This window comes from Podarcis filfolensis (genome assembly GCF_964270895.1).
Source record: "Podarcis filfolensis genome assembly, chromosome: 3".
Lineage (NCBI taxonomy): Eukaryota > Metazoa > Chordata > Lepidosauria > Squamata > Lacertidae > Podarcis > Podarcis filfolensis.
The window spans coordinates 93109412-93170359 of NC_139606.1; the positions used below are offsets into that span (position 1 = coordinate 93109412).

General features: G+C 44.5%; 3 protein-coding genes across 4 annotated transcripts; 1 reads left to right on the plus strand and 2 right to left on the minus strand.

The window, feature by feature from the left end:
• Window positions 1-26865: 26865 nt before the first annotated feature.
• Window positions 26866-40100, minus strand: MTARC2 (mitochondrial amidoxime reducing component 2). Its single transcript, XM_083605504.1, has 7 exons — window positions 39498-40100; window positions 37416-37589; window positions 35922-36084; window positions 34660-34800; window positions 31498-31559; window positions 31351-31422; window positions 26866-27504 (listed from the first exon to the last, which is right to left on the minus strand). The coding sequence occupies exons 1-7, from the start codon at window positions 39755-39757 to the stop codon at window positions 27375-27377; spliced, it is 1002 nt and encodes a 333-aa protein (XP_083461630.1). The 5' UTR covers window positions 39758-40100; the 3' UTR covers window positions 26866-27374.
• Window positions 40101-45683: 5583 nt separating this feature from the next.
• LOC310758670 (mitochondrial amidoxime reducing component 2-like) lies at window positions 45684-56682 on the minus strand. The gene is made up of 8 exons (XM_083605505.1): window positions 56175-56682; window positions 54480-56138; window positions 52026-52199; window positions 51393-51555; window positions 48418-48558; window positions 47650-47711; window positions 47498-47569; window positions 45684-45948 (listed from the first exon to the last, which is right to left on the minus strand). The coding sequence occupies exons 2-8, from the start codon at window positions 54740-54742 to the stop codon at window positions 45825-45827; spliced, it is 999 nt and encodes a 332-aa protein (XP_083461631.1). The 5' UTR covers window positions 54743-56138; window positions 56175-56682; the 3' UTR covers window positions 45684-45824.
• Window positions 56683-57283: 601 nt separating this feature from the next.
• PFN3 (profilin 3) lies at window positions 57284-60577 on the plus strand. Of its 2 annotated transcripts, XR_014545865.1 has the most exons (3): window positions 57284-57298; window positions 57465-58294; window positions 59992-60577. XR_014545865.1 is itself a non-coding variant. In XM_083605664.1 (2 exons), exon 2 carries the CDS (start codon window positions 60071-60073, stop codon window positions 60482-60484), a length of 414 nt encoding a protein of 137 aa, XP_083461790.1. In that variant the 5' UTR covers window positions 58043-58294; window positions 59992-60070; the 3' UTR covers window positions 60485-60577. The 2 variants fall into 2 exon arrangements, 1 of the variants encoding a protein (XP_083461790.1); XM_083605664.1 differs by lacking the exon at window positions 57284-57298 and having other exon boundaries at window positions 58043-58294.
• Window positions 60578-60948: the final 371 nt, after the last annotated feature.

A 60948-nucleotide genomic window follows, 5' to 3' on the forward strand; every position in this document is an offset into this window, starting at 1 on the left:
AACACTGGCATTGATTTGGATCAGATGGGGATTGGTGCCTCTGCAACAACAGCTCCCATCATTCTTGCTGGCTGGTGTTTATGAGTGCCAGTTTCCTGCTTATTTCAGGATCTGCAATACAGACAACAACCATTTTATGCATGTTCAATATGTACACAGTTGTGCACACACGCATTATTGCAAACCTGGAAGTGGCACTTAAAGGGTAAAAAATGACACCCCCAAAGATGGCAAAAGCAACAAAAATGGTGCAAAACAGCATCTAGCAATCCCACAAGCCTTTGCACTGACCTTTGAAGCCAGTGGAGAGTTGGAGTCTGAGCAAGGAGGTTTTTGCAGGCTTTTTCAGTGGTGTTCCCAATATATGCAACTTCAGTTAAATGCACGGTGCCTTGGAATGTAACTGCTACGTAAATGTACTACAGATTGGGCTGCCAGATGGTCACCTTCTGCTTCCAGGAGGAGAAAGAGCCCACTTACTCCATCCTTCCGCTTTTGAACAGCTCTTACCTTCACTGGAAATGGTGGTTTGCTGAAAACGGCAGTGCAGGCAGGTAATTTTAGACTCTGGGCTTCAGGTCTCGGTGAGGGCTCTTGAGCTAGCAATATACAGTGGTACCCCGGGTTACATACGCTTCAGGTTACAGACTCCGCTAACCCAGAAATAGTACCTCGGGTTAAGAACTTTGCTTCAGGATGAGAACGGAAATTGCGCTCTGGCGGCGCAGCGGCAGCGGGAGGCCCCATTAGCTAAAGTGGTGCTTCAGGTTAAGAACAGTTTCAGGTTAAGAACGGACCTCCGGAATGAATTAAGTACATAACCAGAGGTACCACTGTACCTACTTCAAGATGAGAAAGAAGCCTGCCCTGTTGGACAGCCGCTGCCCTCAAACCCAGCCCTGGGCTGAAACTGGCTTCCCACTGGCTGCAAATCAAATTCCATTGGATTGATTCGTTTGGGTAATCCTGAATTCTAGTATTATAGAAGCAGGAAGTCAGGGAACCTTGTCTCTGTTCACATTATGATTTATCAGATTGATAGCTCCAAGGAGCTCAAGGTGGGTTACATGATTCTCCCCACTCCTCCTCAGTTAATCTCCACAACAACAACCCTGTGAGGTAGGTTAACCTGAGAGGCAGTGACTGGTCCAAGGTCACTCAGTGAGCTTCACAGCTGAGCGGGGACTTGAACCTTGGTCGTACGTGGGTACCCATCAGTGCTATTTTTCTAGAAAAAGAAATGCCAGAACAGCAATGGTGCCCACTAGAGAGTTCTGGCTGAAAAAAGCCCTCTTATTATTATTATTATTATTATTATTATTATTATTATTATTATTTTATATTATAGTAGCGGCACCCGCCCTGTGGAACACCCTCCCACCAGATGTCAAAGAGAACAACAACTACCAGACTTTTAGAAGACATCTGAAGGCAGCCCTGTTTAGGGAAGCTTTTAATGTTTGATACATTACTGTATTTTAATATTTTGTTGGAAGCCGCCCAGAGTGGCTGGGGAAGCCCAGCCGGATGGGTGGGTATAAATAATAATAATAATAATAATAATAATTATTATTATTATTATTATTATTATTATTATTATTATTATTATACAGCCATTTGAGCTTTTCCTTGTGGTGAAATTGCTCCAGGTCCTTGACTTTAACAGAGAGTTCTACCTAGTTTAACTGGACAGGAAGACAATTGTTAGTGGTAAGAGCTGCAGGCACACTGTTCCTTTAAAGCACATTTGAAGCACATTTTCCACCTCAAAGAAATCTGGGCGCTGTAGTTTATTTATTAAGGGTTGCTGGGAACTAAAACAACTCTACAAGCTTAGAAATCTATTACTACATCGTCTTATGAACTTGTACCTCCCTAATATTTTTGAAATATAATCTTCTTTTTTTTTTTTTTAAAGGCTGCTGGAAATTGTAACTCTGTGAGAGGTAAACTACAGTGCCCGCTGCCCAGAATTCTTTGAGGGAAAGAATTGCAATTTCCCGGTTAATATGCTCACCTGTCCCCAAAGAGCAAGGTCACGCTGGAAAATGAATGTTCTGGCGCCGCCTGCTGGCAATATTACAGGGTTCAATTCTAAGACTGCTCTGTTCTATCCCGCTGTGCCGGCGGAGGGGAGGGATAATGCAAGAGCCTCTCAGTATTAGTTTGGATGCAGACGGTTTTCCTCTGCAACAGAAACAAGAATGGACATTTCCTTAATGGCTAAGCAATGCACAAAAGGTCAAAAGTTCAGATTTGCTTTACTATAATTCAGGTTTATTAGATTTTGGAAGGACCTGAGATGCTGTCGGGTTGCCAGTGAGTGATGGCATGCGTTCAAGGAGAAGAACAATAGATGGAGCCAGGTGGTGGCTGCACTGTGCTGCTTGATAACCCATTACAAAATAAAAACAAAAACAGAAGAAGCCAGGTCATCATTTGCGGTTTCTGGACAGCGGAGCTCACCTGCCTCTGAAAACAGACAATCCAAGAGTGTTGTTGTTGTTGTTGTTTAGTCATTTAGTCGCGTCCAACTCTTCGTGACCCCATGGACCAGAGCACGCCAGGCACTCCTGTCTTCCACTGCCTCCCACAGTTTGGTCAAACTCATGCTGGTAGCTTCGAGAACAGTATCCAACCATCTCATCCTCTGTCGTCCCCTTCTCCTTGTGCCCTCCATCTTTCCCAACATCAGGGTCTTTTCCAGGGAGTCTTCTCTTCTCATGAGGTGGCCAAGTATTGGAGCCTCAGCTTCACAATCTGTCCTTCCAGGGAGCACTCAGGGCTGATTTCCTTCAGAATGGATAGGTTTGTTCTTCTTGCAGTCCATGGGACTCTCCAGAGTCTCCTCCAGCACCATAATTCAAAAGCATCAATTCTTCGGCGATCAGCCTTCTTTATGGTCCAGCTCTCACTTCCATACATCACTACTGGGAAAACCATAGCTTTTACTATACGGACCTTTGTTGGCAAGGTGATGTCTCTACTTTTTAAGGTGCTATCTAGGTTTGTCATTGCTTTTCTCCCAAGAAGCAGGCGTCTTTTAATTTCATGACTGCTGTCACCATCTGCAGTGATCATGGAGCCTCCATTGTCCAAGAGTGTAACACAGATTGAAAATCATGCAGCTCTGCATCATAAGATAAGCTAACTTGTAGTGCAACCCTACACATATCTAGTCAGAAGTGCATCTCATATGGAGCTTCATGCCAGGTTGATGTGCATAGGATTGCAGCATTAGAGAAGCTCAGTAGTACAACACATGTTTTGCCTGGAAAAGAACCCAAGTTAAAGCTCTGGTATCTGCAGGTAGGTCTGGGAAGGACTGCTGTCTGCAAGCCTGGAAATCCACTGCCGGTGGATGCAGAGTGGCAATATTAAATTAGATAGCTGGCACATCATTCAGATCAGATCCCAGCCTTGCAAAGTGGCGCAGGCTGGCAGGGTGGCACGAGGAGCCAAATGCGCAGTGCCCCTTAAAAGATGTGCCTGGGGCCATTGCCCTGGAAGCCTCCCCCCGCCCCACCCCCGTACATAGAAGAAACTCATCCAACCCCAACATAACAGCAGCCCTTTAAAATGTCCTATTCCCTCCCCTTTTGCCTCATCACAGTCAAAACACAGCCAGGCTTCCTGCCTCCACTGGGACTCTTACAGCTTAAATTAATAAACATGTATGATTGTGTAGCTCATATACAAGCCCCTTAGGGTTGCCTTTGAGCTTGAATCTACTGAAGGGTAGATCAAGTCCTCAGCAACTGTTTACCACCTCTGCACTTCTGCTGTTTCCTCTCTTCAAGCTCCTGTGGGCTTTGAAACACTTGAGCTCCCTCCCTGCTCAAAGGCAACTAGGAAGGAGGACAGAGAGACTCCCCCTTAGCGCTCACGTTGATTGGAGCTGCCACGGTGTGGTGTGTTGGTCTCCAGCTTGTAAAACTGCAGACCGCTGGCCTGGTGCTCTCTCAACCTCTGCGCTTCAACAGGCAGCACACAAAATGCCGCTGCAGCAAATTCCTGGGATCCCACGCCTTGGAAGCGGGGCTTGGGGAATGGCTGCACAGTCCATTGGTCTGGTACCTTGCCTGTGGAAATATTCATGATTCGAACAGTGTGGTGCAAAAAGAATAGAAGGACAAGCTGCACACCATCTGTGATTAAGCCCTGGAGCAGGCTTCCTCACCCTCGGCCCGCCAGATGTTTTGGGCCTCCAACTCCCATGATGCCTAGCTACCAGGACCAGTGGTCAGGGATGATGGGAACTGTAGTCTCAAAACAGGGCCGAGGTTGAGGAAGCCAGCCCTAGAGGGTTCACCAGGCAAGATAGCTCAGTTGGTAGAGTGTGAGACTCTTAATCTCAGGGTCATGGGTGAAAGATTCCTGCATTGTGGGGGGAGTTGGACTACATGACCTTCATGGTCCCTTACCATTCTGTGCTTCTATGACTGTTATTCCTGCTTCTTCCTCTCCAGCCTCTTTTGATTCAGCCCTGATCATTTGCTCCAGACTCTTTCTGAAGACCCCCCTCACCTCCATTACTGACATTCCTGTAGTCATGCAGGTTTATCCTCAATCTAAGTCTTAAGGATGTGGTCTTGGGGCATGTCATGCAGCTGTTCTGCTGAAGCTAAGCAGGTCTGGATCTGGTCAGTGTCTGGATGGGAGACTGCTTGGGAATCCCATGTATGCTGCCTTAATCTCCATAATGGAAGAGGGGAAGGATATGCATGCAATAAATAATGAGCTGATTGGTTGTCATTTCATGATGCGATCTTATTCTCATACTTGCAAAAGAGGTACCAGTATATTTTCCTACTTTCATTCCTTGCTTCTCTTCTTTTTTCATTTGGCTGCAGTCATCTCTCGTCTACATCTAACTCCTTTCCCAGTGGCTGCTGCTTCATGTCCCAGGCCTCCCCTCATTTCCTTCCCTCACCTTAATACAGTTCATAGATGCCCTTCTTCTGTGGCAGAGGTGGAGAGCCTGTGGCATTATTTGACCACAACTCCCACCCTCCTCAGTCAGCATGGCCAATACTCAGGTATGATGGGAGATACGCGCTGTGGGTTAAACCACAGAGCCTGGAACTTGCCGATCAGAAGGTCGGCGGTTCGAATCCCCGCGACGGGGTGAGCTCCCGTTGCTCGGTCCCAGCTCCTGCCAACCTAGCAATTCAAAAGCACGTCAAAGTGCAAGTAGATAAATAGGTACCACTCTGGTGGGAAGGTAAACGGCATTTCCGTGCACTGCTCTGGTTCGCCAGAAGTGGCTTAGTCATGCTGGCCACATGACCCGGAAGCTGTATGCTGGCTCCCTCGGCCAATAAAGCGAGATGAGCGCCGCAACCCCAGAGTCGGCCACGACTGGACCTAATGGTCAGGGGTCCCTTTACCTTTACCTTACCCTTAGGAAGGAGACCATCTTTATTTCTCATGTTCAGTGGGCTAGGAACTTTTAAGCGACACCACTGCTTTTTCTTTAGAAAAATAGATGCCAGCACTCACCATAAAGATGTTACAATAAGTGTCACACTTTTTAACCAAAAAAAGAGAGGGGCTAGTACTGCATACCCTTGAGGACCCCTTGGGAAAAAAGCACTGGGTGTCATCAAGCCCAACCAATCCCTTCTTTGATCAAGTAGAAATTTGATGATAATTTTCAGAGAAGGTCTATGTAGGTTTACAGAAAATATTGCTGAGCTTTGAAAAACACACACAACAAATAATAAAGAATCTTCTGAAACTAGGCTCAAAATGTGCGGACATGATTGGCGTAGGAGAGAGGACTACTTGATTTTTAAAGTGTTTAAAACACTTGGATTTTTATAAAGCCACTCTTTAAAACCATAGAAAAAGCTAGCTTTTTCCAGTCTTAGTATATGAGCAGCTCAGTGAAAAATGATTTTGCGCTGCTAGTGGGAATTGCATGGTTGGTGTTCAGAAGGCATGTGTAATGTACGCTCTGGGTTTCTTAGGACATTCAGACCCAGATGGAAAAGTAGTGGCTTTTATTTATTCTCTTGGTTCTCGGCGGCCTTCCCTTGCACATCTAACCAAGTGTGCCAAGCGGAGAAGTCAACAAACTGTTCTTCCCTGTGAATGAAGAACAACCCGGCTGCTTTAGATGCCTATTTTTACACCTTCTGTTTGTTCTTTGGGGTGACGTTGTTCCACACGGTTCCACCAGCCTCCCATTGTTCCACTCCTCAAGAAGAATGTGGCTGTATTGATTGTTTGTGCGTCAGCCCAGATCTCTCTGGAGCTGCGCTCGGATGAAATTAGATAATTTCCATTAGTGGGACACGCATTATTAGTCCCCAGTGCCAAATGGAAAAGCGAGCCAAGATGACTATTTCTGGCCATGTTCACCTCAGGAAGGAACCTTCTCAGCTTTAATGGGCTTGTGCTATTGTTGGTCGCCTTCTGTTTGACAGGGAGCCAGCAAGGGTTGAAAATTGTTTAGAAAGCTGCATGAAATATAATACAACCTCAGCCATTTGCTGCAGCACATTCCAGGGCGATGTTTATTTTGAAAGAAGGGGGGGGGGGAATTATTGTCTTTGGCAGGGATGGGGAAAAAAACCTCTCCTTCATAACTCAGACTCAAGAACATAAGCTTCTCGTTGCTGTTTTCCTCAAAAGTGCTTTGCAGATGTCATTGAGCAGGGATGTCTACTGAGGTGGGCCGAGGTTACTCACAGAGTACCTCCACTCATATAAGCCTCCATGTCCTAATTAATTAATCAATTAATTTTATATACTGCTGAATTGATGTACCTTTCTAAGCTGTTTACATACAAACCCAAACTTTAAAAATAAGTAGACATAAAATTTATTGGAATATCAGTTAAAACCAGCAGTTATAGAAACAAACATACCCGATACAATTATGTATCTGGGTAAAAGATAAAGGTAAAGGACCCCTGAACGATTAAGTCCAATCAAAGGTGACTATGGGGTGCGGCGCTCATCTCGCTTTTCAGGCAGAGGGAGCCGGCGTTTGTCCACAGACAGCTTTCCGGGTCATGTGGCCAGCATGACTAAACCACTTCTGGCACAATGGGACACAGTGCCGGAAACCAGAGCACACGGAAATGCCACTTACCTTCCCGCCACAGTGGTACCTATTTATCTACTTGCCCCATTATGCTGTTGAACTGCTAGGTTGTCAGAAGATGAGAAAGAGCAACGGGAGTTCAACCTGTAGTGCGGATTCTGGGTAGGCTTGCTTAAATAAACCAAAACTTCTTAGCAGAGATAAAAACACACACAATACAATGAAAGTATCTGCCTAATATCAAGAGGCAGGGAGTTCCAAAGAGCAGGTGCTTCCATGCTGAAGGATTGATTCCTTGCAAGTGCAGAATGAACCTTATGTGACACTGGTTGAAGTGCCAGTTTCCACACACTGAGTGGCTGGGTGGGCACAAATGGACTAAGATAAAAGGGATTTACATACTCATAGTGGCATCTTGAATTTGGCCTGGATGACAAATCGGCAGCCAGAGAAGATCTCCAAGCAGGGCTGTAATACGCTGACAGGGTCTCACTCCTATTAGTGCAGAATGCTGCAATTTCTGGACCAAGCCCAAGGGAAAGCTTGAAGTGTAGGTGGGTTCCCACGGGGCAAGACACAAGAACCTTTATTGAACTAACAGAACTGGACAACATCAGCAAAACAACTGCTTATATACATTTTTGAAGTCCTGGGCCACTCCCAACGTGATTGGCTGTCTAAACTTCCAAGCTGTGAATCATGACTCAGAGTTCAAGGGCCAATGGCAGAGGCCCAAATACTGAAATGTTCTGTGATTGGATATCATGTATTGAATCAAAACACAGGGGCTCAGAATCCTTGGTCCAGACTCAAGCTCAGGCAAACACAGACCACTGAATACATAACAACTACACAGTGTGCACCACTGTCTTGCCATTACCAGTACATGGACTACTGTGGTAAAGCTTTCCTGATGCAGGAATGGCCACAGCTGTCATACCAGCCAAAACTGCTAGAAGGTGCTCCTGACCACGGAGATGGGTTCTTCCTCCAGGTGTCTTCCTTATCAGGATTTAAACTGGTGTTCACTTTCAACAATAGTGTGTCACGGACTCAGGGCTGAACACGGGGCAATGAATGATGTGGAGTCAGAAGGGTGACTGGAACTGGGAGTCAGGACCAAAAGGACTCTGGAACAAAGAGCAAGACCAAAAATGCAAGACACACTAGAGCTCAGGAAGACCTTGTTGCTCAAGCAACATTCAGTGAGACAGGAAGCTTGACCAGAAAGAGCCAGCAGCCAGCTTGGAGAAAACCAGTCCGGAAGGTTCCGCAGTGAGATGCTGTAGTGATGCGACTCACCACATGGGGGCAGCACTCAGCAGTACTGTGCTGTACGATAGATATCTAGCTTTCTACTGAGAGGCTGCAATGATGCAGCTTGCCACACGGAATCATAGAATCATGAGTTTGAAGGGAAAACAAATAATGGAATTAATTAATTAATTAATTGGTCTCCTAATCACCTTTCATGGCCACTTGGTAAGTCTGGGTCAAGGTAAGATGCGAACAGTGCTACCTTAGATGTTTCTTCCCAGAAGTAAGTCCCAGGAAAGTGGGCATTGGATTGCAGCCTAAGGGATGAGCTGTAGGCTTTCCAAGACATTTGCCTGGCCACTGTTGGAAAGAGGACGCTGTACTCAATGGAGCCTTGCAGCTGTGGCTGATGCCCATTGTAGCTGGTAGGGTGAAAGGCAGGGAGACCAACAGCAGGGGGAGCCAGAGCCAATGACAGGCAGTGTCTGTTCAGTCTAGCTTTGTCCCCATCCTCATCCCTGCCAGGTTCTACAAGGGCAACATGGAGACTAACGAGGAGGAGGAGGCTGACAGCCAGGGCCATCCCTTAATCTGGTTGTAAATAAGGCAAGTAAGCAGGTGGGAAGGAAGAATGGCTGAGGGCATACTGAGGTTAGTGGGATAGTGCCCCTGTAGCCATAACAGAGCAGCCTCCTCTGGAGCTTTATCTATGATCTGACCTGCTCCACTCTTTTGGTGCACATGGATTTCCTTGGTTGGCCTCCCTTCAATTCCTTTCTTTGCCCAGAGCCAGGTGGTTGCAAAGGCGTGATTTCAAAATGGCAGGGTGGAATCGCAGAATCTGAATGGGGTTGCACTTCCGGGGTGGACCAAGATGTTGCAGCTCCTGAGGCGAAACACCCGTTGCCATTGCCATTTCCCAAAGCTCCCTTCCCGCCCAGCAGCAAAGTTGGGCAATGGAACACCTCTGGCTCCTGCTGACTCAGTAAGGGGGAAGCTTTGCCATGGGTCTCTCTCCAGCCCTAGGAGGGGGTGAGACCAGCAGCAATGCTAGTCAGCAAAACACTCTGCTTCTCTGCCGCTGTCAAAGTCTCCCTTACCTGGGTTGCTTCTGCAGCGGTGGTGGGGTGGGCAAGGAGTCTGCAGGGGCTGCCCCTCTTCTGTTTTTGCCACCTGAGGTGGCCACTGCTTCACTCCGACTCATGTGGACATCAGCTCTGTTGCCCTTTTCCAAGACTTCCCAAGGTCAGGGAATGCCATGGGACAGGAGAAACTTGCCATGTCTTGGTTCCTGTTGCGAACCCAACCACTGTAGTGAGGATGCGCCAGTCCCTTGAGAGGACAGATCCAAATAGTCAAGTTAGAGAGTCGGGATCATTGGATACAAATAAGGGTCTATAATGCAAGTGCTTATTCAGATCTTGCTCTTGGTCTGCTGCAGGGGTTGTTAACATCCATGGAAGGAATGCAGTGGGTTCAGTATCAGCCCTCTAAACATTCCCCATTAACCCCATTTCATTTCCCTTCTCTCTCTTCCCTCCACCCAGCCTACTCTCAGCATGTACCTCGGTGGGCTCCCTAGACGCTAGTTTCTGAAAATTATTTGGAGCGCAGAGATGGTGGGAATGAGCTCGTTCTCAGCCTTGACAACTCCCCAAAGATCTATCTTTGTTCGATATAGCGTGGTTCTGTTCTGTAAATGTCATCTTATAACAATTCTTAATGAAAGCGGGATTGACTTTGGAAGAGAAAGTTTCTGATCTTGTGGCTTTTCCAGCGTTTAAGGTATCTAAAGATATGCCAGTGCGGTGATTGGGAGGGGAGAGAGAGAACTAGAACCACTCTTTTCCTCTCCCTGCTATGCATTTTGTAGAGTTTGGCTGAAGGACACATTGTAGGCCCCTCCAGAGGCCCTATTTATTGTGCTGTCATGATGATTTGTGCTCATGATGCTATTATTATTATTATTATTATTATTATTATTATTATCACCACTGATTTATTAATTGCCTTCTAACCCGCCCTCTCAAGGCAATTTATAAGATAACTAAAAAGAGAAACACTACAAATACTTTTTAAAAAAGGCTGAAACCCTAAGAACTGGTCACCCGTGCTAAAGAACGATTTGCCCAGCTGGGAAAACTTGCTGGAGCAAAAATTTCCTCAAAATGCTCCTGGAAAGTACAGATAGCAAGAGCCTGTTGTATCTCAGCAGGAAGCTATTCCGCAGAACTGGAGCTGCAGCAGATATCAGGCTGTCAATACTGTTTACACCTGCAGAAGTTTCAGGGTGGTCACGCTGCTTCATTTCCAATCAGTGCACGTACCCAAACATTCTTCTGAAATCCCGTAACTCTTTTTGTTGTTGTCGTGCCCCTTCAACAGCACCATAGCACAAGATGCTCCTCCAGATCGTAGTGACGCAGGGACCTTGGGGAAAGCATCACGGAACAACTAGTGAAACAGAATGATATGTGGATGGATCGTGATAAATCCACCATTAATGCATTCTTCTTGCTTAAAGTGTAATTAAGCAAGGTTAAGAGCATGGTGCTGATAACATAAAGGTTGCAGGTTCGATCCCCATAAGGGGCAGCTGCATATTCCTGCATTGCAAGGGGGTTGGATTAGATGATCCTCAGGGTCCCTTCTGATTCTATGATCAATGACATGTTGCAAAATACAACCTCCCCCCTCCCCAAAAAAGGCCACTCTGGAACGGCCCTGTATCAGTAACCAAACAAGCTTTCTTTAAAAACAACAACCAACAGGGATAGGTTTGAGAAGTGGACTACATTTCATTTTACAGCAGCCTCCTCCATTCCCATTGGCATTAATATCATACTGATGTTTGAGGCAAAAGGTGGAAGTAAAAATAGAAGAGATACACAGGATGAGGAATTGGAATAAAGACTTTTTCCCATATCAACAATCACCATAACTGGTTAGGAATGGTCAGCCAGCCAAAACATGCCCCCCCCCCCATCCTCTGGTGTCTCAATATGCTGTGCTGCTTAAATAATAAGGATGATGAGGATAAAATTAGAAATTGGGAGTTTGGGAGGAGATTGACTGTCATAAATCATCCAATTTTTAAGGTTGATGGGAGCAAATGTCCTCCAATTCTCAAAGGTATTGAGTCAGAAAAACCTCTTATGGGATGTTAGTGTTTGAGGGGGAAATAACTGAGAAAAACACAGTAATAAATTCAGAGAACGTGCAGTTATTGGGGCTTTAAAAATAATTGTTCTGGTGAGGAAAGAGAGCAACATAATAGCTTAATGGGTGTCTGATTCCTTATGCTCTGCCTCAGTCCCCAAGATCTTCTGGGACCGGGGGACATCACCTTCCACTCCCAAAGAAAGAAAGAAAGAAAGAAAGAAAGAAAGAAAACCCATCTCCACCCACAAGGTGTGAATCCTAGGAAAACATATTGTTGTGAGTTTTGGAGGGGGGGGCAGTCTGTCTGTTGCCCTGAGTCCCTTCCAGTTCTTGGGTTCCTGTATCTGTGGGGGTAGTGGAAGGTATGAAAGCAGGTCCCTTGTTTAGGCAGTGGCTGGGGTGGACGAGTCAAGCACCATGGTTAGCACAAGCAAGTAAGTTAGGTCCAGTCATGACCGACTCTGGGGTTGCAGCGCTCATCTCGCTTTATTGGCCGAGGCAGCCGGCGTACAGCTTCCGGGTCATGTGGCCAGCATGACTAAGCCGCTTCTGGTGAACCAGAGCAGTGCACGGAAATGCTGTTTACCTTCCCGCTGGAGCAGTACCTATTTATCTACTTGCACTTTGACGTGCTTTTGAACTGCTAGGTTGGCAGGAGCTGGGCCCAAACAACGGGAGCTCACCCCGTCTCAGGGATTCAAACCGCCAACCTTCTGATCGGCAAGTCCTAAGCTCTGTGGTTTAGACCACAGCACCACCCGCATCCCACCTGGCTAGTAGGTAGAAGAATAACAGCCTGGGCCAGATCCAAACTTGTGATGAATGGAGGAGCAAGATATTTTGGGGTGTTAATGCTGTGAGCCCCTCCATCTCAGACTCAGGTCTCTGCTGACCTTCATTTCAAGGAAACGGAATCCTGCATAAGTGCCGGGAGCTCTGGAATCTCTCACTACTTGGAGATGGGGGTGGCATGTAGCAGCAGACCCTATTTTCCAGATTTACAGAAGCCATCCCAGTTTCTGATTTGATCCCAGAATGTCCCTTATTTTCATCAGAGAAATGTTGGAGAATATGGAGTTATCCAACGCCCGAGCCATCTGAAGGCAGTCCTGTATAGGAAAGGTTTTTCTAAAATGTTTAATGTGTTATTATGTTTTTATATATGTTGGAAGCTGCCCAGAATGGCTGGAGCAACCCAGTCAGATGGATGGGGCATAAACAGTAAGATTATTATTATTATTATGGAACAGGACGTCCCTACTTTCAACAGAGAAATGTTGGAGGGTACACAACTGTGTGCAAGAATTTTCTGCAGATGATCATTATTATCGTGGATGTGTTCTGAATATTTCACCCCAGCACTGGCCAAGTCAGTTAGCCCCTCTTTGCTCTTCAAATGTTCCCCATCTGCTAAGTGGGATGGGGAAATAACTCCCCTTTCTGGCAGGGATGTGGTGCAGGCAGCTGGAAGAGAACAGCAGAGATTTTCAAAGCCAGTGAAACGTTGACCCGCCAGATGTGGTAGGCCATGGAATCTCACTGTAGCCCAGAGTCCTTTGGGGCTACTTTCCACAGACTGTCTATCAACTTGTATCTACCAGTATACAAGGTCCATTCACCAAACTCGTTTCTGAGGCCCTTCTGGAAGCCGATGGAAAAGCACATAGTAAAACAGACATTTCTAGTGGAATAAATCTACAGTTCCTTAAGCCAGCGGCATGCGTCTTATTTCCTGCGCAAAGATGAGAACTAGAAGCATAAGCCTCCCTTTTGTGTTTACATTGCGCGTGGAGTCAATGGACTACACTAAGGTCTCCATCTGGAGTCATTTTACGGTACAAGAGCTGGTCTCTTCTTAAAGGGAGCTAATATAAAAATACCAGTTTGAAGGAGGAGGAAAAAAGCAATATGTTTTATAGAGCTAGTAAGTTGGGGGGGGCTTTATTTGAGGGTCCCATGAACTTTCATGAATATATCCAAAGAGATTTATATTTTTGTAACGACTTCAAAGTCGTACGTGGTTGTTTTTAATGCTGATGGTGGCAACATCATCGGTTGAAAAAGTCAGTGCATTCGAAGGCCAAAGCTTTGCTCACCTACCTTCATGTAAATAGTGCTATTCAAACTACCCGTGAAGGATAGTGGTATATTATTATTATTATTATTATTATTATTATTATTATTATTATTTTATTTATTAAATTTGTATACTGCCCTTCATCAGAAGATCAGAGGGCAATGCACAACACAAAAATAAAAAATCAAAACACAAGAATACATAATGAAAGAAAAACAAGAATAAAAACAAACCAATAGCTCCCCTCCCACTAATACATTTTTTGGAAGAAAAAAACCCACCATAGAATGTTAATCAACCAAAGGCCTGGTTGAAGAGGAACATTTTCACCTGGCGCCTAAAGATATTAAATGAAGGCACCAGGCAAGCATCCCTGGGGAGAGCATTCTACAAATGGGGAGCCACCACAGAAAAGGCCCATTTTTTGTTACCACAAGTATTTGTTTTCATGTATGTATCCCCTAGCTATAACTCTTTGAACCTTCAGAAGGGACTTGGGCTGTGATCCTGTGCATACTTGGTGAAGGGAATCACTTAGACTGTGTACACATGACCATTTGCTCCAGGCCCAGTGCTCTCCCACCATCGGTGTCAGAAGCCAAGTTTACATGACCGTCACATCCACACCATTTAAAGCACATGGCTTACCCCCGCAAAGAATTCTGGGGACTGTTGTTTACCCCTCTCAGAGCCATGATTCCCAGCACCCTTAACAAACTACAGCTCCCAGGATTCTTTGGGAGACATCATGTGCTTCATATGTAAGGGGCGGATGTGACCTTTAGCCACAATTCATATGTACCTTTTAATTTCCTGATAAATACTCACATTTGATATGTTTTCCCTCAAGTCAGCTTCCATCCCCTTTGAAAATGGAAGCCATCCATTGCACATGCACAGATGGTGCCATCTTTGACTAGGAGTTTGGGGAAATTGCAGATGCGTTGAAACAACCTAGGTAAGGTAAAAAAAGGTAAAGGACCCCTGGACGGTTAAGTCCAGTCAAAGGCGACTATGGGGTTGTGGCGCTCATCTCGCTTTTCAGGCCGAGGGAGCTGGTGTTTGTCCACAGACATACTTTCCAGGTCATGTGGCTTCTGGCCGCTTCTGGCACAACAGGACACCGTGACGGAAGCCAGAGCACACGGAAACGCCAATTACCTTCCTGCCGCAGTGGTACCTGTTTATCTACTTGCACTGGCGTGCTTTCGAACTGCTAGCTTGGCAGAGGCAGGGACAAAGCAATGGGAGCTCACCCCATCGTGGGGATTCAAACCACCGACCTTCTGATCAGCAAACCCAAGAGGCTCAGTGGTTTAGACCACAGCGCGCCCCGCTCCCCATAACCCAGGTAATGGTGCACAGAACAATGTAAAACATGGCTTGAAATGCAGCGGAAGGGAACCAATCTGGCTGTGTTTTAAACTGCTAATGCACAATGCCCTTACTAGTAAGGCACATGCTATGCCTGCAGAAGTTGCCACCCCACCATTCAATCCCTGACATCTTTGGTTAAAAGGATTGTGCAGCAGGGTATAAGAAGAACATTTATCTGACTCCATGGAGAGCTGCTGCCACCTCAAGTGGACCCTTCAGCTGGTGGGTCAGGACTCACAACCATGTGGCAGCTTGATCCAAGGTGGGTTCCAAGAGCAGCATGGCCACCATGCAAATATGTGGCCCCCAAAAATGGATCCCCAAATTCATGTTGGGCAAAAAGGAGGGTCTGAAAAAGTTAAAAGCCTACTGGAATAGGTAATATTGGGATAGACAAATAGCTTGACTTGATGTAAAGCAGCATCTCAAGGGTCTTCCTATATACTTGGGATTAAGGCGCACTGAATAAAATGGGGCTTACTTCGAAGTAAATGGGCATATGCGACTGATCATCTTGAACATTGGCATATAGGTTGTATTGGTGGATTCCCCCAGATATATGGATGTCCAGTCTCTTTGTGAACGTGTCTCAGGTGGCATTTGTGGCAGTTTCTTTTAAGAATGTTTACAGGCATATTTATAACTATTAAAAATGTGAATTTGCTCAGGACAGCCCCAGGAGAAAAGATTTGAAGAGTCCAATATGTTCTGTCTGCATAATTGCAAACACATGTTTTGAATTCCATGGTGAAATCAAGGGGGTGAATTTGGCACAAACAGCAGATTATATACCATCTCCCACTTGCTCCTTCTACTTCTCTGGTCTAAAATCCCCCTCTCAAAGTGGCTTGGCTTTTCTTTGCCTTTTTAAAAAGGCACTGTTAACATGCATTAGCACATAATGTATAGTTAGCTCATTAATCACCAAACTAGGCTGGCAGCACCTACAATTTTTCATGTAATCCTCAACCTTTGTTATGCAAACGTAACTGTTCATTGACTATATTTTTGGAGCCATAAGTCTGAGAACAATAACAGCATCAACATTTTAGCGTAAGCTGAAATTCACAGAAGGTTGACATCTGCAGGCCATGTCAAAATTCTGTGGGGGGTTTTCTGCATTGCATAGGATTTCAAAAGACTCATAGCCTTGATGATACCCTTAAAAGAGCTGAAAAAGCAAATTTACTACAAGGCCAATGCATGGGGGCTAGAATTTGTTGCTCTGATAGAAACTGCTGGGTGGGGACCTCAAAAACAACTGAATGATCAGTGGCCGTAGAATGCTGATGGAGAATGCTGATGGAAACAGAAAACCAGACAGGGAAGGAAAATGGAGTATCATTAAATAAGTCATGGCTGGCTAGCTGACTGGCTGGCTGGATCGCAGAACAGGAGCAATACACATTCTGCAACATTTTGTTGCAGTTCTCATGTGTCTTTTTTAAAGAATTGCATCACTGTGTTATCCGATACCACAGGCAGGATTAAGGATCTCTTACCTCCAGCCAGGCAGGAATCAGGGCCAGCAGGGATCACAGGTGTAGAATGTTAATATCTGACGATAACGCCAAATGGGTTCCAATAGAAATGGGTTACGCCCTGCAAACTGCAGACCTCCTGCAGCCCGACTGGAAAGGAAGAGGCTGTTGCATGCCTTTTAGCTCAATGCCTGTTGGCTTGCAGAGAGCTGTGCCCCTGACATGTCAGCCATAATGCATTCTCCTCCTCCCCCCCTCCACCTTTTAATTTTGTTGCCCTGGTTATTTCTTCAGTCCAGATGTTCACAAACTGGGATCTCCCACGATTAGAACAGGCAACAAAACAAAATTATCACACCGATTAATACATTTGCAACAGCTGGGAGCAATTTCTAAATCAGATTATAAAGCCGCCTGGGGAGCAGTTATAGCTGTCCAAGCTGTCAAAAGCTTTCGCAACATCCAGTTTTATAAGCTGCATCCCTGTAAGGAAAGTTCCCTGCAGAACATTCTATCTGAATAAAGGGTTCAGGCCTTCGGAATCCTGAAACAAGAAGTCCCTACGCCATTTTGTCATCTCTGGCTCTCTCAGGCCAGACCTGCCAAATTAAATGCCCTGGCCTCAGGCAGCCGCTTCTCTCTGCCTAATGGTAACGCTGGACTGAGCACCCATCTTCCCCAGCCCTGCCTAGAGATACCAAGGATTGAACCAGGACCCTTTGCAGGCATAGTCCGTCCTCTACCACTGAGGAGGAGGAGGAGGAGTTTGGATTTGATATCCCGCCTTTCACTCCCCTTAAGGAGTCTCAAAGTGGCTAACAATCTCCTTTCCCTTCCTCCCCCAAAACAAACACTCTGTGAGGTGAGTGAGGCTGAGAGACTTCAGAGAAATGTGACTAGCCCAAGGTCACCCAGTAGCTGCATGTGGAGGAGCGGAGAAGCGAACCCAGTTCACCAGGTTACGAGTCCACCGCTCCTAACCACTACACCACACTGGCTCTCTGAGCTGCAGTGAATTCCCTTTACACATTGAGCTGGGAATAAGGGTCACAGAACTCGGCGGATTCTACTCCTATGATGGAACTCTCCCTCCTCCTCCTGTGCAGCTCCTCCCCAAATCTGTTCTGAGGGGTCCCCTGAATCTCCATAGCAGATGCGGGGGTGCAGGCCACAGGGAGAGGGAGGGAAAGTTCCATTGCATGAGCAGAAGTGTAGTTATCTGGGGTCACTGGAATTGTGTGTATATATGTTAAAGACCTGTTGCTCTTGCTACCCCCAGTGTCCTAATGCTGCCCAATCAGCATGAAAGGGGAGATTTTTTTGAGCCACTGAGAACAAATCTTCTCACCTTTTGTGCTGACGGGAGCCAATCAGAGTGAAAGGAGGCTTGTCAGCCACTGAGGATTGGCTCCTAGGGTCACTCTGGAGAAGAAGGCATGCAGGAAAAACCATGAGGAGTTGTTGTTCGGCTTGCTTTAAAGCTAAGCATTTAGGAATACTGAAACCACAAGGTGCTTCTGTTTCAAGAGAAAGGTGTGCAAGTTTTGTTACTTGCAATGGAACTTCAAGGAAAGCACAACTTAAGTCACCCCCAAAGAAGATATTGGAGCACTCCAAATCATATAGCCATGTACGTGCACAGAAAATAGAAGATCTAGCTGATCTTCATTTATCATTAAACAGCATATTTAAGTATTATTATTGTATAATTAGATGATTATTGCATAACTTTAGGAGGTTGTATAATCTTAGAAGGGACATGGCTATGAGGTGCTGTGGTTGGGAGAGAATGTGGCTGTGGCTGTTGTGAGGGGACCCTGCACTACTGAATTCATCGGTAAAAAGGTAAAGGTAAAGGGCCCCTGGACGGTTAAGTCCAGTCAAACTTGACTATGGGGTGCAGTGCTCATCTCACTTCAGGTTGAGGGAGCCGGCGTTGGTCTGCAAACAGCTTTCCAGGTCATATATCCAGCATCCATCTGGCACAAAAGGACACGGTGACGAGTGCCAGAGCGCACAGAAAAGCCATTTACCGTACCTTCTGAAGTAATCACTACACTACTGTCCATGGGTAGAACTCATTTCATTTGCATAATGTCTTCATTGGATGCAACCCAATGGGGCATACTCAAGTAATATGTATAGAATCGTGCTGCCTCCTTCATTCCCATGGCAGATTGCTATTGTTCTGCATCAAGTCCATATCTATGCAGTGGTCTGCAGGGAAAGAGCTGTATCCCCAAAGAGAATAATTTCGTATTAAGAGGTGTGAAACAGGACAATATTCAGCAGATGGGCTGAATTCTTTCTCGAAAAGGAGTTTGTGAAAAGGGATCCTAGCAGCCCTTGATACCTGGAGGTCCAGGCACCAGCCTGGGCGATGCAGCAGCACCCCAGGGCTGTGAACCTGTGAGCAAGAGGGGGGAAATCTTTCCGTGCCTGGTGAACCCCTTCAACAGCCTCTAGTGTGAGAAGATGGGCCTGACCTGCTATAAACTTGTCTCCCAAGAAAGCTTTGTTTGAAATGTGCAGTTGTATTTATTTTTTGCAAAACCTCCGATGACATTTCTTTGCTTTACTTTGTGCAATTCTGCTGAGCTTGACTGCCCTCTACATTTCAGTAAGAGGAAAACACTGTAACTTGAATTAGGGACACACACACACAAAAACACACATCCTGTGATATCTATGTGTGCAGTTGACATCAGAGATCTGGAGGATGCCTTAAAACACATAGGATTGGGCACCAGCAGAAATGCGCCACCTTTTCATAGCAGCTCATATATCTTCACATTCACCACAACACCAGGTGTGCAAAGGAACCTTATGTATATGTATGTGGTCGGCTCACTTTATCAACTACGGAGACCACAGTGTTAACAGATTCCTTGACTTCTGAGGAAGACCCCTCAGGGGTCAAAACACGTTTGCTCTCTAATATAAATCTATTCTTTCTTTGTTGCATCAGTTTAATGCTCAGGCATTATTCAAGATAGATGAGAACTTAAATTGTATTTCATCCACATCTGTAATATACTGTTACAAACAACCCCAGTCTTTGAGTGGTGCGAGATTCCAGAAGCCCAGGAAATGAGGCACAATGAAGGCTGTGGTGCCTTTATGATATGTGGTTTATTTACACATATATACAAACTGAGCCTACAGTGGAGGGGGCTGACAGCATCAAAACCCCAAGGGGTTATTGTTTCTCCCATAGCCGCAGCCTAGGATTCAAACAGAAATCAAACGAGCTCCAAAACATAGCTCTGAACCACTCTCCAGCTTGTTGACTTTTACAGACTGCCACCTTCTTGCAAAATCGCAACCCAAAACTCTCCGCTCTTTGTCCCTGCTAACTTTCTTGGAGCTCAGTGAAAAGGAGAGCCTGTGACAATTCCGTTAAAATCATAAAGAGAGATCTGCATTGGCTCCCAATACGTTTCCGAGCACAATTCAAAGTGTTGGCGCTGATCTTTAAAGCCCTAAACGGCCTCAGTCCTGTATACCTGAAGAAGCGTCTCCACCCCCATCGTTCAGCCCGGACACTGAGATCCAGCGCTGAGGGCCTTCTGGCAGTTCCCTCACTGCGAGAAGCCACGTTACAGGGAACCAGGCAGACGGCCTTCTCGGTAGTGGCATCCTTCAGATGTGAAGGAAATAAGTAGCTATCTTCTCTTTAAAAGACATCTGAAGGCAGCCCTGTTTAGGGAAGTTTTTAATATTTGATGCTGTATTGTTTTTAACACTTGATTGGAAGCCGCCCAGAGTGGCTGGGGAGACTCAGCCAGATGGGCGGGGTATAAATATTATTATTATCATTATTATTATTATATGCAAATAATATGCTTGTCATAGCAAGTGGTGTGTTGTAAGAAGAGCCAGAAGACACAGCAATACCTTAATGCACAGGTGGGTGACCTGTACCCATAAGGTTGCCTGCAGCCGGTGGAGGCAGGTCCAGTAACGCAAATGAGACACTGTCTGCCCATTTTCCATCTGACCTCGACTATCAGCCTCCAACACCCCCCGCCTCTTACTTACCTCCCATTCAGAGATAGCACTGCTGCCTGTCGGCTTCCTCCTGCTCAGTCTTAGTGTTGTCCTTGTAGAACTCAACTGATGTGATAATGGGAGCAAAACTAAAGACACATTATGGCCAGGTAAAATCACTAGAGGAGGGTGTGGTGTGGCTGGTGGGGGGGGGCTGGTCCGGCCAGAGCTCCAAATGCCAAATAGAGAGACTTGAAGGATCATGTATGGCCCTTGGATCTAAGGTTCTCTGTCCAATGCCTTAATTTTTCATGGATTTCAGCTTGCATGTGTCTTCTGAATTCAGGCTTCCAGATGCAGCCCCAGAGTTTTGGCTGACTCTACACATCTTCTATTGGAAGCAGACGTAGCTATTATCCTGGCTCCACGAAAAGTTCAGGAATCTGAAGATGACATCCATGCACACCTATTACCTTCCAACTGTCATGTGAGAAAAGGATGCAAAGTTTAAGAACCTGGAAGCCCATCTTCCCAAATGTTATGCCAAGATGCCCCCATGTAGGAAAAATATGCCATTGTAAATGTTTACACCATCTGATTTAGAGCTATACAGTTTCCCTTCAGCCATAAACCAGAACAAATACTTAAAGATTTATTACATCCTTCCCTCCAGAGACTTAAGTAACTGTAGTTAAATAATTGAGCAGTTAAACAACACAGAGTACCATTATTCTACTTCCAGGATTCCTGAGAGGCATATTGTTTTCCAAAGGGATTAAGGTCTAAAAGCTGAGCCTCTAAATATGTCCTTTGTCATTCCCATTGAACAAAGGGCACATGTGTAATTTTTCCCCTTATGTGCTCCATCACATTACACTGTGCTTCCCCCTTTCCCAGAAACAGAAATGAGCCGATCTCAGAGAGACCTGAAGGCTTGCTTAGGGCTCATCTACACGCTTTCTTTAACCATATGAAGACTGCTTGAAACTGACACCAGATGAAGGCTGGCCTTGGCAATTATACAATAACCTTGAGCCAGTCACCCACTTTATATTTTACTACGCACGGGGGGGGGGGGGGTATTTGAACCAGAACAGCGCATTCCTGGTGGCTGCTGGTCCTGGCCTGAATAGGCTACATTTGATGTGGAAGGGTAATGATGAAGAATCGCCCCACAAAAACCACATGTGTACTCCTCATATTGATAAAGCATTTGAGAGGGCTGAACAGGGCCATGGTCTTTGTTCTCCTGCTATGTGATGAAGCATCAGTTCATAAAAGATGTAGTTTTGCATTCAACCCTGTCCTGCTCAGAGTAAGCCTACTAAAATTAATGGGCATAAGTTAGCCATATCTCTTAACTTCCATGGGTCTGCCCAGAATAGTTCTAGCATTGACTACCACCCACACTTTCCCATCTATCTCCCACAATGGGAGGTCCACTGAAACTGCAGGTCTGCTGTATAACAAAGTGCTATAAATGTTGACCAGGCATAAGCGTTGCCAGCCAGTCTGGCCATAACTTTTGAAAGGCAAAATGCATGGTAATGACCCAGGATGTTCAAGGAATATCTGTCTATGGAAACTCATTATTAAAGTATGGTATGTGTGTTGAAAAGGAACATAAGAAAAATGGGGTGCTTTGTAACAGAGAAATGACCAAAAGACACAGAGTGCGAACAGATCTGGGAACTCCTAAAGAAATGGTATCTGAGGCTGCAGATGTCTCTCTTTGAAGATCTGAGGTGTGGCAATGAATTTGATAGTTTTAGGAGTGCTATGCTATCTGTCTTCTCCTATGCTCAGCTTGTGTATTTGTAAATAAAGCAAATACTGGGAAAGTGTTGTAAGTTCTCAATGACCTTTCCTCCCAAAGGAAGCCAAAATCAGAGCAGCTTCACCCACCGTCACCCCTGAAATCATTCACCTCTCTGGGAAGTGGACACTAGGGCTGGGCGATATATCAATGTATCGTGCAACACTGGTTTGAAATTTGCATCACGATAATTGTTTCATAATATTTGAGCTGGCAATATATTGAGAATCACAATGTGTGTAAAAGCTAGGCGATATCTGGTTTTCAACATCGCAATAACTCACCAGCTAAACCTCACAATATCACCAGCTTAACATTGCAATCTAGCCAAAGTCTGAAATAAGGATGGAACTATACAGAGGTGAACAGGACAATGTCCTGGCAACTGCTACTACTTAGAGGTCTAAAACAGATAAATGACAATATTATCAATCATCACACACACAGTTTCATCAGCAGGCAAACCGAAATGCATCCCAACAGGACTTTGGATGCATTTTGGCTTACCTGCTGCTGAAAGTGAGCATGAAGTGATTGATAGTATCATTTATCAGTTTTAGACCCTTAAGTAGCAGCAGCAGGCGCCAGGACATTGTAGTTCCTTCAATATTCCAGCTATCGCGATATATCACAATGTTTAGCTGGTGATATATCACAGTACTGAAAACCAGTTATTGCCCAGCCCTTGTGGACACTGCATAGAAATATTCAGTATGAGGGCTAAGCCAAAACTGAATGCCAAAAGAGCTCACTAAAATTTGTATTCAATATATAGCACTTAATTTTATGCATCTGAAATATACTTTTTTGTAAGTGTTTTTATGTACAGTATTTACATTTTTTTCAAAGTAGTTGATTTTCTGTTATGCAAAGTGGAGAGGTGACTCTTCAGCCTTTCAACTTGCTTTTTGTTGTAGGGTTGTAAATATATATTAAGGACTATTTAGCTTCAGGAAGAAAAATTGTGTTCCAGACATCAGACATATACACTCAAGTTGCTTAAACTGAATGAGACCAAAGGTATATCTAATCTAGCATCCTTTTCCACCATAGTGGCCAACCAGGTGTTTATAGGAAGACCACAAGTCGGACACGACTACAACAGCCCTCTCTCCACCTGTGATTCCCAGCAGATGCAGACTGCCTCTGACCCTAAAAGCAATATATACCAATCATGTCTAATAGCCACTGAGAGCCTTATTCTCACTGAATTTGCCTAATCTCCTTTTAAAGCCATCTAAGTTGATGGCCCTGACCACAATTTGGAGAATTGAATTCCACTGCTATGAACTCTCTGAAATACTTTATCTTATCTGTCCTGAATTGTATACCATTCAGCGACATTGAATGACCTCATGTTCTAGACAGGGGTGGAATCACTCTACTGACTTTCAGCAGGCAAATTGAGGCAACACTACAGGTGGAGCCCCTCTAAACTGAGCAGAGGAAGAAAGAGACACTGCTTAGGGGCCATGTGGAGGACATCAGGCACAGGGTCCAAATGTGGAGCACCAGCCCTATCTGACCCAGAGGACTCTGCCCAGACCATCCACCTCAGATGACACACCTTCATTGGCTCTGCACTTGCACCTGCCTCTACCTGGATGGAATGCGTCCTTGAGCTATGCTAATACCTCTTGCTTGCCTTGAAGGAGAGTGGCTTGTGTCTTTGCAACACCAACCATGGCTATGTGACCCCTGGAAGGTTGTCCATGGGAAATTATCATAGACTTGTAGAGCTTGAAGCGGCCCTAGTGCAATCCCCTGCAAGGCAGGAATATTCAGCTGTCCCATATGGAGATCGAACCTGCAACCTTGGTGTTATCAGCACCACACCTGAACTAGAATGTGGCCACCAAACTGGAAAAGGTTCCCCACCCTTAACTGGGGGGAAATAGTCTAATGTGGAGTTTTTGCTGAAGGACTTAATGTTTCACCCCCCATGGAAGCATCTTGCAGGACCATCAACAGCCACTATTCCATCAAGTCTGAAGCTTTGGTCAGATATTGTCTGGGGTATAACCTTAGCGGGGACATGGCTATGGGAGCTACACTTCTAAATCTAGCACCACATCACTGCCTATAAGTGGTCTTTTCCTTAGCTTAAAGATTTGTGTTCTCCTTCCAGAAATCCAAAGGCCTCAAGTAGATAATTACTGCTCTACAAAAAGAAAAACAAGCAAAGGCGGAATCATGTTAACAGCCATTTGACAATAGTGTGTTTTTCAGCTGACTCACACATTCTCTCTCTCTCTCTCTCTCTCTCTCTCTCACACACACACACACACACACACACACACACACAGCGCCTCTCTTTCTGTGCGCTTCAATTGGTTTGAAATATAGCCTAGCATTTATCTTGGCTGCATTAACAAGATCTGTTTTACCAATACATTTATATTTATGATGACTAAGGGCAGATTATAGCTGTTAAAGTTGGTCCTCCTGACATGAAAACACTACTTTGTCATTAATACATTTTCTAGTATAAACTGTGATGTCAGGTCAATGGAAAGGGTGAAAACTTTCCTAAAGTATGCACATGTCTTTTTCCCCTTCTTCTCCGAGCAATTGAGCCCTAATGGAATAACAAAAGGTCATAATAACAAACCATTACAGCTTTGGTCTTGGCAACGAGGCCTACAGAAGAATCTCCAAGAAACAGCCATCATTTCTCCAATGTTATGGCATGAGGGTGACAGGAACGGTACACAGATGTGGGCGCAGCACGGCGGTAGCTATGTGAAAGCTGAGCGATCAATTAGTCAGTTGTTTACCAAAAGCTTTCCTAACTGACGCTAACCAGAGCTCCAGAAAAGAAAGAAGATCCCAGCAGCTGTCATAGGGAGCCCACAGAGCATGCGCTCAAAGGCTACAGCCAGCCTACTCTTCTGAACACAAACCAAGAAGCAAGAAGCTAAAATGGTGGGGGTTGCATCAGGCCCCTTTTTGATCTGTTTCTCCTGCCTCATGTACCATCATTTCTTGGGTGTCACATCTATAGTTAAGGAACAAAAGGAGGGGGCCACCAGGTACAAATACAATTGATGAGACTTAACAGGGTTTCCATTTTGCAATGGGGGCACTTCAGAATATGGAGCATTTTTGTCTTGCAAAGATCTAAATCAGGCATAGGCAAACTCGGCCCTCCAGATGTTTTGGGGCTACAACTCCCATCATCCCTAGCTAACAGGACCAGTGGTCAGGGATGATGGGAGTTGTAGTCCCAAAACATCTGGAGGGCCGAGTTTGCATATGCCTGATCTAAATACCTTGGGCATATAAATTAATATATGGTGTCCATACAAAACTTGGAGGAATGCTACCATCACTGTGCTGCAGTGATTCCTTCTTAACTGCTGCATTCAGTGGAACTTATTCCTAAATAAGTGCTTTGGAATTGCAGCCAAACAGTGCAGTGCTATGTATATCTACTCAGAAGTAAGCACCATTTGACCTTCAAGGGACTTACCCCCAGTTAAGTATGTAGGATTGCAGCCTCACAGTGTAACCGTAACTGTATATGCTCATAAGTAACTTGCGTTGGATTTGATGGGGTTTGCTCCCAAGTCAAAGTGGATTGGAATTGTCACCTCAGTCTACTTAAGCAAGGACTAACAACTGAGGCTGTTGCAATGCCATGCATAGACGTCACACCTGCAAAGTCCAAACCCCAGGGTGGAAGTAAGAATGAGCATATTTACTTCATTCTTTTATTGTTCTAGGGCAGGGGTGCCCAAACCAGATTTGATGAAGTGAACATGCGTGAGGGCCGACCAAAGTTGTTTTTTAGGACTGAACTTGAGCTTTTGGGGCCTGTTCTAGGGGTTCACTCTATCTGGTATTTCACTCCACCTGCCTTCCACTTTAACTTAGATCACTAAAATTAATATTGGAATTGGCACATGAGCATTTTGCCATATCTGTTCGCACCTTCCCCACCCCCAAACTCCTTACAGATGGATCTGAGTGTCCATCTAATAGTTTAAGCACTGTGCCACATTTTATGTAGATCTGCCCTTAATTTTAAAAAATGTCTCTGTGCTGGGAGCAGCAGCACTGGGCTGCTGATAAAGTTAGCAGTACATCTTTTTAAGTATCAGCTGAATCTACTGTTCAAGGTTTTCAGGAAGGACTCTCAAAGTTAGGTCTTTTCACAGGTGACACTAACAGTGTAATCCTACACATGTCTACCCAGAAGTACCTCCCAGTTCAACAAAACTTACTCCTGAGTAAATGCAATCACAAGCACACTTACTAGGGAGCAAGCCCCAATGAATTCAATGAGAATTACTTCTGAATAAACATGTTTAGGATTGCACTGCAAAGAATGCCTTTTTACAAAGTGCCTTCAAATGTATATACAACACAAGGATCACATGTTTTTTAACTGCAGTCTCTCTAATTGTGACTATTCATTCAAATCAAATGAACTTGCAGGTGGGTGCCATCTGTTCCCATGAACAAACACAGTCTTATCAAGCACATCATTGATCTATCAGTCTACCATTTATCACAGATTAACTCAGATTGCCCTCCAAGGACCATGGCCTTCCCTGCAGTAAGAATTATGAGCTGTGGCATGTCTAAAACATTAGACCTGGACACATTTAACGTAGTTCATTATGATGCCATGTGCAGATATAATCAATTAACAGATATATATTTATTTATCTATTTTAAATGCTGCCTTTCCAAAACAGTGACCAAAAAACAAGAGAGACACACTAAGGATAACACCATGGGTATAACAAAGTGATCTTGCCTAAAAAAAAAATCTGTTAGTCTTTACAGTATACCACAGGACTCCTGTTTCCACCCCCATAAAGTTTCGGCATCTTTCGAGAGTTCAGTTCAAAATATTGGTAATAAACAATTATCTGGTAACATTATACAAATCTGAGTTACAAATTACAATGCAGGTCTTTTTCTCTAAGAAGCCAAGGAAAATTATAACTGACAGGAAGTATGGGCACAAATTAGCCAAACCTAAACACTTGGCAAATGAATGAACAAGACACATAGGTGCTTAAATTTCTTTCACTGATATCAGTGGGAATTTTTAAATGCTGAGATTTGGCTGGTTCGTACCCTATGATAACAACATTCCAACTGCTGAACAGACAAGCACTTTAAGGCAAAGAGTCCTCTCACCCCTTCCTAACATTCGATTATCTTATAGACAGGGTCTCCAACTTTAATGGTTCCAAGTTTAGATACTGTGAAAAAGCTCCCAAACAAGGGGGCAGATTTGTAGAGATGCTTGTCTGCTGGATCACACATGCGGTAGCTGAAAAGGAAAAAATAGGACCTTTATTAGTGAAATTATGGCAAAGGACTGTTAGCGTGTGAAGAAACGAGTTACATTGTGAGGGAACATTGTGAGAAAAACACTGTTACCTTTAAATTTACCCACACAATGTGACTGTTTCTTCACACAGCTGCCCCACATTTAAAAACGTTCGAGGGGGGTCACAGGGTCCAGTTTTACATTTATTTATTTTTATCCTGCACTTCTTCTAAGGAGGGACCATAGCTCAGTTGTCAGGGCACCTGCTTTTCACACAGCAGGTTTAATCCTGGCAACAACACTCAAGAAAAAGTATTTCGCATGGCAACGTTCCAAGTCTGTAGCTGTAACAGTGGTACTTTAAATGACGTGCAGAGTCTTCCATCTTTTGAGAATAGCGTCTCATTCGCTTTCCTAAGGTGTCTTACAAAAGTGAATTGCGAAGGGAGCTGAAAGAGTTAAAATGGCTTTTAAAACCTCTTGGGTACTTTGAAATTTATTTCCCTGGCTGCTGTGGGCTTGTCAAGTAACTGATGAGGGGCATGGAGGGGTAGGAATCACTTTTGCTGTTTGGACATTGTGGAGATAGAGTGGTAGGAGAATTATTTTCTTTTCACCATTTACTTGGCTGAGATTTAGTGTCCTGTCATGCTAAACTCTCCCCACGCAGACAAGGAAGGCACTTTGCATTTGCCAGATGAGCTCTTGGGATGATTGCGGAAGACCTTCTCTCGCCCAAATTTATGGTGCCCCCCTTGAAAGTTTACACTTAGTTGTATTTATAATGGCTTAAAGGCTTAGCAAAATCCTGGACGTTGACCGTGCTGCATAAGACCTTCAAGCTTTATTACTGCAAATTTAGACGGATAATGTTATATGATAGACCAGATTATGGGACAGAAACCTGTGAGATCCTCTGTGTTATCATTAGAGCAGTCAGCCAAGCAAGACTTATTGGTTGATTAATAGTTTTAGAGGAAGATGATTAATTAAACAATACAATTAAATACATTTGTATATTACCAAAATATCAATAGTGGTGCCTTTTTGAGATACTGAGGGAAGCATGAGATAACTTTCAATTAATGTTCATTGCAACAAGGTAACTGTTATTTTTAATGTACTCTTTTACATTTCCTATTATGGTAACCTGCTGGAACCAAAACTGACTTTTAAAAAATCCAAGTTTCCCCTTAATTTTCAGACCTGGCCGGAAATGGTTAATCAAATAATGCTTAGGACTGCAATCCTAGCTCCATTTACGTGGGAGTAAGTCTTGCTGAATTCAGTTAAAACTTACTTCTTGTTCAAGTTGCACTGTTAATTAATTAATCAACACACTCACACGAAATTACTGGGGAGCAGTATAGAAATGTAATACAAGGAGTGAATGAATTAATAATTGTTGCAGCACAATTTAATTAGTGTTGCACAACTGTACTACAATTAACTAAGAAAATGTCCTTCATATTCTGCTCTTCTAAGGGTATTATACTTAATAATAATAATAATAATAATAATAATAATAATAATAATAATTTTAAAAAAATTATTTATATCCCACCCTCCCCAGCCGAAGCCGGGCTCAGAGCGGCTAACAACAGTAAAATAATACAGCATTCTAAAATCAATTCATTATAAAATCAGTTCAAATCAAATTGATGGCAACCATTGGGCTAGAGTTCTGTGAAGAATTACCAAAGGAGGGGGTCAGGCTGGGCCTTGGCCAAAGGCCTGGTGGAACAGCTCTGTCTTGCAGGCGCTACAAAAAGATGTCAAGTCCCGCAGGGCCCTAGTCTCTTGTGACAGAGCATTCCACCAGATCGGAGCCACAGCCGAAAAAGCCCTGGCTCTGGTTGAGGCCAGCCTAACCTCTCTGTGGCCTGGGACCTCCAAGATGTTTTTGTTTGAAGACCATAAGGTCGTCCGTGGGACATACCAGGAGAGGCGGTCACAGAACTAAGCAGCATTACTGATGTCAAATATATGTTTACAACAATATTAGGAGAAGTAATAGCAACAGTACTCCATGGCGTTTCAGTGGGCAACACTCAGGCTGGTTTACATCAGTGGCGTAGCGTGGGTGGTGCAGGGGGGGCCGGCCGCACCGGGCGCAACATCTGGGGGGGGCACGCTCGCACTCGCAGCTCTCTGCCCCTACCTGGCTCACTCACTCTCTCTCACTGCAGTCCTGGCTGTGTGAATCCGATCCGAGCCGCCGGGTCACCGCCCACTGTGGAGAGCGAGGGACTATCTGGGGGAGGGACAGTGCAGTGGCCGCCCAGCGCAGCGCTGAGCGCGGGAGAGAACCACACCAGACCAGGCAGCAGCAAGAAGAAGCTGGCAGCGGCGGCAGGTTAGGGGTTAGGGGGCGCAAATTACTTGCCTTGCCCCGGGTTAGGGGGCGCAAATTACTTGCCTTGCCCCGGGTGCTGACAACCCACGCTACGCCGCTGGTTTACATGTTAGGTTCTGTAAGTGAAAGGCTACCTCTCCCTGTTTGTTGCATCGAGCATGGCTTGCCACATGGAGCCTCGTGTTTCCCATCAGCTTCAATTGAATGTAGAGATTACCAGTGCTGTCTTAGACATTCTGTATCAGGCGTGAAGAACCTTTCCAGATGCTGTTGAATCCCAACTCCCATCAGCACCAGCACACATGGCCTATGGTCAGGGATGAGGGGAGTTGGGAGTCTAGTAACATCTGGAGGACCACAGGTTTACCACCCCTGTTCCGTACAGAGACTTGGTAAAATACACTACTAGACATTTGAGATAAGCATGGAGAGGTTTCAAGCAAAAACAGTCTCCACATGGCTTAGCCCTGACCCATAGCAGATCCAAATTTGAACCCTGTTTTTTTGCATATTTCATAAAAATTATACACTGTTCAATGGGAGGGGGGGACCCAAAACAGTTTGCAAAAGATAAAACAGTAAAATCAATAAAAATTACTACCCTACTTTAAATTAAACAAAAGTTAAAATACTAAAACAGATTAAAATTGCCTCAACTTTCTAAGCTTCTGTGTAGGCTTGTCTAAAGAGGAATGTTTTTAGCTGGTGCCAAAAAGAGTACAGTGATGGCACTTTATTGATCTCAATAGGCAAGGATTGTTGCATAGCTTTTTATCCCCCAAATGGGATCTTCAGCATATCATGCAACAGGGGAGTTGTATGCAAGTTGCTTGCTATTGCATTAGATGCAGCTATACCTGTTTTCTGAGCATCAGTTTGAAGCTGAAGAAGGTTCAGTCATGAAATTACTTTCAAATGGTAGTCTACATCACTGGCTGCCTCTTAATACCCTGATCCAAAACTGAAAAGTTAAAGATACTCGACTCAGAGGACAATCCTTTGTATGTTTAACTTAGAAGTTACTCTGAGTTCTCTCTAGTCAAATGAACTCGTTTACCTTCAATGCTGAACTTAATGTATGAAGGCCTAGAAATATATGCAGTAATGCAGGAAGGTAAAGTTGATGGACATAAACGTATACTACCCAAATACAGGCCATATTTTTAAATTTTAAAAAGTGGCATACACATCAGTCCTACACAAGGTACTTGGGTGTAAGTCTCAAGGAACACAGTACGCAGGATTAGCTTCAGAAGCAGTGCCACTCATCTACTGAGCAATGGTGTTTCCAGATAGGGGCCTAACTTCCAAATGGGTTATTGAGATATCACAAGCAGGTCATTGGCAACAGTGTCTTCCCTTCCCAAATCAATCCCACCTGGGTTAAATTGGCGAAGATACAGACCAGCATTTTGCTGCCAGCAATAAATGAGGAGCACCCCAACACTATGCCAGACGTGTAACTGTTCGTGATTGCTGTCATACTTTACCTTTTTAGTGTTTCCAGTGGCTCCTTTCTGTCTATGATGCCGTTTTCTGGGTCAACAGTTGTAAGAAGACACCTGCAATGACAAACGACATTTTGTAGTAAACAGGATCAAACAGCTGATTATTCCCTTTGCCAACCCCAAGCTTACCTGCCACATGCCATCACCTCTCTCAGTTCCACATCACCAATTATAACCTTGCCCCAGGTGTCCTAAGGGAAAATCAAGCAACAATTTGGGTTTACTTTCATACTAAACTTCTCATACTCAAGTTCAACAGATCTCACCCCCTATTTGCTGATGCGCAGCTGCTTAAAACTAAAATGGAAATGATGTGTTTTTTTCTAGTGAAAGGGTCAGATGTTGCTAAACCACAAGACTGAAAGAAGGATTATATTAGTACTTTTCTTTTGCATCATCTGGAATTATTTAGCCCAGCAGATGGGCTAGTTACTTACATGGACTGTTCTTCTGAGCCAGAAAGGCTAGTTATTACATTCTTCAAAACCAAATTCCCATGACTGGTTTTTAAGTGGAAGAGGCATCAAAAGGGGCCTTTCCAACCCAGTTTTCATGTGATAAAGTGGTTTTGTGGAAGTAACCCGATACGATAAAACTTGAAAGTCACCACATGCTGACAAAAACTTGCAATAGCACAGGGACAGGAAACCTGTGGCTCTCCAGGTGGGTTGGGCTCCAACTCCCATCAGTTCCAGCCAGCATGGCCAATGGTCAGGGATGATGGGTGGTGTAGTTCAGCAACATCTGGAGACTTGCATACCTATTCAGCTAAGTTTAAATCAAAGCAGACCTGCTGATATCGCCGAATATGGCCATGTTAGGTCCATTAATAACAATGGATTTTAATCCCAACTATATCTTAGTTGACTACTACCCTGCATCATGACTTCTTCATTGTCCCTACATTATATCAAGTAAATAAAGGGGGAAAGAAAGAGGGACACATGGTGTACATGTGGGCAGCTGGGTAGATGCTTCAGGAGGGGAAATGAGGGGAGGGAACTGGCATGTAGATGCAGAGAGCATGAGAGAAGAGGAACACACAAGAAAGAAAGAAAAGGGATATGGAGGACAGATGAAAGAGAAGAACTGAATCGTGGGGAGGGGAAAGAATGAAGGGGAAGCTGGAGCCATTCTTCCCCTCAGTCTCCAATGGCTCCCCAAGTAGCTAGTCACCTTCACAAATGTGTGCGCACATGCACAATCTCATCCTCACTATGGCCTAGTTACATAAAAGCTCCCATTCTTGGGGAGGAAAGCCAGTCGTGGGATCAGTGCAGCTGCTTCTGAGGGAAGGCTGAATGTCATTTTGGGTTGAATGAGGACTTCACTGAATGTTTAGGCACAGGGTGGACACTCTGCCAGTTGCAGAGTTGGTGTGGGTTGACTAGGAAGAGGGACTAGGAGGAGGAGGACCTGAAGAAGTGAGGTCAAGGAGTAGGAGTCCACATTGGTTAGAATGAGCTGTTTAAGGATCTGAAGGAGAGAGGCACAATTCTTTTACTCCCAGTTAAGAGCTCGAAATTCAGGTCACAATGGCATGCTGCCAAAGCTGCTTCTCCCACACTTCACCACAAGATGGCAATATTACCACTATAAACTAACTAACCATGCTGCAGCCTCCAAAAGGGCTGTATCATAATTCAGTAGAATCATAGAAGGAAACCCAAGGGTCATCTAGGCCCCTCTTGCAGGTTCAGCCTCAAAGCAGGAGCCTCCTTATCTCTGCACTGGTTCACCTTTGTGGTGAGACATCTGAGGGTGAAGAATCCACACCCCTGCCCTCCTATCTGGTACTTCCCAGCACTTTTTCTTGCTGTCCTCATTTAAGTGGGCTCCTCATTTTAAACCCTTGCTTCCATCTTACCTCTGCACCCCTGTTGATCTCTTATACTGCCTTAATGTGAAACTGCTTATTAGCTTCCGCTTTGGGCCCATTGTGACTCTAGCCCAAACTTTCCAGGACTTGCATTTCTACCTTCCGTGTGCTCAGCTGCTAGTGCCCCAAAATGCTGAAGGGATATTAATCTGTCCCTAGACAAAACTATTGTCTTTCAGACCAACCAATCAACCAGGTTAGTGATCAAATAAGCAAGGTTTCTGTTTTGTACACACACCCTCATTGTTACAATGCCTTCCAGAGAATATCATCATTATAATAGCAGTATTGTGCAAACATTCACAATGCGGGGGAGATTTGACACTGTGCCTTTTGCCTAGATTTGGCATGTTCTACCATATTACACTGGAAAATCCTGATTCATCCTGACCTGCAACATTTCAGAAATAAGGCGGCGGCAGCAGAGAGAAAAATACTTTTGGAAATTTCAAGGCCAAGTGAGATAACCTTGGCTGAGAAGGTTGCGATATGGAACCAAATGCAAAGCATTTTCTCATAAAGAAAATGAGAACATAAAATCTCAACAGCAGGTTGTGTGTGTACGGAAATGGGAGGTGTTATTTTCAGAGGCAAACCCATAACAAACCGATTCCAGCTCTTAGCTCTGCTAGGAATGCTTAGAAAGTTTATATGGAGGGAATACTAGCTTCCCTTAGGGTAGCTGCCATGCAGCACCACATAACACTAGAAGTGCATCTGAGTAGGGTACTGACTGCTGAATTGTCTGCTAATATTTCTGCTAGCTATGCAAAGATTAACCAGTACAGTAACCAGTGAATAAAGTGGAATGTGCATGCAAGCCCCTAAGAAGGAGATCCTTTTCCAAAAGGAAATGTCATGCAGAAGAAACATTGAAGGTCATCACTTTTAGGGCTTGGAAATATACCTGCACAATGCCTATTACTTTAAATTAAAAAAACGACACCAGTTCTACTGCTGTATATATATTTTTTCAGGATCATGGTAAGGAAGGAATGGGTTAAAATTCTATCCCTGTGCCCTGTGTCCTCTATCTGGATTGCTTATTTTTAAATGAAAATGAAACCAGAGATAATGTCACTCCAAGTGAAACATTTAGGTTAGGTGCTCATTAATACAAATCGGTTCAATGAAAAGCCTATCTTACCGTTTGCATTTAAATCAGTGCATCTTGTAAATAGTCTGGAAATGGAAATGATTGCTTTCTCCTCAGTTACACATGTTGTAAATGCTGCCAACATAAAATCCTTGTAACTGTCTATATTCTAAGATACATACTGTATACCGCAGTTGCTACACTATAGCTCAGGTGCTTTTCCAAATGCTCGCATAAAATGTTTCTTTTTAAACATGCACACATTTTGGATGAATTGTTTTAGAAACCAAAGGGAGACAAACAACATTTTCTCTACCTCCTCATAAGCTCCACAGCCTGAAACAGTAATGTTTGGTCTAAAATGTCGCATGTTGATTTTCTTCTCCATTCTGGAATTTAAATCTTCCATTGAAGCGTCTGAGATGATTAAGAGGGGGGCACAGTCACTATAGGGAACCTGTGTTGCAAAGATACATAAATATTACCAATGTCACTACAATAGCAGGTTAATAAGCATCTTGCTGGCATCCCTCTCAAGCATTCATCAAGAGCACATTCCACAGATTCCTCAGCAGCAATAGCAAAAAGCTGCCTTGCCATTTATTATTAGCTCTGGAAAATCCCACCAGTTTACACCTCTTAATCTCTTCCCTCTTTCGGTACTTCGAATGCAAGGAAGAAGTTACAAAATTAGTGACATCCCATGCAATGAATAGCCCATGAAGTCTTATCTATCGATAAAACAGTCTCTCAGACTTTAACTTGTTTATTTATTGCATTTACACCCCACCTTTCCTCCAAGGAGCTCAAGGTAGAATACACAGTTCCCCTCATCCTCCATTTTATCCTCACAACAGCCCTGTGAGGTTTGGCTGAGAGTGAATGACTCCATGACTAGGGCTTTTTCCCCAGCCTGAACTCAGTTCCAGCAGTTCTCAGATGGGCGCCATTGCCATTATAAGAGAACAAGGGAGGTGTTCATGGTGAGTTTAGGCACCTCCCCTCCCCCCTACAAAAATAGCACTGTCCATGACGGAGCAGATATTTAAACCTAGGTCCTAGTCTAGCCATTACACCACACTGGCTCATCCTCTTTCAGAAAGGCCAAGGGCTCCAAGTAAATTATTATTTATGTATTATTATTATTATTATTATTATTATTATTATTATTATTATATACACTGCCCATCTGGCTGGGTTTTCCCAGTCACTCTGGGCAGCTCCCAACAGAATATTAAAAGTACAATAAATCAAACAGATGTCTTCTAAGAGTCAGGTAGTTGTTTATTTCCTTGACATCTGACGGGAGGGCGTTCCACAGGGCGGGCGCCACTGCTGAAAAGGCCCTCTGCCTGGTTCCCTGTAACCTCACTTCTCGCTGGAAGGGAACCACCAGAAGGCACTCAGAGCTGGACCTCAGTGTCCGGGCTGAATGACGACTAGTCCCAGGCTAGTCCTGACTTACATTTTTTAAATCAGCTATCAATTCAGATGTAAAAATATGGCAAGGATTTATTTTTTTTAAGCAGGATGGCAAATGATTAATGCTCACAATAAAACAATATTTATTTATCTAACCTCATCATTAGGTTGAAAAGGTTTGTAAATCTTTTCACATTTTCTTGGCGCCATGTCAGTCTCATAATGTACCAGCCGATATGGTTCTGACTTCAAGAAAGTGGTGAACCAATGAGCCACTTCATCACCACAGTCCCGTCCTTGAATATCAAGCCCAAACACCCTGTTGGAAATTACAAAATGGAGACAGGTGCTACACAAGGTAATACCATTGTAAGGACGTTGGTTTTATCCTCAGTTGAAAAGAAGACATTCTTGTAAGGGAGTACAACTCAAATCTTCCTCAGGTCCACTTTACTAATTCAAGAGAACCATGTTGTTGTGTTTTTATTCCAGTTTTATTTTTAACCCCTTTGCTGTTCACTTTATTTTTCTCGTTGCACACCTTTGTGCATTTTCTCTTCACACCACTTCGGGTGTGTCTGAATATTTAAATTTGTTACAGAAAAACAAATCCCTCTCTCTATTGGCCCTCCCTCCTGTGCTCTACTCTTTTAACATACACTTCTTTTCTCTCAACATCACAAGGCCTCGTCACTATTAGCTCCCTCTTTTTATCTGCACCCCCATCTCTACTCCTTCCTGCTGAGATGAGCGGTAGTAGCACTAAAGACATTTATTCTCCAGGATGAAGCACACATTACTAGCTAGCTGAATGGGAAAGTTGGTGCCAGCTGCATCATGTGCTTTCAAAGAGAACGAGCAATGCAGAACTAGTAAACAAGCATTGTCCTATTCAAACTTCTACTTTTGATGAACTTGGGTGAGCCTTAAGATACAGTGGTACCTCAGGTTAAGAATGTAATTCGTTCTGGAGGTCCATTCTTAACCTGAAACTGTTCTTAACATGAGGTACCACTTTAGCTAATGGGGCCTCCCGCTGCTGCTGCACCGCCAGAGCACGATTTCTGTTCTCATCCTGAAGCAAAGTTCTTAACCCGAGGTACTATTTCTGGGTTAGCAGAGTCTATAACCTGAAGCATGTGTTACCCAAGGTACCACTGTATTCCCACCTTGAAGTGGGAAAACACAGAAGGGGGAAATGGAATTCTGGTAGGGAACACAAATGAATCAAGCAGGGGCACATTAGCCTGTGGGCCTTATTACTTCTTTATTTATTTGAATCATAGACTCATAGTGTTGGAAGGGACCCCCAAGGGTAATCTATTCCAACCTGCTGCAAACTGGAGTATCCATAAAACATTATCTAGAAAAATCTCAAAACAGCGGAACTCACGGTGATCAGGTCTGCATAATTAAAACAATATGTTTGATATAACCATCTGAGTATCATGAATCAGGTTTTAAGTGAGAGGTCCTAGCACAGATTATTTTGTCTTTGATACTGGACTCTTGTTCAGTACCATCATGAACAGTTAGGGACATGTGACACCTAACAACAAAGGCCAAGAAGGCAAAGAGAAAACAATATGTGGAAGTAACGTTTTCAGCCCAATTAAAAAAGAGAGAGACTAAAACCTATTAATTCATCACCTGCAAGCCTTCACTGGATTGTTCTTAGGAGCAGTGATAGGGATGGTCAGTTCCTTCATTTCTGGAGCATTCAGGATTAAGAGACCATTTTCACAATTTACAGAGACCAGAACCAGGCGAGGCTCCTGCCGAGCTGTGACCATATGACCATCTTCCTTAATCACGAGCCAAAATCTATGATTAAACATAGAGAGAATTGTTAATCCTTTAAATGTTATACCTAAATTGCTGACAGGCCATGAGAAAAATATTGTTACCTGCCACCCCAATCTCCAAGCTGTGTAAGATTCCAGGACTACAAGGAGTGCTTATCTGCATTCTTTGATTCCATTTAGATCACGAGGCACAACAGAGACTGTGGTGTCTTTATGATATATGGTTTAATTATACAGGTTTATAAGGGGAGTTTACCATGGAGGGATCTCCAGCATTACATTCCAAGAGGTTCTGGCTTCCCCCATAGCCACAGCACTGGATCCAAAACAGACATCAGCATCCTGCTTTTTGACTCTCGCTCCAGCCCATTGCCACTCCATTGCTTAGCTCCTTACTGCCATTCTAAACTGCCACCTACCTAAAACACTGGCCTTGTATTTATGAACTAAACTCTCAGCTGAGGGAGGGAGGAAACGCACCCATTTGCAAATGAGATTTACCCTTTCATCCTTTGAAATGCTAACGATTCATTACTCCAAAGTAACACCTCACACAGGAGGCATGTCCTGGCTTAATTGGCTTTTGACACTTAGCTTAATTGAGGTATTAGCTAAGTCTAGCACACAGTTTAATTACACACTGGGTCTGGCTTAAATGCACATGTGTCTAGCTTTGATGCCCCATATGCTAGCACCTATAAACCTATAGCAATATTTTAACACACTATCAAAGCAAGCATCCTTATTGATAAATGAAGTGGTTTGTTGCAGAACACAACTGGATGCCTTCATCTGACCCAGCTGCAACAAAACATGTCTCTCCCCTATCGGTCTCTACACCCACTGGCGGTGTAATTCTCCTTCAACCCCAAAGGCACACTCCATTGGCAGATGGATGCCAACAACAACAACAAGGCCTTTTAAACTGGGGGTGGTGCTGCTGTCGCTGTTACTATGTTATGCAAGGGATGCGGGTGGCGCTGTGGTCTAAACCACTGAGCCTCTTGGGCTTGCCGATTGGTGAGCTCTCGTTGCTGTCCCAGTTTCTGCCAACCTAGCAGTTCGAAAGCATACCAGGGCAAGTAGATAAATAGGTACCGATGTGGTAAGAAGGCAAATGGTGTTTCCATGCACTCTGGAACTCCTCACGGTCCTCTGTGCACCAGTAGAAGTTTAGTCATGCTGGCCACATGACCTGGAAAGCTGTCTGTGGACAAATGGCAGCCCCCTTGGCCTCAAGTGAGATGAGCACTGCACCCCATAGTCACCTTTGACTGGACTCAGCCGTCCAGGGGTCCTTTACCTTAACTTACTATGTTATGCATTTTTGTGTTTTTATATTGCAAACAGCTGGTGATCCTCGGATGAAGGGCGGTATAGAAATTTAATACAAACATCATAGAATTCCAGATTGTAATTCCCCACGGACACCGCCTGACTGAAGCTCTGGGACACGTGTAGCAACAGCAGCAGCACTCAGGGCAGAACGGGCTTCGCCTGCAGGCGCAAGGGTCCTAAGAAGCTTCGTTGCGCGCGGGTAGCAGCTGCAATAGGGCCGCCCCCTTCCCCAAAAAACGACGCGCAGACACCCCGAAACCAACACGGTTCTCACGCCAATAAGGGAGGGAGGCGCTAAACTGGCCTCATTTGTCTGCGCGCCAAGTTTGTCCCACGCGTGAAGAATGGCAGCGGCCTGCACAGGCGCGCGGGAGAAGGAAGCGGACGCAGCGGTCCGCGAGAGGTTTATGGTGCCATTAGAAGCCCGTTAGTCTTCAAGTCGCCACAGGACGGACTAACCGCACACGCGGCCCTTCCTCCGCCCCCGGCCCCACATTCCTTCCCCTCAACTCTCGAAAGGAAGCGGAGCTCGTCTCCTCCCTCCATTTTCCTCCCTCCCGCTCTTGCGCCCTCCACCCCCTCTCCTTGCCTGTCGCGCAGGTCTCCGCTGCGGACGCCCAGCTTGGTCAGCTCGGCGCTCTCGAGGGGCAGCCCCTGGCAGGACTTGACCGGGTAGATGGCGAGGCTGGACACGGCGCCCACCCGCACCAGCTCTCGGCGTGCGCGGCGCCGGCCCCAGCGCCAGGCCGCGGCGGCTCCCAGGCCCACCACGGCGACCGAGGCGCAGAACAAGGCCAGGCGGGAGGACGGCAGCGCAGGCAGCGAGAGCCGGCCTAGCGACGCGGCCATGGTTGCCGAGGGGGAAACCGTGTCGCAGGCGGGAGAACTTTAACCCGAGGCGGGCCTAGGCCGGGCCATGCCTCCCTCCGCCCGGTTCCTTTGCCAGCTTCTCGCTTGGCAGGCGCCGTCGCTGCAGGCGCCCCCGCCTTTATCCAGACGCTATGGCAGCTGGTATTGCGTTCTTGGGCAGACCTACTCCAAAGCAAGCCCCGTTGAGTTCAGTGCGACTTACTCCTGGGTACGTGCCTACGGGATTGCAACCCAAGCGTGTGCATGTGTGCTTACTCTCACCGTTGGGTTTCTTGGCAACCCAGAGAGCTGTATTTTGGGGAGGGAGGAAACACACACACCCCTCCCAAAGAAAACAGCTGAAAGAATAGAAACACTCCACTTTCAGGGCTCAACATGAAAAAGTTATTAGGCAGAGACCTAAAAAAAACAAATCAATGAGTTTTTACTCTTTGTGTTGGAACACTTTGCCACTTTCCTTTCAGGTCAGCCAGAATACCAGATTATACATCATGGTACCCACAGTGATGGATGGGACTTTGTAGATGCCCTAATTCTGTCACCTTCCCAAATCCACACATTCTTTCACTACAAGTGCCAGGAGAGGGAGACTAAAGACAGTCCATCTCTCTTCCAGGTCCCCTTAGGCACTGAAGGCAGCTCCTATATAGGTGCAAAAGTGCATCTTCCACTTGAGACATCCATTTCTTCCAGTTGGGTATTAACTGAGTCATATGCTATATTTTCCAGTTTTGGGATCATTCCTGTGTGTGTATATATAAAACTTAAACTGATTGTCCCTTTCCAAAACTAACTTCAAGTTAAATCTGGGCATGTTGCCTGGTTTGGGGGGGAAATCATACTGGCAGGCTTTGTAACAACATAGTGTATTTACATCAAATGAGAGAATCCTATGGGGAGCTGAAATTTCCAAAGCCGCCTACAGAATTTAGGTAGTCATGTACACTCACATGTAAGGAAACAATCACATCTGAAGTAGTCCTTTTTAGAGCAATACCTCTATACATGCATACATTATAGCCCCTTGCTCCAAGATACTGAGGTAGAGGAATAATTTATTGACTGGAAAACACATGAAGGTGCTTCAAAGAACAAAATATTACAATGCTAATTCAAGAACCATTTTGTGTTGGCTTTTGACATTTGAAGTGTTTTATTTTTCAGACCCACCTTATTTTCGTGATTGCAAGAAATTTTAACCCTTTTAATCTTGTGCTTCAATGTTGTAACCCACCCAGGAACCTTAAGGTGAATCTTAATAATAATAATTTTATTATTTATACCCCATCTGGTACTGGATTTTCCCAGCCATTCTGGGTAGCTCAAAGCATATATCAGAACATACTAAAACATCAAACATTAAAAACTTCCTGAATCGGGGCTTATTGCGCAGAAGACTATCAGGATTTGTTTTTAGAACAAGTACCGTATTTTTCGCCCTATAGGACGCACCGGCCCATAGGACGCACCTAGTTTTTTGGGGGGGGAAATCAAGGGGGGAAAAATTTATTTCCCCCCCAGGTTTGCGCAGCCATCCCCAAGCTAGAAGAGGGAGACGGAGCGCTCAGTCTCTCTCTTCTGCCTTCAGGGACAGCCTCTCTAGCCTCCGTGGGGCAGCGGCTTGCCCCGCTGTCCCCTGAGTTTGTGGGGCTGGCGGGGTGAATCTTTGTGGGGCTGGCGGGGTGAATCTGGCAGGGTGAATCCCCTGAGTTTGTGGGGCCGCCAGCCTCCAGATCGGGTCAGGGAATAGCGGGGTGGCGGCGCTCCGGCTCCCCACTATCCCACGAGCTTGTGGGGCTGGCAGGGGAGAGAAGCAAGCTTGCTTCTCCCCCCCCCAGCCTCCAGACCAGGTCGAGGAATAGCGGGGTGGTGGCACTGCGCCTCCCCGCTGTCCCCCGAGCTTTTGGGCTGCAGGCTGCTGCCCGCAAGCCTTGCGAGCCCGTGGGACCTCCCGCCGGGCTTGCAAGACTTGCGGATAGCTTCCTGAAGCCTGGAGAGCGAGAGGGGTCAGTGCGCACCGACCCCTCTCGCTCTCCAGGCTTCAGCGAAAGCCTGCATTCGCCCCATAGGACGCACACACATTTCCCCTTCATTTTTGGAGGGAAAAAGTGCGTCCTATAGGGCGAAAAATACGGTATATTCAGCTTAAGCAGGAATCAACTATTTATGAGCTGCTCAATGACATATATTGGGATACTGCACAGCTAAATCAGAACAATTCCCTTGTGAACTGCAGTTAAGACAAGTATATTAAAAAAAAATATAATTACATTGGGCTTGAGTCGTGTTTCACTCTACATTAAACTTCTGCTTTGGAAAAAGTAACCATTTATACTAAGAACTCAACTCCTTTAATATTTCCCTCTCTCAGTGACAATCTGCTGGGAATTATACTGTTAAGAGTCTGTTGTTTTTGTAGGAAAAAACTACCCTGACAAAGTTCAGAGATAAAAGTTAAGCTTATTGAGATCTTTTATCTGGTAAAATATAAAAGAAAGATTACTTGCGTGTTTGGAACCTACTGGCATAGCCCAGGCCTTTAAATGTGTTTGAATCCTGACAAGACAGAAGTACTGCTTTTGGGGGACAGGAGGCGGGCAGGTGTGGAGGATTCCCTGGTCCTGAATGGGGTAACTGTGCCCCTGAAGGACCAGGTGCGCAGCCTGGGAGTCATTTTGGACTCACAGCTGTCCATGGAGGCACAGGTCAAATCTGTGTCCAGGGCAGCTGTTTACCAGCTCCATCTGGTACGTAGGCTGAGACCCTATCTGCCTGCAGACTGTCTCGCCAGAGTGGTGCATGCTCTGGTTATCTCCCGCTTGGACTACTGCAATGCACTCTACGTGGGGCTACCTTTGAAGGTGACTCGGAAACTACAACTAATCCAGAATGCGGCAGCTAGACTGGTGACTGGGGGCGGCCGCCGAGACCATATAACACCGGTCTTGAAAGACCTACATTGGCTCCCAGTACGTTTCCGAGCACAATTCAAAGTGTTGGTGCTGACCTTTAAAGCCCTAAACGGCCTCGGTCCAGTATACCTGAAGGAGCGTCTCCACCCCCATCATTCTGCCCGGACGCTGAGGTCCAGCGCCGAGGGCCTTCTGGCAGTTCCCTCCTTGCGAGAAGCAAAGCTACAGGGAACCAGGCAGAGGGCCTTCTCGGTAGTGGCGCCCGCCCTATGGAACGCCCTTCCAGCAGATGTCAAAGCGATAAACAACTACCTGACATTCAGAAGACATCTTAAGGCAGCCCTGTTCAGGGAAGTTTTTAACGTGTGATATTTTACTGTATTTTTGGTTTTTATGGAAGCCGCCCAGAGTGGCTGGGGAGGCCCAGCCAGATGGGCGGGGTATAAATAATAAATTATTATTATTATTATTATTATTATTATTATTATTATTATTATAGTTAATTATTCCCAACAATAAAGAATTGTAGAGTTGGAAAGGACTATGAGGGTCATTTGAAGCTGCTTCTTGTTTTTAAACTCCCTAACACAGACATTTATTAACAGAACTAAAACTGGTTGTAGAACAAAGTTGCTTCTCACCACCATAAAAGGCCTTAAAAAAAGAAAGAAAAGTATACAGCTGCACTATTTTGGTCCTTTTATTTTTTGGTGAGAAATAATTATTGCTCTTCTAACAGCTATCAAACTTTGCTACCCTTCTCCAAGACAGAAATCTGTCATTTTTACATACAAAGGAATATGGAGACTGGTGGTTTCTAGTTAACAGCACTATCGGCTGTACAGTATGCATATTCAGAAGTATGTCCTACTAGGTCAACGAGGCTTACTCTCAGGAGAGCATACACAAGACTACAGTCTTGACGTGGAATCCTATACATGTCTACTGAGGTATAAGTTCACGATTTAATTCAATGGGGCTTAATCTCAGAAGTGTATAGGATTGCAACCTAAATTCCAGTTTCTTCAAGCTTCACTGTACATTTTGCTGGAAAATAGCACCAGGATATGAGGCAGCAGGGCAGTTGGAAAAGGAGGCACCGAGATACTTTTACCATGTGAAAAAGCTATAGAGACTCCACATTAGATACACATGTATACATTTAGTTCAGTTTACTAGCAACTATAAAAACTTTGGACAATGTTTTCAAATAATTTATCTCTGCTACTTCCGTCCAATGATTTTATGCAAGGAGGACACTTTTTATACATTCAAATAATGTTTGCCATATCAGATCACTTGCAACAATTGCAATCGGTGCAATTCTTCTATGCACATGAAAGAACAAGGGGAGTCATGGTGCTTAGGAAACAACCTCCAACATTCACAGGGTAGGAGGAACCAAAAAGTATCAAAACGTGGCAAACTTTTCAACCCTGTATCAGACAATGTGTTTCTACAAGTTATGGGGTGGTTGAACAAGATGAAAAACAAAACAAAGTACAGCAATATTCTTTTTCAAACCAATGGAACAATAGTTATCTCTTCTTTCTTCATCCCTGAAGACGACTGAGCCTGCTGTCTCCACTTCCAACTCAGGCTGTAAGCAGATCTTGTGGCTTTAACAACTGGCCTAAGTTTTGTTTATTATCCCTTGTCCAGTCACCCTCTAACTCAACTTTTGCATGGTCTTGCCTAATGAATAGTTCTGGAGAACTTGAAATTCAGCCAGTTGTTGTTGTTTTTTTTGGACTTTGGAATAAGTGAGCATCATTCCAAACAAGCTTAGCACTACTACGCACAACAGAAGATAATGCTAGCTGTGTTGCAATGAAAAAGATACTGAACACAAACGCTTGTCCTTTTGTGTTTTCTCAGTCTTGATCCTCTAAACCTGAAGTCAGTTTGCATGTAATGCGAAGCCAAACCATTGGCTTAGCACAGTGGTTCTCAAAGGGTTTGGCACGACACACTGGTGTAGCAGGAGAGGATGGCAAGTGTGGCAGGAAGATTCAAGGACAATCAAAGAAACATTTAAACATTTCAGTATAGGTCCGTATAGTTAAAGCTATGGTTTTCCCAGTAAGTGATGTATGGAAGTGAGAGCTGGACCATAAAGAAGGCTGATCGCCGAAGAATTGATGCTTTTGAATTATGGTGCTGGAGGAGACTCTTGAGAGTCCCATGGACTGCAAGAAGATCAAACCTATCCATTCTGAAGGAAATCAGCCCTGAGTGCTCACTGGAAGGACAGATCCTGAAGCTGAGGCTCCAATACTTTGGCCACCTCATGAGAAGAGAAGACTCCCTAGAAAAGACCCTGATGTTGGGAAAGATGGAGGGCACAAGGAGAAGGGGACGACAGAGGACGAGATGGTTGGATAGTGTTCTCGAAGCTACCAGCATGAGTTTGACCAAACTGCAGGAGGCAGTGGAAGACAGGAGTGCCTGGCGTGCTCTGGTCCATGGTGTCACGAAAAGTTGGACACGACTAAACAACTAAACAACAACAACAACATACCATAGTATAAAAGTATCTTTTTAATTTGCAAAATAGGGATAGATAGATATCTTTTCAAAATGAGCGCAAGAGCATCAAGTGATACTCTCATAAATCAAGCACTAGTCATCTTGATCTTCATACTCACCTATAATAATAGCATATTATTGTCATTACTGAATGCTATGTCGACCAGAAGAGCAGCTGAAGGACTGCACATGTGAAACAGATTACTTATTTATAAGATGTAATGGAGGTGCTGTTAGTAAGGTGAAAAAAGAGGGCAGCTGAAGAATGTTTAACGGCAAGTGAAGGATGTCAACTCGACTCTACACAAGAAATGATGTGGCAATGTGAAGAAATGATGGTCGTATGTTCAGAACAAAAGTGGGAAACCTGATTTTAAGATATTTTATTGTGTTAATTTAATTTGGTATGATTTTTAATAATTTGGAAAATTTGGAAAATTAATAAAAATAAAATAAACCCATGGTTTGTCTTAAAACACCACATTTATTATTGTTGCATATAAGGTAGAAAAGATTCATTTAAAAAGGCCCCCAAACAATTATTTTTGGCACGGTTTTCATAAAAAACGTACAAAATAGTTCTTTTTATGATGTATTTTACACCATCAGATTGCCTTGTACACAATATCTCCAACTTGAATTGTTCCTGTTTTATCAATTCCGAAATACCATCCAAAGAGAGGGTGTGTTCTGTATATATGCTGTTCCGAAGGATCACACAGGCGGTAACTGTAGAGAACAATAAGCCATCCACAAAATAGTTAAATATGCTTGTTTTCAAGTTAAGTGACTAAGAAAACATTTTTGTAAGAAGCTGATAGAAATACAGGATTTCCAAACATATAAAAAGTTTCACTTTGTTACTTTCATGATTGGCAAATTAGTAACAACTCTTTTGGGGAATAGATGCAAAGGACATCTCACAGTGACAAAACCACTGCCAAATTAACGTACTTACTAGAGAGCAAGCACTGATGAAATCAATAGGTCTTAACTTTTGAGTAAACCTGCTCAGAATTCCATTGCACACTAGTTGCATGGAAACTGGCTGCATTCAGGTCAACAGGCCTTCGTTTCGAGTGTTTTACTTACACATCAGAGGGCTAAATTTGTTGATTAATCAGAGCTCTTGTGAAAAACATAGCAAATGAAGCACACTTAATTAAGAGGCTCTTTAATATTTAGAATCACAGAACTAGAGGTGGAAGGGACCCTGAGGATCATCTAGTCCAACCCCCTGAAATGCTTGTATATGCAGCTGTCCCATACAGGGATCAAACCTGTAAACTTGGAGTTATCAACACCATGCTCTAACCAACTGAGCTACTGCTTAAAATTTTTGCAGAGGATTACGCAGTGTTAGTCTTTTGCAGCAAAAACACCCAAGAGGCCTGTGGCACATTAAATACTAACACATTTCTTATGGGATATTTTTTTGAAGTTTACTGTCCATGTCCAATCTGCATCTGATGAAGTAGCCTATAGTCCATGAAAGTCTGTGCCTAATACTGTAAATGTTAGTCTTTAAGGTGCCACAAGACATTTTCTAGTTTTAAAAAATAAGGCTGGAGCCAAAGTGTTAGGGCATTTCAGCTCAAATCATAGAAATGTAGAACTGGGAGGTACCAGGAAGGTCATCTAGACCAACCCCGAGCAAGGCAGGAAACCCAGACCATGTTCCCTTTGAAACCATGCCAGACCCTGCTTAGCTTTCCAAATGTGCTAGTAGTTTTATTGCTGCGCCACCACACAGCAATTCTTTGCACATTTATCTGGGAATGGGTACCACTGGACTAAATGAGGGTTACTTCTGAGTAGAGGCTTGTACTAGTCATCTTGATCCTAAACAAGCATGCCATCATACTCACCTACAATAACAACATATTATTGTCATTACTGAATGCTTTGCTGACCAGAAAAACAGCTGGCATGCTTCATTCTAAATATTAATTTGTTGTTTACTATTATATAATAATACTCGTTGGTTCAGCTATTACCATTAGATCATTAGGAACATTAAAGAGAAAAGGCAGAGCACATTGCACTCTTAAAAGTTGTTTTGTTGACAGATTTCATATTAGTAAGCATTCAGAATGGTCAGTTCAACAAATAATGTATTATTTTTAGTCTAGTTTTGCAAGTTTACTGCCTCACTAAAATGCAGAGAGAATTCCCACAGAACCAGGATTTCAAGACATGATCACATTTTGAGAGCTGCACACAATCATTAGTCTACCGGCTCAGATGACGGAGGAGGAACTCAGAAAATTTTTGTTACCTTTTCAAGGTTTCAAGAGGCTCTTTTCTGTCCATGATGCCAGTGTCTGGATCAACAGTAGTAAGTATACACCTGTAATGAAGAAACAGAATGAGGTAACAGCAACCTCAAGTACTTCCTTGCTTCTTCAGATGCAATGCAAAATTGCTTACCTGGGGCAGCCCATTGCACCTTTCATTTCTGCACCACCAATAGTTATCTCATCCCAGGTATCCTGTGGAAATATAGTGTTCACAATATTAGGTCATTTGTAAGCTTTGCATGTAGAATATGTTTTATTTCGCATTTTTTATTTGTTTATTAAATTTATACCTTGCCCTTCCTCCCGAAGGAGCCCAAGGCTGCACTAAAGAGTTCTACTTGCATATAAAAACTTGCACCCTTATAAATACAAAAGTACTTTGCTCTAAGTGACAGTTTAAAAATAATACCGTATTTTTTGCTCTATAAGACTCACTTTTTCCCTCCTAAAAAGTAAAGGGAAATGTGTGTGCGTCTTATGGAGTGAATGCAGGCTGCACAGCTATCAACAGAAGCCAGAACAGCAAGAGGGATTGCTGCTTTCACCGTGCAGCGATCCCTCTTGCTGTTCTGGCTTCTGAGATTCAGAATATTTTTTTTCTTGTTTTCCTCCTCCAAAAACTAGGTGCGTCTTGTGGTCTGGTGCGTCTTATAGAGCAAAAAATACGGTAATTTGATTTTTTTGTAACACACACACCCCACCCCCAATCTGACTAGGTTGCCCCGGCCTCTCTGGGCGGTTTCCAACAGAATATACAAAAACACAAGAGAACATCACACAATAAAAGCTTCCCAATACAGGGCTTCAAATATTCACGGAAGGTCATATAATTCTTTATCTCTCTGACATATACAAATGGAAAGATATTGTTTGGTGAGGGGGATATTCCATGTATTACCTCCTTATGAGAACCGCAACCTGTAACCAGAATGTTTGGTCTGAAGTTGCGTATTGTAACTTTCTTATCCAATCGGGTATTTAATTCTTCTAAAGACGCTTCAGAAAGCACCATAACCGGGCTACAGTCAGGATAGGCAATCTAGAGAGAGAGAGATTGTTGCAAGACAGACAGCATTTAATCTGGCAGTGGCTGATTGCCATTTTATTTATTGATTAAAACGTACATGGTTGTCCATTAACAGATATTCTCTGGGCTGCTTACAGAACAAAAAGGGAAAAACAACATCCCATATGCAGTGATTAAAAAACAACAACTTTCCTCCTAGCAGAGGCGGAATAAAACTATTAACAGCTCAGATTTAAAAGAAAACAAACAAAAGGATCAGAAAGTTCAACGATTATTTAAATGTTTGCTTAAAAGGCAGCCTGAATTGGTAATGACCATTAAAGGCCCCTTACAGCAGAAGGTGTGGATAAAATATTTGACCACAGGTATAGGGGAAATGGGACGCAGGTGGCGCTGTGGGTAAAACCTCAGTGCCTAGGGCTTGCCGATCGCATGGTCGGCGGTTCGAATCCCCGCAGCGGGGTGAGCTCCCGTCTTTCGGTCCCAGCTCCTGCCCACCTAGCAGTTCGAAAGCACCCTTAAGTGCAAGTAGATAAATAGGTACTGCTTTATAGTGGGAAGGTAAACGGTGTTTCCGTGTGCTGCGCTGGTGCTGGCTCGCCAGAGCAGCTTCGTCACGCTGGCCACGTGACCCGGAAGTGTCTCCAGACAGCGCTGGCCCCCGACCTCTTAAGTGAGATGGGCGCACAACCCTAGAGTCAGACACGACTGGCCCGTACGGGCAAGGGTACCTTTACCTTTATAGGGGAAATGGTTCTCAAAGATTTTTCAGTTTTAGTATTGGGTCTGTTGGATTTGTATGTAATGCCCTGGGCTAGTAGCTACTTGGAAAATGATTAAAAAGCGTTTCCTCCTTGTGAAGGAATCATGTTGTGTGATGGTGGTTTTTTTAGACCATTTATAGCAGATAGTAAATGTAATGGCTCTCAATAATATTATACAAGTGTGGCAGAGAGTGTTCTCTAAGTTCAAATAGCAGCAATTAATTGATGGCAACTGCAGAAGTATTGAGCAACAGTAGCAGTTCCAAAGTCTTTAGCCCAGTAAACAAACATGCTAAACTAGGTCACTCTGTAGGGCAAGGGTAGGAAACTGGAGCCAAGGGGCTGGATCCAGAATTCCCAAACATCCCACAGGCAGCTTTTGACAGAGCTGCCCATCAGGTAATTCAGCTTCAAAGAAATAATCAGGAGTATGCTCTAAGTGCACTCCTGATTTCCCCTTTTTATTTTGGCTCTGTGGGTTTACCTATCATGACATCAGGGGTGTGTCGTTTGGGACCAAACCATACTGTAGGCCAGGCCTAGGCAAACTCGGCCCTCCAGATGTTTTGGGACTACAACTCCCATGATCCCTAGCTAACAGGACCAGTGGTCAGGGTTGATGAGAATTGTAGTCCCAAAACATATGGAGGGCCGAGTTTGCCTATGCCTGCTATAGGCCAAATGGGGAGGGATCTACCATGCCTCATTAGACCCATGGAATAGGTTCTCCTTCACTGCTCTAGGGCACTGGATAATTTCCCAGTAGAAACTGAAACTTTCTGATGCAAATTACCTTATGTCAATTTTTCCAATTTGCATAGGGAAATTTTGCACTTCAATTTTTTTCAAGAAAATCCCCAGCGCTGTATACAAGTGCCAACATTTTATTTATTTAAAAACCATATACCACCCTTTAACAAGGCTTCTAGGGAGATTTACAGAAACAATAAAATACACAATAAATTACAATACATAAAAGGCTTGGGAGAATAAACACCACATGCACCTGACACCACAAGCAGCTGCCAGCACTGAGAAAACACTCAGCTTAAAGGCATAATAGGGACTTAAGGTGTGTACATTTTTGTTTAGGAAGACTTTCCCTGGGGTGTAACTCACGTCATTTAATCAAGTTCATCTCTGATGAAATTGTCATGTTGCTTCTAGAGCTGGTATGAATTGTTTTATTGTTTTTAAGTAAGTTGAATTTATTTTATTGTTTTCAGAATATGTTTCCATATTCTATTTTGTTCTTAGCATGTACACTGCTTCAATAGCTTTACGTTGTAAAGCAGTCTATAAATTTATTGAATAAATAAACAACTACTTTCCCAGGAACAGGACTACTTTAGTTGCTTATTTTTATATTTACATTTTTCATTATGAATTATTTGTATTGAATCAGATTGCTGCAGGACATGTGATCTTTGTTATACTCCTCCCCCCCCCCATTTCTATGCCTTATGTAGAAAGGCAGCATACAAATTAAAAATGAAATGAGAATGAGAACTAGGAGAGCAGCATTTAGCTAATGAGATTATCAGGCTCATGGACTGCAGTTTAATGTATGCTTATCTCTGAAGAAAGCTTGGCAACTAGAAACACCTGTCTGTTTAGTATTCCCTCAACGCAACAGCCACCAAATATGTAGGAATTTCCCACTTGCTTTTCAAAGGCAGAGGTCACTAGTTTGGTCAAGCCCGTCTTTGGAAAACAAGTTTAGACATGATAAAACGGTGGGAAAGGATAAGCAAAGGATGTAAAGGATCTGTTAATGTAAAGGAAACATCTAACTAAAGCAACAAAAACTTCTTATAGCAAATGCCATTGTTCAAACAACATTCTATTGGAGCCAAAATTCAGTTACTTTAAGCTTGTACTAGCGGTCTTCCAGCACCAACCTGCACATATAACTTATTTGCCTGCAATCCATTTATATTGGTCATTACTACTCAGCTTAAACCTACAGTAGGTTGGTTGGTTAAACATGAGACAAAGAATATAACCTTTGAAAATCAAATTCACACTACAAAACTATGAGTGTGGCACGCTCCAAAGATCACTACAAAGTTGTTTCCTAACCTTATCAGTGGGTCGGAAAGGTTCCATAAGATCTTTTGAATTCCGAGGAACCATATGTGGCTCAAAGTGAACTAAACGGTATGGTTCTGATTTCAGGAAGGTTGTGATCCACTGAGCTGCTTCTTCTCCACAATCCCTGCCTTGGACATCAAAGCCGAACAGCCTGCAAGATTTGTGGGAGGCATCAGTACTATCTTTCCTAACAACTGTAATTAAAATAATTAATACTACAATGCTGGAGAAGGGGAGAAGCTAATCATTTTCTCAAATGGAAATCCCCACCCATACCTGTCATTTGCCCTATTAGAGAAAACATAGACAAAGCCAAGGACTTCACATGTTCAAAAACTACTCTTCCTAAAGCAGTTTAGGGTCAAATATAGAAGACCTCTACATACAGAAGCATAGTTTGTGGTAACTCTTCAGAATGGACAATAAGGCTCAATACTTGAAAATCAGTTGCATCGCGCACACAAAAATTAATGTCATTCACAGGTGTCCCCTTGTGGTTATTGTCAAGATTTTTTAGAATGGAAGATTGCCTTTTAAGCCAACTCTATTGCTGTAGCTTGGTGGGGTGGGGAATATTATGTACAACAACTAAGAGGTGACATACAGGGAAGTCTAAAGCACCTGCAATTCTGCACTGGGTTTTTGACCGATAGTTGGACGGGAATACGAAGATCCTTCATTTCTGGAGCTCTCAGAGTTAAACAGCCATTTTCACTGGAGACAGAAATCAATACTAGCTGAGGCTCTTGCCGAGCGGTCACTGTATGTCCATCTTCTTTTATTACAAGCCAACACCTGAGTTAGAAACAGACCAAAATTGAAAGCTGATAAGGCTTTATACATCTGATGGAAATGGACAGTAGCCCACAAAAGCTTAAGTCATACATTTCAGTCTTCATGGTGCCACAATACTTTTTTGCTCTACTGAAAGGTGAAGCAGGCGAAAGAAGAGGAAGAATACGCTTGTCAGTTTTTGAAATGGCCCTTGTAGCTGCCCCTTTAACAACAGCACTTTCATCTGTTGCAAATAGCAGGTGATAATGTTTAATGCCATGTCTTGAAGAGCTTCCTCTGATGTTTTCTGTTTGCCAAAGCTCTGTTAAAAGGGAAAGAAGCAAGCCAAGCAAAAACCCTAAGGAGAAAGAAGCATGGTAAGTACAGTGGTACCTCGGGTTAAGTACTTAATTCATTCCGGAGGTCCGTTCTTAACCTGAAACTGTTCTTAACCTGAAGCACCACTTTAGCTAATGAGGCCTCCTGCTGCTGCCGTGCCGCCGGAGCACGATTTCTGTTCTCATCCTGAAGCAAAGTTCTTAACTTGAAGCACTATTTCTGGGTTAGCGGAGTCTGTAACCTGAAGCGTATGTAACCCGAGGTACCACTGTACAGTGGAGAAAGCTCCTCACTTCTCTTTCGGGAAGGACAGGATACAGCCTGACAGAAAGCAAAACACCAACGACAGGGAATGCCAGCACCAAGAACTGTACTGAGTTGTACAACTGGAGAAGAGGAAAGCCAGGGTGAAAGGTGTCAAGATTCAAAAGGTCTTACATTCTGAAGAAAAGGGTTAAGTCCCTACTCACAGTCTGAGTTGCACATCATAACCAGGTAAAAATGCCATTATATTCCACCCTCTGCCACTGCCCTTGTTTTCTTCCATGTAAAAAGGCTCATGGGGGCAGGAGTCTGTGTGTTGGGGGTGGGAGAGTGAAAGGAGATTAAGCTTAACTTGGCACTTTCAGGGTGTTTTGACTATGGTATGTGCTTCTCTTTTTCACAGCAAAGTGCTGTTTAAAAGAACCTATTTCCAGAACAGGCACGGGCAGCTGTAACCTTTATCTCACTTGGAGCAGTTTCGTTTTACTGTGAATCAAGCAATTTATATAAAGGGCTGTCATGTGGAAGACAGAACTAGCTTGTTTTCTCCTGCTCTGGAGGGCAAGACTTGAACCAATGGCTTCGCCTTCGAAGTTACAAGAAAGGAGATTCCAACTAAACATAAGGAAGAACTTTCTGAATAGTAAGAGCTGTCTTACAGTGGAACGGACTCCCTCAGGAGATTGTGATCTCTCCTTCCTTGGAAGTTTTTAAAAGCAGAGGTTAGATGGCCATCTGTCATGGAAGCTTTGGTTGAGATTCCTACATTGGACTACATGACTGTCGGGGTCCCTTCCAACTTTACAATAGGGGTGGACTTCTGTGTGGAAGGACTGTAAACTCATTGCAGTTCTACTACTCAAAAACAAATCCCTGATCCAGGAATTGTTAACTGTATGTTCTTCACAACTGGCTCCGACTGTGGCACTCAGGGTTGCAGTAAATACAGTGGTACCTCGGGTTACATACGCTTCAGGTTACAGACTCTGCTCACCCAGAAATATTACCTCGGGTTAAGAACTTTGCTTCAGGATGAGAACAGAAATCGTGCGGCGGCAGCGGGAGGCCCCATTAGCTAAAGTGGTGCTAGAGGTTAAGAACAGTTTCAGGTTAGGAACAGACCTCCAGAACGAATTAAGTTCTTAACCCGAGGTACCACTGTAAATGGAACAGATCCCGCAAGCCTGCTGTACTAGAAGATTTTTGTGGAAGTGTGCAAGGGCTGGAAGTGTGCATAGGCGTAGCCAAGTGGGGGCAGCTGCCCCCCCTAAATCAAGAAAATCAATAGAAATACTTAACTGAGGTTCAGCCCCCACTAACATGAAATCTCCCCCCCAACATAAATCCTGGCTATGCCCATGAAAGTGTGCAAAGGATTTGCGCAAACAGCTACAATCTTACGCAAGCTCGCCTAGGGGGTTAGCTGCATCGAAATGCACACTTCGATCCTTTGCACACTTACCTGGGAGCAAGCCCCAAAATGCACTTAGTCCGAGTAAACAGGCGCACGATCCTGGGATCAAAGGCGATATCTAAATTCGATAACAATTTGACGCGCGTGTTCTTAAAACACCTATCCACACGCTTCTCCAAAAGTTTGGGAGGAAAGCAAGTGAGAAGAGAAGCTGGGAGGTGAGGGGTGGGGTGGGGAACCCACAGAAGCAAGAAAAAGCGACGCCTCCCGACTTGCACACCCACCTGTCGCCCAGGTCCCCGTTGCGGAGGCCCAGCTCGGTCACCTCCGCCCTCTCCACGGCCACCCCGCGGCAGGACTTGACCGGGTAGATGAAAAGGCCCGAGACCCTTCCCACCGGCTTGAGCTCCCGCCGCCCTGGACGGAGGCGCCTCCGCCGGCGCCAGGCTGCGGCAGCCCCCAGCACGACGAGGACGGCCAGACCGGCGGAGGCCAAAAGCCAGCCGGGACGAGGCTTGGGCAGCGACTGAAGAGCGGAGCCGGCCATGGCGGTGGCGGCTGCAGCAGCGCAAGAGGAAAAAAGCGCCGCGGAGGGGCAGCGCGAGTTTATATGAGAAGCAGGCCGCTCCCTCGACTGCGGGAGGGCCTTCGCTGCTGCTGCGGCGAAGGAGGAGACGCCGCCCCTCGAGCCCCACTGGAGGCCGCGGCGTTTGGGCGGGAATCTCGGCCAGAAATCAGGCCGTGAGATCCCTTGTTAGCCGTCCATGCAGAAGAGAAATGGTTGGTCTTAGGACTCTTGTCGCTGCAGACCCAGCAGGAGATGGTGGTGTGACTTTTCAGTATTGTTATATTAAATGAACTGGGAGGCCCCCGGTGGCCAACCAATATCTGAAGGCGAAGGAAAAGCCTGTCTCGTGCAGGTGTGGCGAATCTCTTACCCTCCAGCTATGGCTGAACTACAGTCCAGAGCCTGCCCGCCCATGAAGCAAGGTGAGGCAACTGCCTCAGGTGGCAGGATCCACACGGGCAGCATATTTGGTCTCTAAATAAGGTACAGTGGTACCTCGGGTTACATACGCTTCAGGTTACAGACTCCTCTAACCCAGAAATAGTACCTCAGGTTAAGAACTTTGCTTCAGGATGAGAACAGAAATCATGCTCCAGCGGCGCAGCAGCAGCAGGAGGTCCCCTTAGCTAAAGTGGTGCTTCAGGTTAAGAACAGTTTCAGGTTAAGAACGGACCTCCGGAACGAATCAAGTACTTAACCCAAGGTACCACTGTATCCCCAGCCGCTGCTGCTGCTGCCATGGCGTTGCGCAACTTGGAGGCTGGATCTGCCACCTCCTCGGCACCCCCTCAAAGCCTCTCCACAACAGCCTCTCAGCGAACAGGAAGCACTGCTGGCTTCCTTCCACTCCAGGGAGAAAGTGGCGGGGTCTCTCCTCGGGGGTCTCCTGGGTTCTGCTCCCCAGAGTGATTCAGAGTAGGCCCCTTCCCCATCCCGCATTTTTATTGCCCTCCCTGTTTCTGATGAAGATTTTCACTTTCCCCTTCTTCCCTGGCAGGGGGTGCATTATTTTGTGGTTCACCTCAGGTGCCAAAAGGTCTTGACGTGAACCTGCTCATTTATTTATCCCCACCTTTCCTCCAAAGCTCTCAAGGTGGCAGACCTAGTTTCTCCCCTCCCCTCTCCATTTGAAATATACTTGGAGTTGAGTATGGATTTCATGCTCTTTATTCAGCTCATAGTAGTGAGGAATGAAAGTTCCCCCAAGATATCTGCTTTATATACATTATTTATACAATGGGCCGCACGTGATTGGCTAATTCCTGGATTCTCCTGTAGGCCAATCAGGTTGAGGATTCACTTCCACCTGGAGCTGGATTAGGTGGCTCCTGTGGACCAATCATATTGCTGCATTGTTCTAGGACCAATCACACTGCTGCATTCTGAATCTTATTGTTCTAGGACCAATCACACTGCTGCATTTTGGATCCTATTCAACTCAGTACATAATACTATTGTATCCTACCTGTGAGGTAGGTTAGGCTGAGAGAGAGAGATTGGCCCAAGGTCACCCAGTGAGCTTCATGGCCAAGTAGAACAAGAACCCTGGTCTCCCACTCTACCATTGATCATGCTTACTGGAGTGGATAGGAGTTGTAGTCCAGCAACATCTGGAGGGCCAAAGGTTCCCCACACCTGATTCACTTCAGCATTTGAAGTGGATGAAGTGTGCACATAACTACCTAAAGTGTCCCACATATGCATAAGGCAAATGAGATTAGAATGTATGATTTCAGAACTACGTTAAAGGAAAGTAATTACAGTGACAGCTTACAAACCATTTTGCTGGTGTGTGATAATGTCTACTCACAAACTAAGCTCTATTGCCAAACTTTGAGCAGCATGTTGAATGCTATGCTTATAGAGCATAATCCTTAAAGGCAGTTTGGCTCCCTCACTCAAGAATGTTGAAAATCCAGCTTGGCAGCGCCTTTATTTGGACTACTCTAGAAGACAAAGTTAGATTAGATCCTAACTTCTAAATCAGGAAAATTGATTTCATAATGCTGCAAGCAGCATTGAGCAACTGGAGCAAGGTTTAAATAAAATATCAACTATTTGAATTATTTTCCTCAGCTAGCCAAGTTTTCAATATGCATAATGCAGTTTACATTGATGAAATGCCCTTAAAACATAATTTGTCTTAGCACTGAGATTTAGCCAGGTTTGGTTCAATTCATGTATATTAAATGCCACCTCCTCGTTCATTTTTCAAATAATATTAGAACAGCTTCAGTGGGTCAGGCCAAGAACTATCTAGATTCAATAAGTGTAGCATTCCGACTATGCCAGCTGGGTAAGAACATTGGAAACTGCCTTATATCAAGCCATACCATTGGTTCATCTTACTCAGCGTCACCTACTCTGACTGGCAGTTGCTCTCTAGGATTTCAGGCAGGAGTCTTTCCCAATCCTACTTGCAGTTGCTGTGGATTGAGCCAGTGTTCTTCTGCATGCAAAGAAAGTGCTTGGCTGAGCAACAGATCTTCCCCAGTGCATCTGAATGCTCAGCTCCCAATCAAAATATTGATGCAGGCACAGTGGCGTAGCGTGGGGGGTGCAGGGGGGGCCGGCCACACCGGGCGCAACATCTGGGGTTAGGGCAAATCCACGGGTTAGGGGGCGCAAATCCATGGGTTAGGGGGCGCAAATTACTTGCCTTGCCCCGGGTGCTGACAACCCACGCTACGCCACTGTGCAGGCACCCCAATTCTCTGAATGGCCCTTCCAGATAGGTGTGGTATCAACACTGATCATGTCTGCAAGTCCCACCCCCAGCATCCACATGATGTCATCATCATCAAAATGCCAGCCCTATCTTTTTATTTTATCTGGCTTTTGCTCCTTCAGCAGATGAACCAATATGGCAACAGAGCCTGTTAAATCTCTGCAGTCACTGCTGGTGTTGAAGTTTGTTAGTGCCTTCTTTTAGTGGGTGGGTAGTTTCTAACATGCCAAATGCACACACAGGAAAATCTGATCTGAATGACCCATTTGCAATATAAAGTCCCCATCCAGAAGCACACAAAGTGGAATTGTATGTGGTGTGAAATCCTTCCCCTTCCTCTGTCCCAAACCTACAGCAAATCAGTTTTATTAAGGAGACTTAAGGGCGGAAAGAAAACATATTTTTATTTCTTTCCAATCACATAATGGAGGGTAGAGGATAATTCTACTTTAGGAGTGGTATGAGGTCATAATGGGTGACCAGCTGCAGTTACAGATACTTCTGACATCACAGTGGATTCCTTAGCAACGGTTGGAGCATAAACACATAAACAATTGGTTTGTGAGCTCAAACTGCCTTTGGCTGGCTAAGCAAGGGTGGTATTTGATTAACTTCCCTGACATCTGAGCTTTGAGGTGTCCAGAGCCTTGATCCTGAACTCCCAACGAGTCCAGGATCTTGAGCTGGAACCTCAGGCTTAAAACCTCCAGGGGCTTGGTTTCAAGTCCTTACCTCCATTCCTTCCAGGCTTTCATCTCAATTTGCACCATTTCATCAGTACCCCACAGGCTGATGTTACAGAGGTATTGAGGGTGGATGGTTCTCATGTTTGGGGATAATGTATTCAGCTAGATCTGGAAAGGCTTGCTTCAGAAAGAGCAAGTTCACAGCTTGGGGTGGGGGTGGGGTCTTCCCTGGATCAAGCTCTGTCTTTAGAGACCCATGTCACCCTCTGCGGCATGGAGTGAGTCTTACCAGCCAAGACTGATTCACCAGCTGTAACCCCCGCTGGAGCGTTTTGCAAAGGTTGCCCATGCTTTAGTAAACTCCCAGATGAATTATTTCAATGTGTCATATGTGGGCTACCTTCAAAAGCAGCTTCTGTTCAGAATACAGATAATATAATTTTACTGGTACAGTTTGTCCAGATCCCATTTCTCAATTTTTTAACATTTATTTTTAAGCTTCACTAGCCTTTTTCCAAGCCTTAAACAGCCTGGGACTCAAATACTTGAAGGTATAGCTACAGTACTCCCATATTAACCTGCCTTCATTCTAAGGTCATCTGCTGATGATGTTCCCTAAAACCTCCTCCACCAGAGAGGCAGATCTCAACCAGAGAACAAACTTTTTTGGCTGTGCATCCCATTATCAAGTGTCCTTTCTAAGGAAGCTTCCCTGGTTCCAGTTTTTAGGTGTCAGGCAAAAACCATCTAACCACTTGAGCATTTTAAGTACCCTTTTGGAATTTTTAAATTGTTTTTGGTATGCTGTTTTTATTATTCATTTGTTTTAGTGCGGCAACCCCCAACCAGGTGCCCTCCAGATTTTTGTTGGACAACATCTTCCATTGCTCCTAACCATTGACCATCCCTAGCTGGGGCTGATGGTGGTTGGAGTGCAACAACATCTGGAGCACACCACCTTGTGGAAAGCTGCACAACCCCTAACTCCAGCCACTGCCCAGCAGGACTTAATGGAGCAGTGCATCTGCAGCTCTGCTGCACATGCCAGCCAGGGCATGGAAGGTGGAGAGCAGGCAAATTTCTGCTCTAGCCTGGAGCCTGGCAGAGCTGGATAGATTGACACTGCACCCCATTCAAAACCATACCCAGTGGCAAAGGAGTATGGTTTGTTTTCTTCTTCTTCTTTCTTTGGCGATCACTCGTAGCCGAGTAAGATTGTCTTCCATAAACACGGTTTTAACAATGAATCTGTAAGTGACTGTGGAGGCCAATTCTGGACCCACACATCCTTCCACAGTGGGGATATTGGTTCCTGGGCAGGAGTTGATCACGGTGTGGATTTGCCGTGTGCTTTCCTTTTAGCACGTTTCTCCCTTGCGTTCTGAGTTCGAGTGTCTTCAAAGTCCATGACACCTTTGGTAAAGGCTGTTCTCCAACTGGAGCGCTCGCAGGACAGTGTTTCCCAGTTGTCGGTGTTTATACTACCTTTTTTCAGATTTGCCTTGAGACAGTCTTTAAACCTCTTTTGTTGACCACCAGCATTACGCTTTCCATTTTTAAGTTCGGAATAGAGTAGTTGCTTTGGAAGACGATAATCAGGCATCTGCACAACATGACCAGTCCAACAAAGTTGATGTTGAAGAATCATTGCTTGAACACTGGTGATGCATTTTAACTTTCTGCCTGATCTTTTAATTTGCTGTAAACTAATGTTGGAGTCAGTTTTTTTCTCTAAAAAAAGTAGTATATACATATTTTAAAATTGATGAATGTATATATTTATATATGTACTTTTAAAAATATTTTAACATTAGCTGGAAAACAATCCAGTCCTGAGACAAAGAAAAGGCAGAGAACGCTTGTCAAAGAAGAAATTGTGGGAGCCAAAGCAGGATGGGAGACTGGAAAGCCTACATAAATACAGTCCTGAAGGACAAAAACATTGAAGATGTAGCGATCGTGGGACATTCTGACAACAAATCTGTCTGGGCTTCAAAGCCAGGAGGCCTGCTGGCCGCCATCTCTCCCCAGGAAGTAGGAATAATTATTGGGCAGGACAGAAAGGCATTCCTGCAGACTGGGATCACCATAGCAGGGAAGAAGTGCAGCGTAATCCGAGACAACTTGTTAGTAGAGAAAGATGCTGTGATGGACACGAGAACCAAAGGTGGCGACAGCAGATCCATCTGTATTGGGAAAGGTGCCAAAGCACTCATCTTTCTCATGGGCAAAAAGGGAGTCCATGGAGGGGCTCTGAATAAGAAGGTGCATGACTTGATAGCTAACATGAAAGCAAAAGGCAGCTAGAGCCAAGGATTTTTCTGGGTCACCTTTCTCCTGACTGACGAAACGTGGGGAAACTATTGCTGCTTTGAAATAAAAGGCATTTAGCAAACTCCATCCTGTTTCCTTGAGTTGTGAAGATGGGAAGGGCCATAGCTTAGTAGTAGAGCCTCTGCCTTGCATGTAGAAGGTTCCAGGTTCAATCCCTAGCATCTCCTGCTCTTCCTCTGACTCACCTATCTGTCTGGTGCTAAGGGGGCTGCAGGTTCTATCGTGGGGGGGGGGGAAAGATCGGTATTGACTTCAGGTTTTGATGGGCCCTTCAGCAAGACGCCTTCAATGCGTCTACCTGTATACTCTGCTTCTCTCACTGTGGAGATGGTGACTGCTGGAATTGTGACTTGCTTCTGCACTGTAGACAAGTATGAATCCAGCAAAAGGCAGACCCTCATAACGCACATTTCTTGCAGTGTTGATGCCAGTGCAAG

Coding starts and splice junctions, on each gene's coding strand:
- MTARC2 (XM_083605504.1), bottom strand. CDS start 39,757: ATGGCCGCGTCGCTAGGCCGGCTCTCGCTGCCTGCGCTGCCGTCCTCC. Junction 31,560..34,659: donor GCTGTGGAGCTTATGAGGAG/GTAGAGAAAATG, acceptor ATTTTCCCTTAG/GACACCTGGGGCAAGGTTAT. Junction 27,505..31,350: donor CCACTGGAAACACTAAAAAG/GTAAAGTATGAC, acceptor TTTCCTTTTCAG/CTACCGCATGTGTGATCCAG.
- LOC310758670 (XM_083605505.1), bottom strand. CDS start 54,742: ATGGCCGGCTCCGCTCTTCAGTCGCTGCCCAAGCCTCGTCCCGGCTGG. Junction 51,556..52,025: donor AACCCAGTGCAGAATTGCAG/GTGCTTTAGACT, acceptor CAAATCTTGCAG/GCTGTTCGGCTTTGATGTCC. Junction 48,559..51,392: donor CTTTCCGACCCACTGATAAG/GTTAGGAAACAA, acceptor CTCTCTCTCTAG/ATTGCCTATCCTGACTGTAG.
- PFN3 (XM_083605664.1), top strand. CDS start 60,071: ATGGGAGACTGGAAAGCCTACATAAATACAGTCCTGAAGGACAAAAAC.